The 72,089-nt window shown below is 28.3% G+C and overlaps 7 protein-coding genes across 11 annotated transcripts in view; 2 read left to right on the plus strand and 5 right to left on the minus strand.

Moving 5' to 3' along the window:
* Nucleotides 1-4,405, minus strand: part of TEX1 (Transducin/WD40 repeat-like superfamily protein) — a 5,704-nt gene extending 1,299 nt beyond the window's left edge. The window contains exons 1-9 of one of the 2 annotated variants that reach the window (XM_068639076.1): nucleotides 4,185-4,405; nucleotides 3,929-4,024; nucleotides 3,009-3,138; nucleotides 2,572-2,663; nucleotides 2,304-2,372; nucleotides 947-1,004; nucleotides 739-838; nucleotides 450-536; nucleotides 264-342 (exon numbers count right to left, since the gene is read on the minus strand). In XM_068639076.1, the coding sequence (XP_068495177.1) occupies nucleotides 264-342; nucleotides 450-536; nucleotides 739-838; nucleotides 947-1,004; nucleotides 2,304-2,372; nucleotides 2,572-2,663; nucleotides 3,009-3,138; nucleotides 3,929-4,024; nucleotides 4,185-4,247 (774 nt within the window). In that variant the 5' untranslated portion in view covers nucleotides 4,248-4,405. Of the gene's footprint in view, nucleotides 1-263; nucleotides 343-449; nucleotides 537-738; nucleotides 839-946; nucleotides 1,005-2,303; nucleotides 2,373-2,571; nucleotides 2,664-3,008; nucleotides 3,139-3,928; nucleotides 4,025-4,153 lie in introns of both variants that reach the window. The other variant, XM_090303324.1, reaches the window with a different exon arrangement.
* Nucleotides 4,406-8,252: 3,847 nt separating this feature from the next.
* LOC137833078 (peroxisomal acyl-coenzyme A oxidase 1) lies at nucleotides 8,253-10,456 on the plus strand. Its single transcript, XM_090304155.1, has 3 exons — nucleotides 8,253-8,526; nucleotides 9,928-9,985; nucleotides 10,181-10,456. The coding sequence occupies exons 1-3, from the start codon at nucleotides 8,476-8,478 to the stop codon at nucleotides 10,297-10,299; spliced, it is 228 nt and encodes a 75-aa protein (XP_090160281.1). The 5' UTR covers nucleotides 8,253-8,475; the 3' UTR covers nucleotides 10,300-10,456.
* A 1,502-nt stretch (nucleotides 10,457-11,958) lies between these two features.
* Nucleotides 11,959-12,829, minus strand: LOC137831409 (uncharacterized). The gene is made up of 2 exons (XM_068639078.2): nucleotides 12,458-12,829; nucleotides 11,959-12,267 (listed from the first exon to the last, which is right to left on the minus strand). The coding sequence occupies exons 1-2, from the start codon at nucleotides 12,741-12,743 to the stop codon at nucleotides 12,107-12,109; spliced, it is 447 nt and encodes a 148-aa protein (XP_068495179.1). The 5' UTR covers nucleotides 12,744-12,829; the 3' UTR covers nucleotides 11,959-12,106.
* Nucleotides 12,830-20,454: 7,625 nt separating this feature from the next.
* On the plus strand, nucleotides 20,455-25,270 carry LOC137831411 (translocation protein-like protein). Its single transcript, XM_068639079.2, has 5 exons — nucleotides 20,455-20,617; nucleotides 21,211-21,525; nucleotides 22,829-23,033; nucleotides 24,482-24,710; nucleotides 24,919-25,270. Exons 1-5 carry the CDS (start codon nucleotides 20,531-20,533, stop codon nucleotides 25,154-25,156), a joined length of 1,074 nt encoding a protein of 357 aa, XP_068495180.1. The 5' UTR covers nucleotides 20,455-20,530; the 3' UTR covers nucleotides 25,157-25,270.
* A 1,208-nt stretch (nucleotides 25,271-26,478) lies between these two features.
* Nucleotides 26,479-30,756, minus strand: NF-YA9 (nuclear factor Y, subunit A9). Of its 4 annotated transcripts, none has more exons than XM_090303588.1 (7): nucleotides 30,433-30,731; nucleotides 29,349-29,637; nucleotides 29,082-29,194; nucleotides 28,826-28,897; nucleotides 28,413-28,577; nucleotides 27,176-27,296; nucleotides 26,479-27,073 (listed from the first exon to the last, which is right to left on the minus strand). In XM_090303588.1, the coding sequence occupies exons 2-7, from the start codon at nucleotides 29,623-29,625 to the stop codon at nucleotides 26,907-26,909; spliced, it is 915 nt and encodes a 304-aa protein (XP_090159714.1). In that variant the 5' UTR covers nucleotides 29,626-29,637; nucleotides 30,433-30,731; the 3' UTR covers nucleotides 26,479-26,906. The 4 variants fall into 4 exon arrangements, with proteins under 4 accessions (XP_090159714.1, XP_090159715.1, XP_068495181.1 ...); XM_090303589.1 differs by having other exon boundaries at nucleotides 30,429-30,575; XM_068639080.1 differs by having other exon boundaries at nucleotides 26,479-27,296; nucleotides 30,433-30,756.
* Nucleotides 30,757-37,932: 7,176 nt separating this feature from the next.
* On the minus strand, nucleotides 37,933-41,359 carry NPQ6 (YCF20-like protein (DUF565)). The gene is made up of 2 exons (XM_068639082.2): nucleotides 41,260-41,359; nucleotides 37,933-38,825 (listed from the first exon to the last, which is right to left on the minus strand). Exon 2 carries the CDS (start codon nucleotides 38,765-38,767, stop codon nucleotides 38,312-38,314), a length of 456 nt encoding a protein of 151 aa, XP_068495183.1. The 5' UTR covers nucleotides 38,768-38,825; nucleotides 41,260-41,359; the 3' UTR covers nucleotides 37,933-38,311.
* A 25,117-nt stretch (nucleotides 41,360-66,476) lies between these two features.
* Nucleotides 66,477-68,165, minus strand: LOC137831414 (uncharacterized). Its single transcript, XM_068639084.2, has one exon. It carries the CDS (start codon nucleotides 67,395-67,397, stop codon nucleotides 66,942-66,944), a length of 456 nt encoding a protein of 151 aa, XP_068495185.1. The 5' UTR covers nucleotides 67,398-68,165; the 3' UTR covers nucleotides 66,477-66,941.
* Nucleotides 68,166-72,089: the final 3,924 nt, after the last annotated feature.

Genomic DNA, 72,089 nt, shown 5'->3' on the forward strand with positions numbered 1-72,089 from the left:
AATATGGAAATAAGAAAGGAAGCAAGCTAGCAAGCAAAAAAGGAAGCTAACAAGCAAGCGAGAAAGAAAGCAAAAAACAAGAAAGCAACGAAGCAATAAAGAAAGCAAGTAAGCACAATAAAGAAAGCAAGTAAGCACAATAAAGAAAGCAAGTAAGCACAATAAAGAAAGCAAGTAAGCGCAATAAAGAAAGAAAGGGAGAAAAACGAAGAAAGAAAGGAAGCAAGGAACAAGAAAGAAAGAAAGAAAGTCATGTAACTTACTATATCAATGAACAAGTCTTCACTTGCAGAAGCAATTAAATCCCCAGTATAATTGAAGCCAATCGTTCGGACGGGCCACCTAAGAAACAAAGCATTTCATATTTGTCACAGAAACAAGAAAAACAATCAACATAGCCCAAACAATGAAAGCTGAATACACAAACATGAAAACCAATGAAAACTCACTCTAGCTTTGTGAAGGTACGCACACAGAGCATCTCTGAGATGTTCCACAGGCTGACAAGGGAATCAGCACTTCCAACAGCAAAATATCTGCCAGAATAACATGGCATTATTTATTTGTTATGTCCTTTTATAGATACTTTTTCTATGGAAACTAAGGTTACTCAATTGAAGGAAATGAAGACAACAAATTAAAATTTTAGAACCAGATATATGGTTGTACATTTGTATCTAACTTTCTAACAGAAATGCTATCAGTGAGACCAGAAATAGCGAACTCTTGGAAACATACCTTCCTACTGGATCAATTGCAATGCAATAACAACCAGCTGTATGAGCCATGAGAGTGTCAAGAGGTCGAAGAGATGGGTAAGACAGTACTTCCACAGTCCCTAAGAGGGCAAGATGAAATGATAAAAATATAAGAAAGTCCTCTACTTTATAAAAGCCCAAGTTGAGATTTATATTTTAGAAAGTACCAAGTCAGTCAATGATCTTACCATTTCCTGTTGTTAGAAAGAACATCTCGCCGGTCATGTTCCAAGCAATCTCATTTACCTGGAAAAAAAAAGAGAATCATCGTGTTCAATGAATCAATTCTTCTTGATAGAGTTATGTTTTCCTTTGTGGATTTACACTTTTTAAGTATTGTAAGAGTGTAAATCATAGATGGACACGTATGAACTCCCAAAAGAGCAGGTATAAGTTGGGTGCAACTGAGCAAAACAACGATAATGAATGATATTGAAGGAGTTAGAACTTCAGGTGAGATGAATGCAAAAAGAGAAGAAAACAAAGCTAGGAACCAGAAAACACAGGTAGTTCAGAAAGTGAGGGTATGTGATGGGAAGCAGAAGCATACGGTACTCATTCAGATAGTAATCCACACTATTTTCCATATAGGGTGAATCCTTGAAACTTACACTGGTGTGGATATAGTGAAAAAACAACATTATGTATATTTTTAAAAGACTCAACAGGTTTCAAAGCAAGGAATTGAAAGTCTCTCGTGTTCAACCAATATAGAAGTCAAACAACAAAAATATGATAATTATTGGTTAATTTTGATGGTTTAATACTAGCCCGCTTAGTTCTGCCAATTGACTGTAAATTTATATCAACTTACAAAACAATATGTAATTTACCTCCGACTAACAAGCCCTTTATTGGACTGTAAATTTCAATTTCTATTCCTCAACATGGTTGGATGGTTTAAAATAGAAGGTAATCCAAACTAACATGTAAACACTGAATTCTATTCACTTATATGAAAAATAAGAGTACAAGGATATACTTATATACAAAATATACTAATGAGCTTATGGGCCCAATATCAGAGTGCACAACAACAAAGTATCATTCTTTTACCAAATTTCCCTATCCTCCTTCACATCTTCAAGCTTAGTGTAGAGGTGATTCTTCAATCCTTGTCCAATACACCACTTCTCAACAGCCTTGGACCACAAAACATGATTGGATAAGCCCCATACTTCCTCGGTTGCAATGGCTGGAGTGGAAGTGAAGGCAGAGAAAAGGCACTGACTTGGAAGATGATGAACTAGACATCTTTTTAATAATAAAAAAACCTCGCTCTAAAACCATCTAGAAACTTAACTATATTCACTTAAAATAAAGAAAAAGGGGATATATTTATATACAACATATTCTAATGGGAATAGTTCAAGAATATACAAACATAACATATGTATTTTACCAATTAAACTGATAAAGGCTAATGAAAGACAAGTCACTTATAATTTTCAAGTTTCAGCATCATTTCTCATTCTCAAAAATAGGCTTTAACAAATTGACAGAAACGGATGCAACAACAAGAATGAAGTATAAACTAGATTATACCTCATAATTGAACTTGCGCCTATGAATTGGTTTGAACTTCCGAACATCCAGTATTGTTAATTCGTCATCCTATGAAACACAAAACAAGGAATAACTTTACCACACTTAAAAACAGCAAGAGAACCATAGCCATAGTCTATTGAATAACTACAGACCTAATGATTCTAGAGCAAGAAACAATTCAAGCAAAACAGCCTACAGTTGGCACTGATATCCAATCACCACACCTGCACTTCAGAGCTTAAAGCAAATGGATTGTGTCACATACCCTGTTACCAACAGCTACATGAGTCCCATCAGGTTTGTAAGTGATGTTGATATTCTCCCCACTAAGTTCTGCCTGTTGTGAACATTTTCCACCTGCAGAAACCAAACATCATCAACTTTTTCCAAGCCCCCTCCCGTTCCTTAATCAAAATAATAATCTATTTATATCATTTTAGACTTCTGTTGAGCTAATTCAATTAGCATTTTTTCCAACTATTCATTAAAAAACACGTATCTTACCTATAGAAATATTTTCAAGTAAATAAACCAATTATTTGTGCATTCCAAATTGCATATATGGTATAGGTTTGTATTGGATGAAGAAAATATAACCATACAACGCATTACATGTCTCCCAAATTATAAAAAGCCATAATATATCTCCTGCCTTCTGATATGACATACTAAAATAAATTGTGTATCTAAATAATCACTTACTTCGAGCATCCCACAAGCGAACAGTCTTGTCACCCGATGCAGTTGCAATCAGATCAGCATGCTTAGGGTCCCAGCATAGCTGATCAACACTATCACTGTGCCCTTTCAATTCAATATCTTTGACCTTGCCCTACAATAAACGTAATCTTTCATTTATTGAATGAGACTGGAAAATTCATAGTTGACCTACAGCTTCAATAAGGATTTCCTTTCAGATTATGCAGAATTCACAATGTCATTATTGATTAGATCGAACAAGATCTAATTCTAATAGAAACATCCTCTCTGACATTACAGTCGATTTGGATCACTGAAGGTAATCCATAGGTAGTGAACCTTTGGTAACCCTCATCCATTGATCCCAACTGATCCTAGTACTTTCCCTGCTCTAGATGCATCTCAGCATTAAGTTTAACTCTTCCTTCTGCTAAAATATTTCAAGGATTAACCCTTGGTAAAATCACTTTAAAAAAACTAAAATCTTATGTGAAGAAAACATTTACCTAAACCCAAAATCCTTTAGAGGTCATTTATCTCATCCCCAGAAAGTAAAAAGGTTATTTCATAGTGAAAATTATTAACAAGATATCAACACTTGGGTATTCATTTTTTTAACAAACAGCGCACCAACTACATTTCTTTGTAAACACTAACTTATGTTTTCTCCAATCAAATGACACCATCTCTATGTGACTAATGACACTTTTATTCCATAACCCTCAAGCCATAATCAGGTACAACAACCTACAAGTCTGGCCCGGACCGAAGGCTAATACAATTTAATCAACGAAATTAAACAAGATAACATGTTGTCTCATTCTTCAGAGAGCGCTATTATGAGAAAAATATATCAAAACAAAATTAAAAAATTGGTGCCACAAACACAAAACAAAAGGGGGAGCAATTAGGAGTAATCTCACATGCCCATGTGGCTCAATATGCCATATTCGCGCAGTTTGGTCCACAGAGCCAGAAGCAAGTTTTGTGCCAATGCAATTCCACGCCACAGAGTGCACCTAGTGGAGAAAAAAAAAACACCCATTTCAGAATTGAAGCAGAAAAATTGAACAAGGGCTTGTTTTCCACATAAACCGAAGGTTTCAAGCATAAGAGGCACGAAAGTGAAGAGCTTTGAACGCGTTTACCATGAATGAGAAAGAGGGAGCAAAAGGGTACCTTCTTCTTGTGACCCGAATACTCTCGGCTATGGAGATTCTTAAACGGGATTTGTTCCTCCATGGTGGAAGCAACGAATCTGGGAAGCACTTTTCTCAGGCTTCAGTAGAAAGATTCGCAGTAACTGTGATTATTGTGAGAAGTGTGTGATGATTGTAGTGGAAACGCACGCACAGGAGGAAGAGGGAAAATGAAGTGTTCTTTTTTTACCTGAAAAATTCGTAGGAATATTGAGCTTAAATATATTTGTAGTGATTAATATATATTATTTGGTTTAATAGAAAATTAAAATAATTCTCAAAATATAATTGTTCTTTATTTCTAAATATGTGAAATAATTTACGTTTAGTTTTTTATATTTTTCTAAAGAGTTTAAAAATAAACACTAGAAATGAAATAAATGACTGAAATCAACAAAATAAACAAAATATTTGAGATTAAAAAATTCAAAGACTACAGATATTAACAATGACTGAAATAAATGAAAAGATAAAATAAAAATATAATATATTATATAAATGATAATAACATGTTAAATCCTTCTACAATTATTTATCGAAAATATAAACAGAAATCAATTTTGTTATTACCAACAGTGTAATTATGAGAGCTTTGTAACCAGCATAATTGTTTCTTTCATCCAATCAATTAATTTGATCCTCCACCCAATTAACTTTTTCAAGATTGTTTTTCATTTCATAATTAAAAGTCTGGATTAAAAAATACATTTCAGAAAAAGAAAATTAAAAAAAATGTATTCTGAAAATGAAATCTCATATAACTGGAAAACCCAAATTTCATTATCTAAAAATAATTCTAAAATAAATAAAAATACATTTTGAAAAAAAAAAACAGAAAACAAAATGTAAAAATATATTTTAAGAAAATATTTCATAATCTGTGTTCCGGAAATTCAAATATGTAAATATATTAAAAATAGTAAATATATAATACATTTTGAAGTGCATCTCACACATAACATTTTGATCATTTCAATTTCATGCCAATAATAAAGTGCAAATTCAAATTTATTGGATGGAGGAAGATTGCCCTAAAATGTATAAGGTAAAAAATAATAAGAAATGAAGGTTGATAAATGAGTTATGGATAGACATTAAAGAGCCCAAAGATTAGGTCAAATTGTTTTATCAAGTGATTTAATTATATTTTTTTCAGGTCGTGCTTTTAAATGACATGACATTAAATATTGTTTAGAATAGTGTAGTTTTGTTGAGGGAGATTATCTAAATAAAGGTTGCATTCATGAAAGAATATTAAGCGAATGAAAAAATGCTTGCTAAGCAATATTTGGCTAATTTATTTAGTCTTTATGATCATTTAGTGGGGATAATGGTTGCAAACCGATACATAATCCTACTTTTGTGTTATATGTTTATAAAAATAGTTTTGTTATATATATATATATATATATATATATATATATATAATGTGGATTTAATGTTTTGTTATTTTGAATTTTGGATGTGAGTGAGAAACAAAAAGAAAATGAGCATAGCATACAAGGACTCATCTTTAATAAGTTAAAATAACTTTTTTTTCTCTTTTATAAATTCCAAATTAAATCACATTTTATTATTTTTATTTAAATATTTAAGCTTAGTATGTTGTACAATGGGATTAAGAAAGAGAAGCTTATTTTCTTAAAAAAATTTCTTTTAAACTTGAAGTAGAAATTGATTCAGAGGAAAATTGGGATCGAAGATGGAAAAGAATGGTTTGTCTTGTTTGTATGTCAACTCTGATAATTGTATTTCATTAATTTATCATTTATGTCTTGTTTCTATTGTCAACTCTAATGATTGTATTGTGTACACGAATAGATATAGGTATATGTGAAAAAACAACGTTAAAAAAAATAGATTTTTTTAGTTTTGACACTTTTTTTTAAAATAATTGTTTATACATGTGTGTTTTGTGTATATTTAATTTTATATTTTTTTTTAATTACTAAAAACTTTGTACAAACCCTTTGATTGGTTTATAGTATAGTAGGTAGTTAATTTTTACCTATGGGTGTTATAATAATTTATAGGTAACTTGAACTTTTGTTCGTGGATTATTTAGAATCGTTGATGTATGATATGATTTGGTAAAACTTAGGTAAACTTTAGAATACTTTATATTTTGCTTATAGATAATAATTAACAACTTGAAATTTTAGAGATGATGTATTGTATGATATAATTTTATTTACATTGGAGAGATAAATAAATATAGACTTAATACGTGGAAATAAATTATGGTATGAAATGTGTTTTTGGTGATTTTGTTACTTGGATTTATGGACTAAATTTTAAATTTTTATAAAAAAATATTATGCAATCCTTGCTTGCATCTTTAGTTGTAGATCTTCTTCTTTTGATTTAATTTTTTTTTACAGTTGATTAATGATAATGCAAAAGAACGAAGAATTGTAAAATTTTTGGAAGAGATTAAAATTATGACTGTGAATCTAAGTGAGGTTAGGTCAACACTTAGTTTCTAGAGTGAGGTTGAACCAACACTAGGAGTCTAAAAAGTTGTCTAGCAAGAATACAACTCTAGAGAACTTTGAACAAGTAAAAGTGTTTCAAATTGGACACCATTTCATTACTCAAATCAAAGTTAAAATCATATACAAGAGGCTCTTATTTATAATCAAATCAAAGTTAAATGAAGATGACACGTGGAGTTTCATGTCTTCATTGCCTACAATTCTATTTACATCCATTTTTTTACTATTTTACACCCTACTTTCTTTTCTATTTACATCATACTCTACTTTGACCCAGAATACAAGTCTCAATAAATCATAACTACTTTACACATTTTTTACAAGACTAAGAAAAAGAAAAAAAAAACTTTACAATCTATTTATAAATGTTTGATATTGGTTTATTTTATTGGCTGAAAGTTTTAAAGTCAGATGGTTTTCATCAAATAATTTTTAGATTGTTAAGAGTTTGGTTTAGATTGTGAATAAATATTTTGATTGTTGTGTATTATTATTGAATCATAGGTGAAATTATATTATTAACTTAATTCTTTCATTATGTTTAACTTTAACTTAAAGATGATAAATGAAAACTTCAAATTTTTTGTTTTCAACTAGTCACTATGTTTCAAAGTCGCCTAATGAATTGGGTAAGGTTTGAAGAAGCTTGTTAAGAAAAAGTACTGGAAAATCATTTTCTTAAGAATAGCTTAATGGATTGGATCTAAACAAAAATTCACTCCACATATTATAATCTTGCTAGTGAATTCTTAAAAAAACTCCAATATTTTATTTATTTTTTATATTATTTAAATGCCTTTTTAATATAGTTATAATTTGGTAAAATAAACATATAAGTATATCTTGACACTACAAGAAAATGATTGAATGGTAACTAATTTAGAAACCAAAAAAAATTAGTTTCTATAGTAACTAATTTAGATACCATTTTATAAACTAAAAATTATTGGTTACTAAAATGGTATCTATTATTAATACAAATTATAAAATAATTAGATACTATATTTTTGGTAGCTAATAATAAAAATAAAAAAAGTATTTTTATAGAAACCATTTTTTTAGTCTCTTGTTAAAATGTAATTGGAAACCATTTTTTTAGTCACTTTTAATCTATTTTAGAAACTAATTTTTGGTGTTTAAAAATAATAAAATTAGAAACTAATTTTATAGTTTCTAATCACCATATAATTAGATACTTACATTTTTAGTCACTATTATTTGAATTTAGATACTAATTTTGAGATAATTAAATTTTATAAAATTAATTATTAATCATTAATTTATAAAATATTTTAAATTAATATGAATGAATTTCCAAATTTATTAGTTTTAGTATAATATTAAAATAATTGATATCAATTTAAAAATTACATTTAAAATAATATTTTAACCTTTTAATTTTATTTAAACATAGAATTAAATTAATAACAAATTCAAAATATTGTTTAAATTAAAAAATTTATGAATTAATTTAAAATAGATATGTATACTTTTTTTTTAAACTAAATAGTGCAGTTTTCAATTTCTAACTTTAACTCTCTTTAATATTTTATCTTTTGTACTTATCTCTCACTAAGCACACACGCACTTGCACTCTGCAACACTCTGCAACGACGACGGAAATGGCTACTCACCCTGGAGCAAGGACGACGGAAACGACAACTCACCTGCAGCAACGACAACGGCAACGCACCTGCAGAAACGACGACGGCAACGGCAACGCACCCTGCAGCAACAGCGACGGCAACACACTCTGCAACGGCAACGGCCTCTGCAATGGCGACGACAACACATCCGAAGGAGGCCAACCTCTTCAACCTTATCATTGTAAGTTTCGATTCGTGATCCATTCTTGCCTTTGCTTATCTTTCCCATCTTAAAACATCTTAAAACCCTAGATCTGTTATTTGTATTCCCTCATTTAATTGCTAGTTGAGTGTTGTTTGGCTTCTCTTTTAATCAATCTGATATATTGAAATTTAATTAAAGAGCATCACACAAAGTATAATCCTCATATGTCATTATTTTTCTACCACTGGTCGTCACTTCAAAGTGAGTTCAAACAAACTGTGCTGAAATATGAGTTTCGGTGCTATAGTTGGTACTTAGAATTATGATAATATAGTCCAGAGTATTCAGTGACTGATTGTAGATGATAGACACACATGCAGACAGGGTCAGTCACAGATTCTATTGTTCAACACTTTGCATTTGCATAGCCATAGATATTAGGCAGAGAAAGAAAAGAGAAAGGAAGAGGGAAGCACATACACAGTGGAAAGATAAACTCACACTATGGATTTCTTTTTAGTCTACATACTAATATTTTTTACTTATTGATGATTAAATCTTTGTTAAAGAACATGGTTGGTCATTTTTAATGATTGTTTCATCTGTACAAAAGTTTGATTCCAAAAGTGTCTTCAAGGAACTTGTGTTCAAATTCAACTTAGCCACTGTCATATATAGTAAACTTTGTTTTAGCAATCAAAGAAATGTTTGAAACTATTGTAGTCAAGAAATATTTTCTAATATGAAATGTTTGTATGATTATGAAAATATATATTTTTTCAAATAGAAAAGTGGTAAGAAAGAGTATCAAGTTGGTTTTTATTTTTGTTTGAGGGGTTAGTGATACTTAGCACTGCTATGTGTTGCTGTTTTTGGGGTTTCACCCAAAGGACTGCCTTTTGCCTTTTCAGACCACCTACAAACAGATACTACCTAACAAAAGGGTGAGCATCAGCCTCTTTAAAGTGAAGCCAGATTCCAGTTGAATCACACTTGGGAGAGTCTACCTCTGAACCCAGTATAGCTGTTGAAGGGTAGGTATGAGTTGAGTCTTGAAGCTACCTTTGGGTTTAAAGAGATGTGAATGGATTCTGTGCCTCAATTATTTAATCTAAATTGTGGAGTATTAATTTTGTTGTACAAACAAGCCCAAGGGTGCTAGAAGAGTTTGTTTAATTCATTTTTTTACTCACATTTTCCCTTTTACTTGCTTTTCTAGATAGATAACTTAGAATCTAGTACTCACAATAGTTTATCGTGGGTTCCAATCAGCTTAAGCGATTTGGACAAGTATAACTTCCAAATTCAAAGAACGTGGATTATACTACCGTACTGATAAAATTTTATAAGAATGGTCACTTATATTTTCATTTTAAAGGTTTAATTTGAGTCTGACTGTCTACTAGCTGCTTCAAGACATGTAATTATTTTTTTCAGCTGTTAAGGCATCTCATGAAGACGGTTTCTCAGCTGGACACTGGAAATAAGCCTGTTGGTACTATAGCTTATATGGCTTGAATGGAACAACTGATGTAATACCACTATGATGTTAAAAAGGTTATAGTGAAATTGGAGATTATGCCTAGTCTAACCAAATCAGTTTCATGATATCCAAATCAAATATGGCTTTATTTAATATTTCTATTACTAATTATGAGTTGTAATATTATGCTTGTTTTATTCCCTACAGCTGAGGATTGGTTGAAGCCTAATGTTGTGTTGGAAGCATTTGAAGCCAGGGCTGCTAGGATATGTGTTGCTTGTGCTCAAAATCTTAGCAAGTTCTCTAACCCAGAAGAGAGTAAATGATTTAATCATCTTTTAAGTCAGAAGCCTAGTGTTTGTATTATTATATTCTTAATATTATCTATAAACTAATTTATTGTATGTAATATAAGAATCATTTTTTGAGTAACAATGCATCCTTTGTATATGTTTCAAGGTATCATATATATTTGTTTATCATAGCTTAATTTATTTCTAATGATTTATCTATAAAAGAGGAGCTAAAACATATTGGAATCTGAATTCATCTTCTTGCATGAGAGTAAATAAAGTGTTTGAGTTACTTTTAAGTAAAATCTATCACATTTGTTGTGACAGACAGCTTCGAAAACTTTTACTGGCTAATTTTTCTAGTTTTTATTTTTTTTCTTAAACCTAATAAGCAGTTCCAAAGTTAGTTGTCTGTTTATAAATTTGCATGAGAAACATAAAATTAATATTTATATTTACTAAAATAGAAAGATAAAGTACAAATATAGATCGGTGAAAATTCCTCTTGAAATAAAATGCATCTAACAAATGGCAAAAAGAATATGTGATGTTATTTATGGATTACTAATGTATATATTTCTTTATCTTATAATGTTTAAAAAAACTATGAAAATAAAATAATTTTAACTTGGGTTTATTTGATTATCTTTTGTTTCTATCACAATCTTAGTTCACATTCACAATTTATAAAAAAAAAATTGTAAAATTTGAAAAAAATTACTCACTTCTTACCATATCTCGATTATGAACATAATTGTTTTGAGTTGACAAACTCTATAAATTTATTTTAAAATTAGTAAACTTAAATTTACAAATAAATATAAAATAGGAAAGAGTAAGTAGGTAAATAAAATAATATTTTATAATAAATTATATTATTTAGAAACCAATATAGTGACCATTTTTTGGTATTTATATATTTGGTCACTAAATAAGTTTCTATATATTTTGGTCACTAAATTGATTTCAATGAAATTGGTTGTTAATTTGGTTTCTATATAATTGGTCACTAAATTAGTTTCTATATATTTGGTCACTAAATTAGTTTCTATATATTTGGTTACTAAATTGGTTTTTATTTAATGGTAACTAAATTGGTTTCTAAATTAGAATCTAAATTGGTATATAAAATTAGCGACCATGATTTTAGCCACTTAAGACTATTAGTTTCTAAATTGGTCTCTAATGAAGTTAGTGACTAATTTTATCATTTTAGAAACCAAAAAATTAGTTTCTAAAAACACTTTTTCTTGTAGTGTGAATCCACCTTACCTATAAAATTAAAACATTGATAAAATATGATTTCATCTTAAAAAAAAATTAAACTTAATTTAATCTTATCAAACTTTTTGTAAGATAAAATTTCTATCTATAAACTTTACTATATATATTCTAATTTAATTTACTTCTTAACTCAATCTACACGGATTCTTTTTATGTTCTAAAAATGCTAAAGAAAGAAACAACTAAAATTTATTCTTGAAGGGCAAAACTCCTAAAATTACATTGAATTACTTTCTGAAACATGTTTCTATTCCAACCTACTTGACAACTACAAATAAATGTGTAGATAAATATTTTTGAGGCTTTGAAACATGTTGAAAAATGCTGTAGAAAACTTGAAGGTGTGAGATGAAATAGTAATTTCTTCAAAAGTGGCATCAAAATTATGAATCTCTAGTCTTCAGAAGATTGATACAATCTAACTCTCAACTTCATTTCATATGCATATATAAAAAGAAATGAGGTTCTTCTTATGCTATTAAAAGTTTATGCTTTTCTCTTATTCTTTTTCTATGTATACACACACCAGCACCAGCACCAGCCATGCATGGACATGTTATGAACCATCAATGGCTGGCTTAATTACAGTATGAAATAGTACATTATAAAATATAGTGAAGAGAACCAGACCACCAGCTACACTTCCAAGAAATGAATCTGAAATTTCTAATTGGTCTTTGACATTGCCCTGCTCTGTCAGAAGCTTCACTTCAGGAACTGCAAAAGGTTAAGAACAATAGGAAAATTATAGGGTAAACTTTGTAAAATAACTTAAATTTCAAATCTTTCTCTAATGGGGGCACTGGAAATCATAATATATATATCATCAATCACTGAAAAATTCAAAGCAGAAAAAGAACTAGAAATTTTAGCTATGGATTGAGGATGAAAAAGAAAAGAATAGTACCCTTGAGTTTTGGAGCATTGGAGGGTCGTTTTCTGCTAGAGAGGGATTGCATTTGTTCATCAAGCCTTTTGAGTTCTTCTCTGGCTTTTTCTGGCTCTACCTCATATTGCTGTGACTGTGAATCTTCCTTCACTGATGCATGAACAATCCCAAAACAAGAAGAAGATGAAGAAGAAGAAGGGTTTGTGATGAACCTCTTGTCCTTGAAAATGCCTCCATTAGTGTGCACAACAAACAGTGATGGTGGCTGCTGGTAGAAGCAAAGAAGTTGCATGGATGAGAGCATTTGAAATTGAATATGGGAAATGGAAATTGGAACTGCTCCTTCACTCACCCCAAATATCTAACACACAACACAACAACCATTGGAATTGAAGATAATGTTGTGTCTTTTATCTTCATGTTCATGACAGTGACCTTTCACTTTTATGTTTTTTAATATCAGTATTGGTTGTAGCAAAGTGTTTTTTAGGTGTAATCTAATTAACTCACATTTTACAAATTTGATCACATATTAAATTATTTAATTATTTAAGTAATATAATTTCTGAAAAAAAAGTATAATTTATAATTCTTTAAGGTTATAAATTTTTTAAAAAAAAATAGAGAAATCCTACTCAATTAGATAACTTTTTGAATGGATAAGGAATTTATTCAAACCAAATCCAATCCAACCGTCCATATACCCTAAAAATATATAGATATATTGATCGCGCCTTTGATATATTGTCAGTATAATTTTTATATTATTAATTAATTAATTTAAATTTATTTACATGTAAATTGTAAATAATAAGTAAAATTAAAATATTATATTTAATAGATAGCGTCTCACCATAAAAAACACAATGAATGTATTGTGTGATAAATAAATGAGTTTTTTACACTAATTTTTGTTGAATTATCAAAATAATCTTCAGTTTTTATTTTAACGTTTTTTACAACCATAATTTGTATTACTCCATAAATATATTTAATTATTATAATACAAATTTTACATGTTTATATACAAACTTACATGTTTATATAAATACAAATCCAACATTTTTATGATTACACTATGAATCAACAATAAAAGAACAATAAAAAATTAAAAAGCTTAATGGATTGACATTGTTATGCTGAGATATGATATTATGAAATTTCATTTAACTTTATTGTTAAGGGGACAAACTAATGTGAGTGGTTGGTTAATTTTTCGAATATTTTAATTCAATTTAACATCTAAAAAATATAAGTCAATTATTCAAAATTATAAAAGAAATATCCATGGAATATAATAGAATAAATAATATAAAAAAAGCGTTGTAAAATTATTACTGACATCATTCATTCAAAATATAGCAATCATACAAAACGTATATCTAATTGAAATATTTTTAAGTAAATAGAAAAACAATTGGTGTTTAGGGATACAAAACGCATCTAATTTGAATTTTTCTTTATTTTGACACAATTAAGTATAATATAAATATGAATAATATTTTATTTTTGTAATTGATATAATTAAGAATAAGAATATGTATGATTTTGATAAAAATATTGTATTTATTACGAGTAGGAGGAGTATGAATAATCTTAATTTTTTAAAATTATATATATATATATATATATATATATATATTTTTTTTTTTTATTTTATTTTTCCGTCATGTCCCCATATTTATTCTACTATTTATTCTTATTTATATACTCGTTTCTGTTATAAATTGTTAAATTTTTTAATTTATTAATAATATAAAAATTATGTCAACTTTTATTTTATTCTTAATTTCATAACTCATTTTAGGTCATGGTTATTTTTTACTTTTTCTGTGATTATGTCATATTTATTTAATTTTTATTTAATATTTATATAATTATAATTTTTTATATGAGATATAAAAAATTAAAACATATATTCAGTACTTTATAATATCATAATTTATTGGATGTAATTTTTTTTAAAAAAATATTTAATTGATATTTGAAATAATAAAGAGATTCATACAGTTATACTCATTCACCGGATAAGAATGATAAAAAATACAAAAAATAATATTTATTAAATATAAAAATAAGACGAATATGAAATTTTTATTTAAAAATGTAGTTAAGAACTCTCAACTACTTCATCTCTTGGTGATATTTGATTAACAAATTTAGAGAAAATATTAATTTTTGTAAAACTCTCCCTGGTCAGGCATGTCCATTATTAAATTGGTATCTGAATATATATATATATATATATATATATATATATATATATAACACTTTTGATAGCTAATAATTTAGCAACTCTTTGTTTTTGTCGGTGCAATAATGGATCAGATCTTTTATGCTAATTTTGTATGTAGCGACATTTGTAAAATGCTAATTATAGAATAATATATTAAAAAGTTACAAGATAATGCATTATGGAAAATGTCTACTTTAATATTCTTAACATTTTCTAAAACGATACTAACATGTAAGACATAAATAGCATTCAGCATTCTCTTATGCATGTGATCATAATTTTTTTTTCCTTTTTATTAGTATCACCTTAGAGACATCTCATATTAGTACAAGCATATATCATTCTTATAGAAAAAACAACCACAAGACAATGTAATCATAATATATAAAAAACTGAATATTGTTAGGTATATCAAAACAAATGATTATGTACGGTAAGGGTCGTATTAAACTTACTTTGATTTTTTCTTTTGGATTCGTTGATAATCTTGAGATCATGTTAGTTTTTTTTGGGCTTACTTAATATGGGTCTTCAGAAAAATGTTAGTTATTATTATGTTTGTTAAATATCTTGAATGTGTAAATTCATGTGAGATTTATTTGATCGTTTTATGTTAGATTTTGAATAAGATTGAATAATTGAGAAATTAATTGTTTTTCTCTTTTGATTGAATTGTGTATATTATAAAAAATTTTCACTAGCTTACCTTTCACTATGTGTGGGTTGTAACCCCCCCCCCTAAATAAAAAAGCGAACGCCCGTGTGTCCCATCATTTTCCTCTTTCCTTTTTTCATGCTTTCTCTCTTTATCAACTTCTCTCCTCTCCCTTCTCTATTCCAAAATCTAATCATGCCATATTGTAGATGAGGAGTCATACTACATTTATACCCGATCAGATTTTCAAACAGAATAGGTTCATTTTTACTCTAAATATCCTTTGTTCCCTGTTTTTCCTTGAGATTTAGTCATCAATATTGGTAGGGTAAGTTGAGAAGTTTAATCCTCTCAACTTATTCTAATATATACTGAATTTTTGTTCTGCTTGGATAACTTGCATTAGGCACGTAAATCTTAAAGTTTATCGAGGCTGTGGGAAATAAAATTTTAGAAGTTGCTTGGAAAGCAAACAATTAAGGTAAGGGAAACTAAATTTAATTTTTAATAACACCCTAGGATAGAATATCTGAATGCGGAAGGGACATGGTCCCAATATTCAATTTCTCTTGCAGGAATGTTATTTGTTTATATATTATTTAAATTTGTAAAAATATTAGATTTTGATGGTTTAATATTTAAGGTGTTGTTTTATTATGTTAATTACGCTTTTGAATGTTGTGGATCGTGTTTGGAATGACATTGTATGATGAAATGATGTGGAATTGAATTCATACATTTGGGATAATGTATGGGTTGATGTTTGTTGTGTATTACGTATTGATGTTGGGATAATGTATGAACTGATGTTTGCTGTGTATTAAGTATTAATGCCTATGTTGTAACAGAGATCTTCGAGCTTCACTGGTGATCTAAGTCACATAGACTAAGATATCAGGTGGTGAGAAGCTGATAGGGAGTTCATGCACACCGTAACATATGAGATGCACGGCTTGAGTTGTATTGAACTTACCCTGATCCTTTCTGTTGGATTCGCTGGTAATCTTTGGATCAGGTGTTAGTCTCTGGTAGGACTTACTTAATACGGGTCTTCCGGAAGACGTTGTTTGTTGAATATTTTGGATGTGTAGATCCATGTAAGATCTATGTGATTGTTTTATTGTTGAGATTTGAAGAAAATTGAATAATTTGAGAAATTGGTCATGTAATTTGGTTTTCTCTTTGGAGTTAAATGTGTATATTATAAAATTCTATTTTCACTAGCTTACCCTTGCTTTTCTTGCTGTGTTTGAACTGCCATGACTGTACTATGTACAGGAGCAGATGACTATACAGGTGCAGGAGAGCCTTAGAGGTTTCAGAGTTTTATTTTGAGCTATGGGTATGTAAATATTTGTATTTCTATAAATCCTAATCATGTATTAGGAATGTTTTGAAAAACTCCAAGTTTATATAGAAATTGGTAGAACTTTTATTGTAATAGTTATATGTAAATTATGGAGTGTTACACGGGTGATCATACAGTTGTCAGAGATTTTTAAAAGGCTTTAAAAAAAAATTTAACCTTATATTATAAATGTTTGTATTTTGTATTTATGTATGTGATGATATTGTAATAGAAATATTTTGAAAAGTTTGTATAAAAATCATAAAACTTAAATTGTAATAGTCAGATGTTTATTTTCTAAAGTGTTAGATATATAATCTATAATTTGTATATTATTTTTCCTAATATATATACATATATTTTTCTTATTATCAGGATAGAAAGTATGAATTTTATTTATCTACAACTCATTTATTTCTTTACATCACGGTTGATTCTTTCAAAATAATCCGGAATTCTATATTGAAAATAAATGTTAAAATTAATAATCTTATTTATCTACAAATAATTGAATTATTAATGACCTTTGTATTTTAGTTTATTTTTTAAAAAGTTGTTATGATCAGTTTCAAAATTTTGGTGTCTATATTTATTTAAATTGATATTTTCATTTTTATTATAGAAAAAAATAAGGAAGTGAAAATATATATTATGTAAAATAATATAATATTAAAAACAAAATAATACTGTCATTTACAATTTCATTAATAAATTTTATTTTATATTATATTAGAAAAAAATGTTTTAATTTTGTAATAATTAATTGGGATAATTTGTCATAATTAATAACACAAAATCATTTAATCTTGAATAATATGTATACTCGTTTCAATCTTAAAGGTCAAACATTACAGTTCCACCAAATCTTTATTTTATTAATATTATTATTATTTTGTATATGACATTACTATTTACTATTTGTACATGAGTAAAGTTAAACAAAAATTACAATCGAGGAAAATAAAAAATATTAACATTAAGAAATAGAAGATACATATTAAATAGTAACAAAGATGGAGTAAAAAAAAGGAAAAACTTAAATACTATATGTTGAAAAACTGTGAAATAAAAATAAAGTTAAACAACAAAATAAACATGGAATTGGAGTCTTCTACATCATCTTATATCAAATAAAATAACATATACAATTAAAAGGTTCACATATAAAATAACAATTACGTCACACGGTTAACAAAATAATAAACACTTAATTAAAAAATACTAATTTTTTAGTACTCAATAAACTAAAAAAATAGTGGACTCAATTGAAAATATTAATATTTATCAAATACTTAAAACTTAATTAAAATTTATAAAATAAATGGATAATTAAAATAATAAATGTTTTTTCCCTTCCCTTATTATCTTGACGATAGAAATTTGATGTATTAAAATTATAATATTAATTCATTCATCCATATATTAAAATTATAATATAATTATCTTACCTCTTTCTCTTTCTCTCTCTTCTCTCTTGCATCACTCTTATCTCACTATAAAATTCCTTTTAAGATCTCTTTATTTTATTTTGTATATATAAGTAATTTTTTTTAATGCATTAAATATCTGATCATATAATATTTTAAGAAATAATAAAATATTTAAATAATTTTAAAATAATATAATATATTATATTTGAAAATATTAAATTATAAATTTTATGACTTTAATCGAGAAGCAATAATAATTATATTATCACTGAATATCAAATTACTGCTGATATAATTTTTAAAATAATTAATAACAAATCAATGTACTTTTCTCACATATCTTGCAATTAAAGGAAGTTGTGAATATATATTCAATTTTTTCTAAACTTATATAAAAACACTTCATTTCACCCATTTTAAATACTATCAATTATTTTCTCTCTCTTTTATAGATATCCAAGAATTAAAAAAATTAATTTTAAAGAACAAATTTAATTATCACCCTCATCTCCCTGTTTTCAAACTTCAACTACCTTTTTTTTAAATAATAATTTTTTTATAATAATCAAATTCTCACGTATTTATATTTCCTGAAAACTACACTTGTAAACTACCTTTTTTCACTCATACCAATTATATTTAAATCTAAAATTAATTAATGTGGGAACTATTCTAAATAGAAGTTTATAAAAAAAAAATAAACATTCACTTTTAATTTAAAGTTTTTAAGTAGGAAATAAGAAATTATTATTTTTTAGAATCGTATTGAATTTTTATATCAAATAATCTACGTGTGAAAATTCATCAATCTGATTAAAATTAATCTAAAGAAGTTGTTAAACAAATATTGTTCTTTATATATTGATAAATAAAGAGTTATTTTAAAGTAATATATTGATAAAATTAATCTTACTAATTAAATCAACTAATTTTTCTGAAATTAAATTAATTATGATAATGTGATTAAATTAACTCACCTTGTTAAACAATAATGAATCAATATTAAAAATTTCAATAAACAGAGTCTTAATTAAATATATTTTTTATTTTTAAAATACAAATTCATATTTATTATTTTTCAATAAAAATAAGATTTATATTTTATTATGGTGGAGTTGAATTATATTTTTATGTTTTTTGTTGAACTCAATTCAACCAAACTCAATCCAGCACAACTTAATCTTAAACGGCTTGGATTATGTTATCTCAGTTGAATCAAAATTTTAAATTCTTTTATTATAATTTTGAAGTATCAATTTAATTAAAAAATAATATAATTTTTTGTTAAAATTTATTCAAGATTTTCAAGTAGATCAATAAACCAATTCATAACAAGTTTATTCAAACCAATTCAAGACATGAAATGAGAAATATAATACAATCCGGTGATACAAAAGTGAGTTTAGAGTATTTCTTAAGTGAGTCATGCTAAACTTATTACATATATAGCACATAGAAACACAAATACAAAAATACGTATAATTTATAAAATATAAGATACATGATACAAATCTATACATTTTATAATTGACAATAAATATTTATATGTATTAAGTATGTTTCAGTTTTTTTTAGCAGAAAAATGTTTTTTCATGACTGATTCAAAAAATTTGTTCTATTATTTTTATAATCACAATAAAATTTTATACTATAAGTTTGAGGTTTCAGAAAATTAATATATTTATCATTTTTAAAATTGTGTTAAATTCGTACTAAAATTATAAAAAATTTAACAAATATTTTTTAAATTAGACACTTCACCAATACATGTCTTACAAATGTAATACAAGTATCCGTATCTGAAACATGTATCTGACACAAACACATCGTTTAAGAGAAGTGTTTGAACTTCATAACTCATTACCAAAATCGTACTTCAGTAAATTAGTTTGAATTTGATCAACCATAAATAAGATTCAATTCAATTGAGTTGGATCAGATTATCAACCATAAATAAGATCCAATTCAATTGAGTTGGATCAGATTAAATAGGCATAAAATAACGAGTAAACACTCCTATTTTGTTTATTTGATCTAAATTATTGTTTTGATAAAAATTAAAATAAATAATATATAATGTTATAAAACATTTATAAAAAAAACATGCATTTTTTTCTTCAACATTAAACACACTAATGAAAATTCAAAATAATGTATCCCATCCCTAATTTAAAATGTTAGGTATTAGTTACATCAATATCCAACTAATTAAAATATGTTGTTATCAGCATCCATGTAAATAAATAAATAAATAAATAGAAGTTTATTTGTTAACAAATTTAATTAAATTAAACTTGAATTTTAAGATTTTCTTTTTGGACATATATAACTTGAATCTAAAGATTCACAAGAGTTGTGAATAAAATGTTAGAAAAATAGGAGAGAGAGAGAGAGAAGAGAGTAGGGTAACAGAGACAACGAAATGAAGAAGTCTTCGGGAGGCGCAGGTGACAAGAAGAGGCTCCGACGCTCCTCCGCACCAGATCCCACCTCCGACGTCCCTCCTAGGGTTAGGGTTTCCATTTCCCCTCTTCAATTTTCCGCTTCCAATTTCCTCTATCTGCTATATTTCTCTCATTGTTAATCTCACTCTACGCCTTTTCTTCTCATTTTCGTTGCTACCAAAACGCATCGGATCAAATTTTGGGTTTCAATTTTTTTGGGGTTTGGGTTTCGGTAATGTACTGATTGGAACCGCGGAACAACGATAAGCACTGGACTGTTTGTCGTGAGTGTATGTGATAGTGCCATGTTTTCAGCTCAATTTTTTGCGTTTCTCCAAATAGGGTTTTTGCTGTGATTGTAACATTTTTTTTTTCATTTTCAATTTCACTAGTGTGTTTAATGGAAAAAGAGAATTTGGGAAGCGAGGTGGAGTTTTTATTGACATTTGATCTGGTGTGTGTAGATTTTTTTGTTGATTTAAGCTTGATATATGCTGAAATGTATTTTTTTTTTCTGTTCCCTTTTGTAGTTTGTCATTATGCGGGTCATGTTCAATTGAACCTTGTTTTTTGGTTATGTTATTTCGCCTGTTTTATTTAGCATGAAAACAGCTGTTTCTGTTATTTCGTGACTGAACTGGGGTTTCTTTGTTTTCAGAAGCAAGCTGTCAAGAAAGATGTGTTCCAGGTGTTTGCTGAGAAGGTTAGAGACCACAAGGAATTGGTTTCGAGATGGGCTGTTCTACAGGAGACTCGTGTTGAGTATTTTAGAGGGAAGGATTTTGTGAGCTTCTTGAAAAACAATCCAGAGGTCAAGGATATTCTAGAATCAGATAGGAATTTAGAGACAGAGGAGATTGCCAACATTCTACTTGGGAAAAATCTTTTAGTGCGCTGTGATCGTGTTGTAAAAACTGTTCGTCCTGGGAAGAAAAAGTTGTCTACCTGGCCTGCACATTTGGAAATTTTCCCTGTAAGTGTTTTTTAACTCTTGGTTTGAGCCTTCTTTTTGCAATTATTGAGTTGCAATAATTATATCAGAAAGCTCAACATGTATGTGCTTGAATGTAGTCTGTCAATTTCTCAGAAATTTCTCGCTCGGCATTATTGTCCTGTTTGACGTTTCTTTTTTACCCCCGCAAGCTGTTAACCGAACCCTTTTTTTTATTGCTATCCGGGCAGGTGGGTGGGTTAAGTTTTTCAAGTCTTGATGTTAAAATTCTCAGATCACTTCTACAGGATGAGGGGTGGAACTGAGAACGGTTTATGGGAAGAGTCTAAGATAAATTGATTGAAAGCTTTTAAGAGAACTACATGTGGTAAGAATTCGAATGTAAAAAGGGAAAGTCAATGGGAAAACTTTCCAAGTTGGAAAGTGTTGGTCACTCTAAATGGACCTTTGGTTTGCCTATGTCTGATATGATTATTTCGGCTATTTTGAGAAATGGATAGCTTGATAAATTCATAGTTATCAATATTGGTGCTGTAGGGCTGTTGTGGAGTGGCTCATCCTTAGGCTTCTACTAAAAAAACAGAGTAGAATGTTTTGCCTCTTTCCAGTGCCATTTTTGGGTTTTTAGGTGGTCAAATAATATTTTACTCCTTTTTCCAACCTTAAATGAAAGATAGGTCTTTTATGGTTTCCCAATCTCAGTTTTGGAGCACGCACACTGAGCTTAGAAGGATGCCCACCCACTGTTATTAGGGGCCTCTTCTTTGACAGTTTTCGGTTGACTGTCATCCTTTCCCGGTGGCTGCAACATTTTCTTCTGTTGCTGGCTGAATTCCATTTGTTTTGTGCCACATTCCACTATGCGCTACACTGCTACAATATTTTTGTGGTCAGCTGCTATGTGCTTTGTCCTAGATTGATAACTATGTTGCTTATTGAATCATTCAATTTTTTGTGGTGTTGATATATTCATTTTGGTTTTATCTAATATAGGTATGTTTGCATTAGTGGGTGTTTGTTTTTTCAATTTCTATGTAATAAGTTGGTGGTGCATTCATAGATAAGTATATTCTATTGCTACCTATATGTGTATGAAGCAATTGTATTTTATCTTAAATATTGCAATTCAGTATATTTTTAATCTTGGAAACAAATAAAGAAAACAACTTCAGGGAAGAAATATATGACATTGTAAGGTATTCATGTAGTTTAAGTTAATTTCCTATGTTAAAATTATCATAATGTATGGTTTTTTCTCTGCCGCAGTTTATGTGATTAGGTTTATTTTTGTGCTTGAATTTAACAAAATTTTATTTGTCTTCAGCAAGAACAAGAATTTTCTGAAAATGATGCTTTCTTTGCATGGACGTTTGCAAAACGCCATCCACTTTGGCAGACACTCCTCTCATTTTTCTGGCCTGTGTTAACGTTGGCTATTTGCTTATTCCCCGTGTACCCTCATCGCTGCAAACTATTGATACTTTACTCATGCGCTGGGATCCTGTTCCTCATCCTCTCTCTACTTTTGAGTATGTTTTCCTTTCCTTTAATATTTGATTGTTTTTGGCTAGTTTCTTCATGAAGTAAGTTACTTTAGTGTCTGTGTTGAATGAACTAGCTATAGTACTATAACAGTGCTAAATAGCACAATTTAAAAAAAAAATAAAGATGTTCAAGATTCACAACTAGAGATGGGACCAAATTATAGTATATAAGTGTTAGCAACCTCATTTTATAAGCCAGTTTTGTGATGTTCAATTGGGTTTAAAGTCTACTTTCTAAGATTGTATAAGTCTATCCTAGTGATATTTGTTGTTGGGCCTATCGTATCACTCAGTATCGGGTTACCCATAAATATTTAGTCACACACTTGATATGTCTAATTGTCAGTGTGAGGGATATTCTGAAGATCTCACATCTATTATAGACATGACCAAATTATAGTATAAGACTGAGAACAAATCTCATATAATAAGTCGGTTTTATGAGCTTGAGATAAAGTTCATTTTCTAAGAGAAGATATGAACATGTTAATATAATTTTTTTAAATAATAGGAGTGAAAAAGCTTTCATTAGGAAATTAGAACATGTTAATAACTATATGATTATGATAAGCGAAAAGAAGCCTTTCACGCTAGGCGATTGGAAATTGATCTATCATGACTACAATTCTAGAGGTTTAGTCCTCGAATGAGGAAGAGGAATCTCAATACTTAGTTTGAAATTTGAATTGTCTAAAGAATACAATAATAAAAGACTCTATTATTCTTGAGTATCAATATTGTAATATCTCACAAGTCTCATGAAAAGGAGAGTTTGTGATACGTTAGTAAAATCTGGGAAATGTTTGTACAGAGTACATTTTTATAATAGGTTTCTGTTCCTTTGAACTTCGAGTGGGTTTTTATGAGTTTTGGGAGAGGTGGGATGTTTGTGAAAATAAGGGCAAATAAGGGAGGTTGATGTTTTTTAATGCTAAACTGATACAAGGGTCATTTTTCAATAATAATGGAGATATGTATGTAAAAAATACATCTGCTGCAGTGAATTTTTATTATTGAATAATTATTGCCCTACACAGAAAAATATATGCCCCCCCCTCTATGAATTAGATGGCTTGAAATCCTGATGCTTTTAGACGTGTGAAATTTGAGAATTCCATCATCGTTTATTTTGCTTGGCTTTGGGTTTTGACAAGCCTTTTCAAATTTACTTTTAAGTTGTTTTTTTCAACTATTTTTCGCCATTTGGTTGCTATGCACATCGTAACTTGTTGACTTCTGGAATGCATATATTGTAATAGTTGTTAGATTCTCAAGGAATACGATATATTTCCTTTAACTTCTTGTGCTCTCGGCAGCTGTAACTTTTTTATTAGAACTGGATTTTGATTATTGTCTGAAATATGCTTTATTAAGTGCGCCACATTCTGGTTCAGTGCTTCCACGGGCCTCATGAATTCTTTTTAATGTTATAGTAAGAGGTGCAATATTTGGCGTGTTATATATCACTCTTGGAAAGCGAATCTGGTTTTTCCCTAACATCCTTGCCGAGGAAGCAACACTTCGGGAGTTGTTTAGATTTTGGCCTCAGAAAGATGAAGAGGAGAAGCCCAAGTGGACAACGAGGCTTTTCTATGCTGGGGTAGCTGTGCTGTTCATATTATTGCTGAGGCATCATGCACCTGATGAAGCTGCCAGAGCAAGGTAAGCCCTAAACACAAACACAATGGATGAAATTATATATATATATATATATCCTTTCACATTCTGGCAGAAAAATAATCATAAACTCAAACTCAGCTTAAATTCCTTTTCAGTTGCATCTATAAACAAATCCATGAAATGGAAAGACAAACTATTTGTTGTTGGTCTTTTCTTAACTGCTACAACATGTTGCCTTGGTTTTATGCAGGTACCACAAGAGGGTATCTAACATCATTGACGATGTTCTTGAATGGTCTCCAACTTTAGCCTTGTCTGGGATGATGGATAAGCAGCAAAATGTGGCTAATGCCACAGGGTCTGCTGATGCTGGCAAAACTGGAGCAGAGCGTGCAGCTGATAGTGATGATGAAAATAGTTTCATGGAACAATATAATAATACCGAAGAAGTGATAGAGGATGTGGATGAAGATAAACAGCATGATTAAAGGTTAATCATATATACCTAAATGAAATATATTTAGTGACTAGTTCACAATTTTCCTTTTGAGTGTAAAAGTACCATGTATGAAATAATAACATAAAAGTGGTTCTCTTTCAAATCGATGCTCTTAAAGGATTATTTTTCTTCCTCGACGTGCTTCTCATGCGCACGCCCAAGTAAATGGCAGATGTTATTTTCTGTCTGATGGGTAAGAAATATTTTAAATGTACTAATTTAAAATCAAGATTAAATTTTATAGGGAGAGAGTATAATATTTATTTTATTTTATAGAGCAAACTATAATGAGGACTCAGTTATTATTCAACGGAAAACACCTGTTTATAAATAATGGAAAATGTGATTATTAATAAATTGTTTATAAATTAACACTTTAATGTTAATTTTGTCCTTGAATAGTCTGATTTGAATCCTAAAAGTACGTGTATGTACTTCAGTTTCTGAAACTGTTAATTTCCTTGTAAACTAGTCCTTTGGATTTAACTAGTTTTTGTTAACCAATTTGTCATGAAGATTAGAAATGAGGATGAAAATAGGTTTGATAATTTCAATATTAACCAATTAGATGATTTCCATATTTTAGCGAAAGGAATATATGACCGAACTTTTAAGAACTTGTCTTTTGAGAAGTTATTCATGCTATGAACATTCAGAACTTATCTGTTCATAAATAATTTTATTCGAATAACATTAATATTTATTGTATGGTAAAAATCATTATTTGTGTTATTGTAGTTTTAATAATTTCAAGTGTCGAGGAATGTGGATCCATTTTTTAGTTTTTTCTTCACTAATCTATTACATGCGTTTATACCAACCAAATTACCCCCAAAATGACTATGCAAAGCTGCAAGTGGAGAAATCACACGCACCACCACCAGAATGAGCACCACATTGACCTTTTCTTCATTGAAAAGCATTATTAAAGAGGACTACTTCACTTTAGTTGTAAAACAAGGGAATCATACTTTTCATGACTTTTAAACTCAATTAATGGATAACATTTTAACTCAAGGATCTTATTTTAATATTTAAATGGAAAAATAAATGAATAAATTTGTCCCACAGGCTGTGACCACAAGGAATCAAATGTAGTGCTTAAAGTTTAGATAAAATCATCTTTTTTCTCCCTTCGAACATACTCCCCACTTATATTATAATACAAGAATAATTAGATGAGTATCTCTTGCTCACTTCTACAAGACCAAACTTACGTTTGAATAGCCAGAAATATTACTTTTTCATTCATGAAAATTCAATTTTCAATAGAACAATGACAAGCGAAAAAATAAAACAAAGGCGAACAAATGGTGTAATAACTAACAGCATGTTCATTATCCTATGACGTCTTATCATGTTAACATTAACAACCAGTTGAACTACAGAATAAACCAGTCAAACAGAGTGTTGTACATCAAGAGTTTGTTTCTTCTAACCTGATCATCATCCATCCAAGTTGGTTGAAGTTGGAGTTGACTAACCACTATAAAACTGTACAAAATTAAAATGAGAAAAGAATGAAGGATTGATTGACCGACTTCAACAGAAATCACAAATATCAATAATCAATCATTCTTTTCGCTCCCCCATAATATCATTCACACCACAAACACAAGAACAAAGCCAAGAATGATTTGCCGCTTGGCACATATATTGCCAAGGATGTTTACAGATAACCAAGGTATTCCACCAATATGTCTCTAGGATACAAACCAACCTCGGCCTCTAACCCCCCATCAATTGTGGTTTAGTTGCTGACCTGAACAGTCCCCTTCCTCCACTCTTTCACCTGAGGATGAATGATACACTGAAGATTGCAAACCGTGATGATTATGGTAAGCGCCACTGCCATTTTGGTAACCAGGTGCTTCGAACCGGTTGTGTACTTTTGCTGCTCTTGCATCTTGTTGCATGTTAGGAGAATTCCAGGTTTCCGCAGAGTCAGAATGCAAAGGTTCAGAACCAGATGAACTAATTGACTGTGATGATAGGACAGAATCAGTACCATTATCCTTTTCCTTGCCTGAGTTGTTTGAGCCCTCAGCATCAGATTTCTTTGCAAATCGTCCTCCGGTACCCCTTGCCCTTCTCAGAGCATGCTGGTGCCGAGACTCATGAAGATATGGCTGTGATACATAGATGTTAGCACAGGCCCCCAATAGTGATCCAGAAAAGATCAAACAAGACAGTGGCACAAGTAGAACCAAATCCCATGTCTCATCCAAACCATTATTTTCAACAAGTAAAAAGAATAAGCTACTTCATTCCTGATTTGATTTTCAGTTTCAAACATATTACTGTTTATATCAAGTTAACTGCATATAATGTTTACCACTGATAACGTGTAAAAATAAATGTAACGGCAAAATTAGAGAGGAGTCCACAGAAGTTAATATTGCAAAATCATTATAGGAGATACTAGATTCTTACGAGAGAAATCAGATAGATTGGAATGAAAATCGTGAAGTGAGTTTATATAGAGTCATTCAATACATTCATTATGCATCAACAGAGAATATTTTATTTCCTCTACTAAAGATTACATACATGTCTATAATAAATACAGAATATTTCCAACATAAATTATAACAAGTTTGTTAACGTTTATGCACAATGTTTTCCGCTGCCTGCATTGGAATGCTTATTTTTTTTACCAGACTCCTGACTTCCTTAAGACTGCAACAATAACAGATCCTAGCAAACAATATATTGGAAGTTGTTCCTTATTTACATTTATTATGATTCAGACTATTAGGCAATAGACGTTCACAAATATTTTCACAGTTCCAACTTCCAATTTGGAATTTATCACAACATCATTAATTCAGCATAGTCATGGACATTACTGCAATTGATATTGATGCACAAGGATCCTGGCCTACACATAATGAAATATGGTCATGTGGTACAACATCACAACAGGAATCTCACATACCAAATTTTTTTCATCTAAACATGTTCAGTGTTCATGAGCATATTAACCCTTCGGCATACAGAATTACATTCATGAGGTACGCTTCTTTTTTACTTTCATTGCATCTTTGGTAGAAAACCTTCACATATAGATTAGTTAAAATTAATTCATATCCAAATGATTTTACTTTTTAGATCAGCAGGTAGTAATAAGGTTTAGTACACAAGTAATAAAAGGAAACATGGCTGAAAAAAATCTCACGTAAAATGTGGTTAGATATCACTTGTTCAAATGGTAGGTAAAATAACAAAGGCAAACTAGATCCTACCTTTCTAGATTTTATTAGCTTCCTTTCAAGTTCTGCTTTAGCACGGGCTTGTCTTCGCCTCAGAATTCCTTGGTACTGTTTGGCATTCACATATACAGGCTCTTGAGCCATCTCAAGGGGCAAAGGCATTCTGGCATGAGGCATTCCTATAAAAGGAGGATATCCCTAATGGTAAAAAATATCATTTTGTTAGTTATCTGTTATCCAAATATCACCAATGCTTTAAACAAGAGAATAGACCAAACAGAATGAAACAAATTTACCGTTATTACAAGAACATCTTCAAGATTATATACTAACCCTATTTCTTATTAGACCAATTTGAGGAAATTGCAAATCAGTAACTATTATACTATGACCTATATGTGTAATAATAACCTTAATAACGTATTAGCACAAGATTAATTACATACCAACTGCTGGTGACCATAAACTGCCATCATGCTCCCATAATACGGATCTTGATAAGGATTTGTAGCACATGCCTGTATCAAAGAATTTAAAGAGTCTAATCCATTCCAAAAAAACATGCAACTATAAATTCTACCACAGATTTTCTATAAAATGATATGCATGAGTCAGTAACAATTTATGCTATTGAACTAAGTCGTCAATATTTGAACCATGTCTAAATGTTAAAATGGTGATGAGACCAAGGAAAAGACTAACAATTGAATGACCAACAAGTTCCAGCTGCGGTGTCTGAGTAAGGCATTCTTCACGCATGGATGGAGCAGATGATGCAGTATGCTGGATCCCTTGCTGTTCTTGCCCATAATTTCCTGCAAGGAAGAAAAATAAAATACAACGTATTAATACTTAGAAGAATGGAAAAGTTAAAATATATAAAATCAAAAGTGCCAATTCATTTGATTATGCTCCCCAATTCCATTTCCATAATTTGTATTCAAATGGTTAAATGATACTCTAAAGCACCTGGTTCGTTAGGAGCAGCAGGCTGCGAATCTTTAGTGGCATCATCATCTTCCTCATTCATCCCGCTATTGGACAAAGACTGCCCTTCTTCGTTGGATTCAGAATCACCATTAGGGCATTCAAGAGATGACGAATTGGATGCATTTGCCCCAGCCATTGTTTGGGCCAAGGGATTATAACCAATACCGCGCCACCAAGGCTCGGAATAAACACTTCCAGGTTGAAAGGAATGAGGATCTGACCTCAGTCGATTTGCAGTTTCAGACTTGGACTGCATGATTACAGATCCCTACAAAAGCAACATACATAGTGATACACAAAATCATATTCCTTACACTAAAACAAAGCCAACTAATAATAAAACAAAACTGATAACCTTTAATAGAATAAATTCAATCTCAGAGGGGGAAATGATAAAAACCACAAAGCAACCCCCACCGAAATTGATCATGATTCATCATAAAAACAAACCAGCCTTCTTAACCAACTAACAGTTACAAAGATGGATCATTCATTTTGTGTACACTAGACAATTGTTTAGAGTTGCCAAATTCTTGAAAGACAACGTTTGTCAAATGATATAAAGCAGGGGAACAAAAACTCAAACACTATCCCAAATTTTTTTAAAGCCGTATTTAGTCAAACAGACAACCAAACAGAAGCACAGGAAAACCATAGCATACATCAACAACATATGCTATCCAACTGTCGATCAGTGCCAGACAGCCAATCACACACTACCTACGAAGCTCAGCTTCAGGAAATTTCAACAAATTTCCCACTTTACACCACCCCAAAACCCCCAATTCTCCCCACATTCACAAACAACCCTACCTCTGCTAAAATCCCCTTCCCGCCACGAAAAAATAAACCTTTCGTGACTCCATTCAAGAATTCCCACATCACAACTCAATCAGTCACCAAATTCTCCAACCCATCTTCAAAAAATTCACCCAGGAAGAACGAAGCCAAAAACCCTAATCCCCAAAAAGACTCAGCCCGAAACAAATCACGCAATCAAAGGAAACCCCCAAATCAATCGAGAGAAAAATCGAGTGACAAGAATACCAGAGTACTCACTTACCAAGAGAAAGAACAGAAAACCCTAGATTTTGGGTCCTCAGATTCTGATAGAAAATTCAAAAGGAGCTGTCTTGATTCCTCTCTCTCTCTCTCTCTCTATCTCTCTCTGTCTCTCACACACACAGTTCTCTCAAATTAGCACCAGAAATTAATTAATAGCAGCAACACCAATTATAACAGGGAAAGTTAAAATAAATAAATAAATAAAACTAAACAAACATTTAATAATAAAAAAAGAAAAATGGTAAAATAGCAAACACAACACTCTCAAAGTCTTCGGGTCTTGGTCTTTTAAGTCTTGAGTCCTCAAAGTTCATTTTCCTTTATTTAAATATTTTCCTTTTTGCTTCAAGAAAGGAGGGTAATGATGACGTCACCTACCTGTGGGGTCAGCAAGGACACGTGGAGGAGGGAAACTGGCAGCACCGGTGGCGGGAGAGGGTGCGTTGTGAGAAACGGAGGTGAGGGATGCGGGTGAGGTTATCAAGGCCCTTGAGAGGAACCCAACAAAAGAAAAATGTGGCCCACGTGACACGCACTTGAGCAGCACAAATCCACGAAACGCGTGGCCTCTGTGTGGGGACCACATCGTTCCAGCGCTGACAGCAACCTCGGACACGTGTCTCCAAATGCATCACGCTTTTCAACCTTTTTTTATCATTTAATTTTGAGAGTCCTATAAGATAAAAATACCTTTAATATTAATAGAGAAAGTTAATCTTCTTTTTACACAAAGCAAAAAGTTAATTATATTAAACCATGCTAACATTTTTTACTTCCCTTTATTAATCATCCATCATAATCATAAATACTATTTATTACTCACTTTTGTCATCCTAATCCATATATGTTCATGAATAATTTATCTATCTCTTTATGAATGTTGAGTACTAAAATCTAACTCATGAATTTTTCAGAAAAAAAAAATACAAATCCATGTAAAAGCTATTATATTTAGTTCTATCTGAACTTAAGTGGATATAGAACAAATAGTTTGAAATTCTTGGAGTTTCACTTGGATTTGTGTTGATTTTACTAAACTTAGAGAGTGTTCTTGTGAGCATAATTATTAAATGAATTTCTATAATATGGATGATGGTGAACTAATGTCTCACCAAGATATTAATTTTATAATTTAATTTATAATATTAATTATTTTATAATTTAATTTATAATTATTAATTATTTTATAATTTAATTTATAATTATTAATTATTTTATAATTGAAGTTTGAACACACGTAACTTTAAATCGGTTAAGATAATATTACTATGGTCAATCACAACATACGAGGTATTGATTAATTTTAGTAATATCATATAAATGGACTTGATGTTGTTTATGGAGATGGAAAAGTGGTTTTAAAGACAAAACATTGTTCTCTTAGTCCTCAACTAGGGATCTTGTTACTCTATGTGTAATAGTCTCATATAGTTTAGAAGTCGAAATCAACAACAATTTAAATACATCTTTCTCCCTTAATCCTTCAATGTGTAAAATCGAGTTATAACTATATCTCGAACGTAGAAATTGACTTTATTTCAATGGATTAAAAAATATTATTATTAAAATTCACTTAAAGTTGTTGTGGTCTTATTAGTATTGTGATATTTAATTTTTTTAATATTTTGAAAATTTATTTTATGATGACTACATAAAAAATATAACAAATAAAATCTTTAAATATATAATGAATAGTTTAAGAATTTTAAACCTTAACTCACAAAATAATTATTGAGTTTAAAGGAATGAGTAATCTCTATAAAATAAAGTTAATTCTTTTAGTAAATGAAATAGATGTAAATGGGTCGCACCCCACATGTGAATTGTATAATAAGCCAGATTATATTTTCATGAATTGGATTATTGGGTTATATTGATTTTTTAGTCAATTCGAAAATTAAGTTAATAACAAATTTATAAGTTTCAAAATAAATATTTGACTAAATTTAATTATATAATAAAATATTAATCGTGTAATAGTTTTATTGTAAAATTATATTTTATTACATAAATAATATATTTAAAAATGCATTATAAGTATTACTGTTATTTTATGAAAATTAAAAAAATGTTTAAAATATTTTATTTTAGGTATTTTTGTGTTAGTAAAAATATTTTTTAATTAATTACTCAATCTAATTATGATCGAATTAGGTTGTTAAATGGAAAAAATGTCCATCCAGCATAATTAAGTTTAATTGGATTGGATAAAAATATTTCACCCAACTTTAACTACTTACACCTTTATTTTTTATTTTTATAATAAAAATATTGTAACTTTTATATATATACACATATAAAGTTATCCAAAATATAATGAATTTTACAAAACCTGATAATTTTATTTATTTGTTTTTTCTCTAGACGAATTTTAGGATATTTAATATAAGTTTCCGATTTTCAATTTTTTTTTATAAGTATGTCAATGTGGATTGGCTCGTCTGGTATAGGTGTGCTCTGACTTGTAAAATGTGAATCGGGTTGGCCCGTCCCGCATAAAATATACACTGATTTTACTAATCTTATCTGCATAAGGGTTGACCCGCGAGATTACCTACATAAAAAAATACTTTTTTTTAAATTAATGAAAAATAAAATGTTTAATAGAAATTTTGAATAAAATTAATTTTTTTATTTAGATAAATTAGGTAAATAACCTCACAATATTATTCTCACAAAACATGTGTAACAAGATATGCGGTTCGAACCTAAACGAGCCATCGTCCATCCTGTGCCGTACTTGGCCCGCGCGAATTATGCGTTACAAACCTAAGCGGACTAGCGGATTGAAATAGACAGCCCACCCTACAGTTTTCTCAGCAGGCCACAGACCTACCCGCACGACCTATCCCACTTTATCATCCTATTTTCAAGTAATCCCTAAAATTTCCTCCACTTCTATAATCATCAACCAAACTATTTTTTTATTTATCACAGATTATAACCATATAGTTACACACTAATGATTCACTTATCATATAATTTTCATATACTCCATTCATTTCAATTAATTGCCATCTTGTATAATAGTGTTATTACCTCTTTTTAGTTGAATTAAAACATGTTTTTATCCTAAAAATATGTTTTTAGCTTCGCAATCAATATTGTATAGAAAACATCTCTTGTTAGCTATTTCCTCCAGAATAAAAGAAGAAAAATATTTAAAACATTCATAAGGTTGAATAAATTGATCAAAAACTAAATTCCAATTGGTTCAATGCTATTCTCACTCCACCAACTCCTTTTGGATCATGATCCGACAAAGATTTGACCTCATGATATCTTTAAAGTTAAAGATAATGTCGAGAAAATGAAGTTTTAGAAAATTGAAGATTTTAGAATAAATTAAAAAATATACATCTAACTTGTATTTATAAACTTTATTTTTTATTCAATTTAATATTCATAATTTCCTATTCACTTTAATATTTATCATTCAAATATTATAAATTTTATATTAAATATTATAGGTTTTATCAAGATAGGTTCTTTCATTAATGGATTATAATATTTTTATTTTGCACACTTAAATGTCATTTTTAAAAATAGAAAGGTGTTGTTTGAGTGATACATCCTCACTCGATTGACTTTCTTCTAAAGGAAAGAGAATTAACACTAAGTCTTTATTGATCTAGTTGTGAGATGATGTTTGGACGGTTGAATATATCCTTGAAGTAGAGACAATTAGCATTAACGCTTGAACTATCATACTCTCTAAGAACATGATTCATGATGACTTTTTATTGTTTGAGTATGTAATAAGCTTTTGAGCACCTAAAATCCTAGATAAAAGATAATCAATTTAACTTATTCCTTACTCAAACTATGGAACATGGTTTGAATGGATAACTCTATCATACAAGTGATCAAATGGACATTTAAATAATATCACTATGTCATAACAATAAATATCATCATGTGTGAATCATTTAAAGAACATTCCATAAGTTTAAAAGTTAAACATATTTTGATTGTTAATGAAATTAAAACAAGTTCTTTTTATTGTATAAAACATATATTTCTACTACCAATTAAAATATACATGCATATTTATTGAGAGATGTTTTTTTCATTATGAAAATAAAATATGAATACACATGTAAAGGAAATAAAAATTATAAAAATGTATAGTAGAAAAATCAAAGTGATGTCATTACATTCAAGTTATGCATTTTAGTTTATAGCATATAACATGAATATTTTGTATTTAATATTATTTGTTGATGAACATATTTTTACTTACACTTAGAACATTTAATCTTAACTTTCTTGGACTGTTATTGAGAACAAATTCACTATTCTAATTGGAATTTACCCAATTAGGTTTAATTAGACCTTAAATGAGATTATTGAGTAAGTTTATATTTTTAAACCATTAATCTACTTATTTTACTTTGATGATATTTTGAACTATATTGATTGAGTGATTCAAATGCTTTTTGAAAGCTAGGATTACGAGCTTTATAAAGATTGGTTATTTATGACTCGTTTGACTTGTTGGACTGTCTGCTTTGGATTAATCAAAGTGAGTTTGATTAATCAAAGTCCAATTCGCTTATCTAATATAGAATTGGAAACAAATTATCTAAATGATAAATGAAAAAAGTATGAGAAAAATAATTGGAGAATAAAATCTACAAAAATCTCATAAAAAAATCTATAAATATGAGAAAAAGAATATTGGAAACAAAAATCTGAAACAAAATCAGAATCCAAAATTTGAAGGAAAGAGAAAACCTATAATAATACACAACACACTTTGCACTAGGAGACGTTCTAACCTAGTTGTTGCGTCATTTTCATTAGTCTTCTATTTTATTTTTTTGTAATTCTTTCCGTTCTACCTCTGGATGGAATGATAAACCTTTTTGGATTGATTATCTGGATATTTAACATTTAGCTTTGAGGTTATGCGCAATTTAGTTCTCTTCTTCAATTTTTGTAACAAATTGCACTAGATGAGATGATCTTTCTTAATTTTGATTTCTACTTAGAAATTATTTTTGAACACTTATTAATAATTAATTATGTTCTTTAATTAAAATTATTTTTCTAGTTTTCTTAATTCTGTACCAGCTCTGGTTTGTTTAATTCAAGAGGTAAAAGACTAAAGTTCTCATACATATATGCTTGGATGCGGGTGAATAACTTAATGAATTGATTTATCCTTGTTTGATTAATTCGTTATTGTTTGAAAATTAGATGAATGATACATATAACAATTGTTAAAGGATTCAACGTTGAATAAACTTGAGAATTAATATGTTTTCTAATTCATTTTATTCTTATTTCTTTTTTATTATCGTTCCTAAACATGAACAAATCCCCCTTAATTTTTCAAACATTATACGAACTATTTTATTCCATTTGTAATTGAATTCGTGTAAGACAACTTGAGATTTACTAACCCTACCTCTGCTTTATTTTTGTTGACTTTTGATGCAGTGTGTTGAACACCATATGATCCAAGGTACTGCATTAAACGGTCATACTCTTTTATTTAATTGATTGAAAATGACAATGATCATAAAATTTCAATATTTATTTAATATTCTTAAGACTCATTATTTAATTATTTAACATTTATTTAAAATTAATGTTATTATTAATGGTTGAAAAATTGTTTCATACTATTCCAGAAGAATTATTAAATAGTTTTTACATTAATATCTAATTAAATACTAATGTTTTAACTATTAACTTTATAATCTACCTAATTAGTAGTTAAAACTTGTGTCTAAAATTGATTTCTATTTAATGATTTTATAGGTGTGTACACCATTAAAAAATAAAAATATGATTATGGTAAGAATGACGTATAATATTTATATCGATTATCAAATTTTGTTAAGAAAAAAATCTATGGTAAAAGAGAAAGAAAATAAGTAAAAGAGAAGGTATATAAGAAATATAAACATATAAAACATGTTCAGAACTAACTTGAATGAAGTTGAGTTAGTTTGACTTGGACATTGGTGGTGTTGGTATTTCTTAAAGTTTCATACTTGGGTAGGATTTAAGAATAGTTTAACAATGTTGTAGTTTGAATATTTTATATTTTATTGAACAAAGTTGGAGAAATAAGGTTAATATATAAGGATGACATCATTCTTGTTTCTGAAAAAAAAATATTCAGCTGGTTGGATAAGGACAATTTAACAATGTTGTAATTCACATCTTTAATATTTTATATTTTTTTTAAGAAAGTTGGAGAAATAAGGTTAATAAACAATGATGACATCATCCTTTAAAAAAATTCAACTGGGTTGGGTAAGAACAATTTTAACAATATTTTAATTCACATATGTAATACTTTATATTTTATTTAACAAAGTTGGAGAAATAAGGTTCTTAAATATGGAAGCCACCAATTATATGATGCCGGTATATACATATAAATGAAAAGAATCAACACCAGTACCTATAAAAATAATTATAATAAAAATAAATAATCGTTTATTTAAAGATGGTTACGAGATGAATATTTATCTATAACTTTTAAGAGGAATAAATGTAAATAAAGATACAATAGTACTTAAGTTGTCTCACACCTCTTTCTTTATAATTTAAATTTAAGAATAGTTACGTTAAAAAGTAATTACAATATTATTTAATTATAATATATGTTTGATTGAGTTAAAATTGTAATTTATGTTTAATATTGTGGTTAAACACTTTTGATGTTATGTTATAATATTTTTAATGTTATGTTTGAATGGTTTCATAATAAAATTTAAATTTGTTTACAATTCCCTCTAGATTAAGGTAAAAAAGTCAATGATTACAAATAATGATAACTTTATATTTACATACAACACAATATTTTATTTTATTTGTAATTACTTTAAAATTAATATCTTTTATTGATTTGCTAAATTTAAGTAGTAAAGTAAGGATAGCAAGTAGAAGTACATAAATATCCCCCAAATAGGACTAATACCCTACTAGTTTACCTTCCCTATATACATATTCTACTAAATTTTTTAGCTTCTTTTCCCAAAGCAATGAAGATAGTCAACTCAATTTGTTTTGGGACCCTGAGTTTAGAAGATTCATAGGAAGACATTGATAAGGACTAAAAATCCAGAGCTTTAATACCCTCACCTAACATTCATAAAGATGATATCAACAAACCAGAAACATCAGTGACTTTGATGGGTTTGATGACCAAACATCTCCACCATCTATGTTTATCGATTAGTATTGTCACAATTTTGTTTTTCTTTGAAATTGCTTTAAGTGCCTCAATAACTGCTAGTTTGCAACTATTTGAGCAACATAATAGAGCCAGGAATGTAATTTTTCCATAGAATGGTAGGGTGTTAAATTGTAAAGCAGAAAAAAAACTTCTAAGAAATAGTTTTTGACTATTGACTACATATAAAGAAACCCTAATAACTCCATATTTTATCCATCACATGGAGGGTTATCTTCCCTAGGAAGAAGGTCCACACTAAAATGTAATCAGAATGTGTCATAGGCTCAAAATCCAACATTGTGAGGCAAAAATATACAGAGGTACGAATATTTAGAACATTACAGGAACAGAATAGTGAAAAGACCAGAATAGCCACACATATTACAAAGGAATTGGAAGAAATATAAGGGAAGAATAATTGGTATCTGAGTTGATTTACAGGGGAATGTAAGGATGATTCAAGGGTCAATTCTAACATTTACAAGCGTTTGACATTTAACACAAGCAAACAAACTTTGGAGTGTGACCAGGTACAATGTATCATGACTTGTTGCATTTCATATGCTGACCAGTTCTGACACGTACAAGCTTGGTGGTTAAACAGAACCAACCCAATTTTGGAGAGTAACCTGCTAAGTATGCAGGTTTTAATCTGGATTAGTTGTATTGATGTTAAAGATCAACTGGCAAGTTTAAAGGCATCAATGAATAGTCCATAGGTGAAACCCATTTTAAAGTTGTTGAGAAGAGCAACTGGGAAAGTAACTTTTGGTCGGCTGTAATAGAATTTAGTCACATATTCTGTAAGAAGAACACATAAGACAGCAGCAATAACATCATTGACTCCTAGAGCTCCAAAAGACAATGAGATTGTTTGTGCAACATAGAATCCACCCAGCAAGGAGATTCCACCAAACAGAGCCCTGCGAGAAGGACTTCTGAAGTAATTTCTTGAGAACTCAGGCACAAGTCTGATGATGTCCACCAGTCTTCGTGGTCCACCATTTTCTTGCACCGCCCGAACGCGAAGTCCTGCTGAAGATCTGAGGACAAGCCTTCCAGAAACACTGACTTTGGTTTTAGGAAGTGGACCAAAACTGAGGCCCATAGAGATCAAGCTTGATGAATGTGCCATTAGTCTTTCTTATATCAATGACTAGTAAAGTCACACTCACAAAGAAAAAAACGCCTCCCTAGGAAAGTTGATAAATGTAAAATATTATTTTTCAGGCTATCACAAAATCATTATATCAAGAACTGAAAAGATACAGAAAATATATACAAGAATTATCAATTGAGTAGAATAATGTAACATCATGAATTTAATATGATTTACATTGTCATGTGATAATTATGAAACAAGAAAATGGGATTTAGTCTTTCATTACAGGTAATTTGCATTATATTAACACTTAGGTTACAGAAATAGACATCCAACCTGCTCAGTTTCATCATCCTGTCCTGTCTGCTGTTTTTGAAATAAATCATATAATAAAATAAACACAATCTAACTCAAATGCTACATTAGATAGAGATTGAGAAGGTTAAGTCACAGTGTCAGTCCAAACATTAAGTTCTCAATGAAGTAGAGCCATCTTTAACGTGTTTGGTTTTCAGTTGGTAAACTGCAGACCATGGTTTGGGCAAAGGTTAGAAGAGACAAGGGTTTGCAACTTTCCAAACTACAAACCAATCACTGTCGTTTTCTCAATCTAAAGCAAGATTGGACTGGACTTGACTGATTCTAATATCATATATGATTTGGAAATATTGTGCAATAGGAAATATCATGAACAGAATCAAGTAGTGAAACATAAACTAATTGTTGGTGGTGTAGCATCTTAATAATATAAATATGACAGAAAAAGTTGATGAAAATGAAAATAACTAATAAACTTCAATTAACATATGAAACTACTCAATAGATTCTCTGAAGAAAAATCTACCATCTGGAAAGCACACATCTAAAACAGATACAAAGCTTGCTAGTAATTTCTATCATGCTGGGAGCACTTTGAGTAAGGAAATTTTGTTCAAGCAGCAGTTCTATTTCTATGATCACATAATCAGATTAACGGTAATAATTTTTTTCCCAGAGCTAGAAATGCAGAAGACAGAGCAAAAGTTATTTTTTAATCAATCTAAGGTAAATTACTAAATTAGCTCCTAAATAGTATGTCTTAAATGGGTTCTCGCTAATAAAAAATCACTAGCTATCCTTGACATGTTTTCCTTCACAATCACAATCCTTTACATTTCCACCATTACACCGAAAGTCCAAGATGCAACATGGTCAGTTTTCTCTAGCTTCAACTTCAATGCCAGCAAAGAACAATAGAAAATTAAACAACTACGTTATAGTTATAGAACAGCAAATAAGTCATCAAACACTGATATTGAAGACATTCATTTGTTTGGTTAAATCAATAATCACTAGATATCCTTGACATAATCACTAGTACATTTCCACCATTGTACTGAAAGTCCAGGATTCAATATGGTCAGAATCATCTAGCTTCAATTTCAATACCAGCAAAGAACATTTAAAAATTAAACAACTAAGATATAGAAATAGAACAGCTAATAACTTTAAAGTCATTAAACACCAGCGCATGCAGACATTCATTTTATTCAAAACGTCAAAGCTGCAATTGAGCATGCAGAACTACATGGGAATGTGTCAGAAAGACTAAAATTTAAATTTGAAAAAAAATCACATTTTTAAGTGACTTTAAGGCCAGACCAAAATTATAGTATCTGGGCACTAACAGGTGGGTTTCAGATCCAAAACTAGAAGCATTATACAGAACAAAATATAAACTTAGTTTAGACTGAGAATCAGCTGTAGGAACTGCTGAAGACAATGCCCAGAAGATGAGAAACAAATCAGGCAGTACCAGGGATACTGCATGTTTTGCATACTTATTTTTATCAATTTTCTTTTTATTCTTTCCGAAACCTATCCCACAGATTAGAGCAGCTGCATGTGTTGGGCAGAGACCTGATACAATCCAGTACTCAAGCGCCCAGGTATCTTTCAGCAACAGTATACAACATTTTCAGAGGTATGGCCAAACAATTTGAAAGGCACCCCATGGGATCACTGTCTCACATCCATATTGTTCATAAAGAAAATATACACATATTTGGTGCAACTCTTTCAGACATTATGTCAAACAACTTGTTGGCCTCTTCAACCACGTGGCTCTTAAGACCGCCAACAAGGTCTCCTTGGACTGATTATATATGCCGTAATAATTCCTGAGCATCACTATCCTAAAAAAACCCTTCCATTTCATAAAAATGGAATTGTCTGTGACAAGTTGTGTGTGTGTGTGGATTATTACAGCGTCCTCTTCAACTTCTTTTTTCACTATGAATAAGATTTACATACATCTTATTCACAAACTCATGCACTATTAAGCTTCATCCATGAACAAAGCACAGAAAATCATTTCCAAAGGTGTATATATATGAATTTTAGAGATAAATAAAACATTATCCTATCTCCAGAAAACAAATTCAGTATGATATTATATGCAGAAAAAATAGCAATTAAAGGCTAAAAAAAATCCAAAGATAAAGCAATATATTTATTAAGAAAAGTTCATTCAAATGTGTTCTCACCTAATTGCCCAGAATCCAAGAGCCTCTTGTTAAGAGCGAAATAGGTGAACCACACTACAGAGAGGAAATGGAATCAAACCAATTCTTGGTTTGGGCTTTTTATTTTCCTCTTGCATTGGTATTTCATAAGTGTTTTCTTATTCTCACACCCGTTTTGCTAATTTCACCCCTAGCCTTTACAAAAAGTATTATTAGTTTTGACAAAAAAAAAAAAAACTCTTCACGAAACATGTTTTTGTTGTATAACCAAGATCTCTGCAATTAGAGATTACAACTACAAATATTTACATGTGTTGTTTAATAAAAGATTATGTGACTGGTTTTATTGATGTTGCTTCTAATTCCATTAGCTCTTACTGCACTATGAAAATGATGGCTAGTAGGTTAAATCCTTTACATTGCTGCCCCATGAGAAATTTGTTCTTCGTTTGTTCCCGTTTTTCTATTTCTCACTTTATTACCTATATATATTGAAGAGTTGATTATATGACTTTTACTTTTAACATTACATAATTTCTTTCTATTTTGGGACATGTACTGGCATGGACCGACCGATTACTATCATGATTCGGTCTCCTTAACCAAGCTGACCGAGACCTCCATGGACGGTCAGGCCGAACGACACACTTAATTCATTAACGCTCAAACTAAGGTCATTGAAGCTAAACTACCATTAAGAATTAGGTAATACGACCGTAAGTGTGATCTTTTCCACTAATCAGATCCAATAAGATAAGTCCATTAAAATAATATAAATAGCACATTCCAAGAAGAAAGGTACGTTATTATCACGGTACACTCCCGAGTGCCGAATACCTTCTTTACTGACTTGAGCGTCGGAGTGCCTTCTGTAGGTACCTCCCCCATTTGGCATTCACCTGAGATTGAGAGATCGAGAGCCGAAGAAATAACACGAAGGCCAGAAGGATCGTAGTGAAGCTTTAGCAACATGTCCGAAGAAAGGAAGAAGATGAAACCTTCAATAGTTCTTTCGGTCTCATATCCCTAGCAGGAACACGAGACATGCAACATTTTTCTCACAACATATCACTTATATGTTGACAAATTCATAGGTTCATGTCAACGTCTCTCATTTGGGCCAATAATAGCTATATTGGTGGTAATAATAAAATTTTGTAGATTAATTCTCCCTACACCAGATCAAAATTTTGATCTGCACACATAATTTATTTTTAAACTCCAAATTGCCTTGGTCATCTTTTCTAAATTTTCACATTCGGAATGAAAAAAAAGCTTCCAGATTTTAGTATCTAGAAGACATTATTATGCTGCGGATTTTTATATCCGAAAGACACATTTCAGTTCTAAATTTGTATATCCAGATGTGTCTTATTTGTGTTATGAATATAAATATCCAGAAAAATAAAGGTAAAATAGACATTCGTTTTTTGCAGTGTTGGGTGCAGGTCATAATTGGTGTGCAGGGAGAATTAGCCAAATTTGGGCAATTGCTTCCTGCACCATATCACTGCATCCAATTAAAGAAAAAAGACAAAAATACCCTTAAAAAAATGGGGTTCATATAAAATTACATTCCAGATCTCTTTTTTCGGAACACAATAATCTCTTCCAGATAAATTTTTTCAAAATGAATTTTTTTCAATTTTGAATTTTTTTATCTGGAATGTGATTTTGATTTTTTGTTTTCGGATTTTTATATTCGGAACACAATAATCTCTTTTGGATCTATTTTTCTGGAATGCATTATTTTCAATTCTAGATTTTCATTTCCGGAATAAAGGATACTTTTAGAATTTTTACAATTGTGTTGGGTGCAAGTTCAAAAGTGTTGGGTGCAGGAAGCAATTGCCCCAAATTTGTAACAATGGTCCATAATAAACAAAGGAACCATACATGTAGGCTTTTTTTTCATGTATCCCATTAGGCAATTACTTTTTGCACCATGTCACCGCACCCAATTTCAATATAAAATGACGAAAATAACCTTAAATAAAATGGGTTACCTATAAAATTACATTTCAAATCTCCTTTTCTGGAATATGTTTCTGAATTTTTTTTTTCATAACGAATTTTTTTGTAAAGGAGTCTATAGAGTTTGACCAAAGGAAGAAAAATGTTAAAGAAAAAAGGGTTCTTTATCTTTATTTATTTATTTATTTATATATTTTTTTGTATCAAGTTGGTGTTTTAAGATTTTAAAAATGTTAAGTTTCAGTTATAGTTATCAATTTGCATTAATCTAACTAACAAATACAAGAATGTGGTATAGTTGGCTGATTTAGCTATGACAAAGCGTGTTTTTTTTTTATATAACTCAAATATAAAGTATTAATCGATTTTTGTGATAATTTATAGTCAAATTAATTCCATTTTTTCTATTCACAAGTTCCAGATCATATTTAAGAAAATCTAATTCAACACCAATCGAACCAACAATTTGTTAATGGTTAAATGTGTCTCAGGTTTTCATCCTTTTCATTTTTAGATAGTATGTTTTTACCTAGTTGGAAAATGATTATCTTGTTTTTTTTCCGAGGGATTTGCAAAGGAAAGAAAATTCAAGGTTTCGTTATTATAGCCATCTCATTTGATAATGATCTACATAAAAAAAACAAAGGAAAAATATTGTGATACTTTATAATATAAATGAAAATATGTTGACAAAAAATAAAGAAATAAAAATAAAGCAAAGTCCGATGCAGTCAAATTATCAACATCTTGATGACAACGTGGGGTGGTGCTTTATGTTTCGACAGAAATTATCAACATCTTTCCGCAGCAAATAATCATGTTTGAATTACATATAATCACAGTAATATTTTTTTTAATATTAATACAATTGCATATTTGTAATTTAATTTTTTTATATTGAAACATTTCTTCTCAAATAAGAGTGGTGATCCATTTAGTTTCCTATCCGTTTGATGAGATTTTGTAAAGAAAAATACATTAGAGATTTAACACCACAAATAATGAAAAAATCACACACCACATTTAATTCACAAGATAAATAGTATATATATTTTTTTATATATTATTTGTTTTGCTCATTTATATTCAACTTGAGAATAAATTCACATTTAAAATCCTAGAATAGTAGCTTATTTTATCATGATTCCTTGTGTTGGTTTACATTAGAAAAAAAGTGTGAATTGTTAAGATATTTTGTTAGGAAAATTGAATTTAATGGTTTAAAATTGTTGTTTTCATTTTACATTATTAATCGAAAGAAGATTTTTTTTAAAAAAAATTTAATAAAACCGAAAATTAAACTTTCTATATATGTATAAAAACTTGAGAAAATGTTTATGTGCAACTATATAATTTATATCATCGTATATGCAGCAAATTAAAAAACTTGGATTGAATGATTGTGTGCTTTTCACTTTGATCTTTGTGGTCTTAGCAGAAGAAAATGGCATTATGAAATAAATGCTCTAGAAATCGAAACAATGAAGAAGAATGAGAAAAGATGAAGGTCCTTGAATGGATGTAAAAGGTGAATTGATATGTGTGAGAGAATCTTGATACATTGGTTGAGTATGATGCCCTTGTCTAAAGTGTTAAAGCCTTCTTTTCTAAATGAGTAGGGAATGGGAATCTACTGACCAATTTTGCTTTGCTTTGCTTTAGAAATACACACAGACACACACCCATTTGGCTTAAACATGGTTTAATATTATACATTATTGAGAACACCAACATGGTGGCACTCATTTCTACAACCATTGATCTCTTTAGACACATGTGACTTCGTGCATGCATTTGCCTTTATTTGCCAATCATAAAAGCACAAAAGATAATTGTTGGCATTTACATGTAAACCTCTGTCCCTCATCATTGAACGATGCTTCCTACATCAAAAGGAGTCATTGCTCGATCAGTACTAAGTTACTACCTAATTTATGTCAAGTTCTTCATCACTCTGTTTTATCTTAACTTTTTCAATCAAGGACTAATAATATGCTTACAATTTCCATTGTTACAAGTTAGGTTGATTAGATATAATATTAGCATGGATTCATTTGGTATGAAAACTAAGAATTTTATAACTGAATTGCATTATTTGAGATTGAGAATAAGTTTATGAATTTGACATTCATCTCAACTTGTGTGATACTATATAATGAATTGTCTGATAGTGATTCGATAGCGGGTGACTTGATCAACTTAACAAAATTTTGTTATGATAGAATTTCAATCCAAATTAGAAAATGCAGAGTTAAAGAACAAAGTATAAGACAATAGAGTGAAACAAGACAGCTGCAACAACGAATATTTGTTGTAGCTACAACTGTTCGCCATTTAAGAACATCTTATGACAACAGTTGATGTATGTTATACAGTTCCAAAAAGGGATCTTAACCAAATTACATTTATGTTTGGTTTATATGTTTCTGAAATGGCATAAGAGAAGTGTACATCTACTCTTGTTAAGATTAACTATTTTTTTATCCTTGTGTCTTGGTGTCATTAAGAAGTTTCCTCTTTTATCTTTTGTAAGGATTTTTTAGATATAGGTGACTTGTTTTGGATGAACTATTTTGGTTGGACGTTGAGCTTGTTTTTAGACTTCTTGAGAGGTAGCTTGTGTAATAGGGTTGAAGTATCCTTTAGATACTCCAATTTATTATATATTTTTATTGTCAATAAAAAAACTCTAAATAATTTTAATATTATATTAAAAAATAACTTTACATCCAATTTAATCTTATAAAACTGATTTATAATATAAAATTGGTATGAATTATATATTATGATATGTGTTTATCACTAATATAACATTTCAATACTTTAAAAAACATGATGACATTAACTTAGGATTGATGAATGAAATAGTGAGATTGTTGTGAGAATTGAGGGTAGCTATTAGAGTCAACTAAAGTTGAGCTCTAAATTTAATGCTGCTCCAGTCTAAAGTCTCCATTGTTATCAGTACTTTGTTGATAGATAAGTGGTTTTCCTATGCACACACCTTTGCCTTTATGTAACATATTATACGTGAAGAAAAGTTTAGATAAAAGTTGGCACAATCTTTCGAGTCATCCTTTAGCTTGGTCTAAAATAAACCATATATGTACACGATGGATTCTTCTTGTCTTTTTTTTTTTCTTATAACTCCCTTTTATTTTCATTATTTTTTCTTTTTATTTAAATGCAAAGGGACATTTATCTAGATCCCATCTTTCCCACTATATATTAGGTCAAGGAACCCTAAGAATATGCATACAAATCCATGTCTCCATCCACGTGCAATGATCAACATGGTATATATTCTCTTCATCAAATATTATATACATCAATATTTGATTCGGGGAACATATAATTATCATGCATTCTTATTAGTTGCTTTGTTTAATTAAGGACCATAAAATGTAGAATATTTTGCATTTTCCATTTGGTTTTGTTATCACCAATATCTATGAACAAAATGTTGTATACTAATGATTTAACATCACGTTAACTTCTATATAACTTTCATCCAACAAAAAATTATGTTAACATTGTGTGATGAAAATGTTGGATCGAGATATGTCGTGAATGAGAGTAGTTTATGAAAAATAATGTAATTTTGATATTTTATTAATTAATTTCACTTAATTACCTCAATTATAGATATGATTAGAAAGCTTTTCCTTTATTTTTTCATTTACACCGAAGGCTAGGTCTTCTTTCTTAACCTTGCACCATATTAGCCCTTTAATTAAAACCAAGATTCGATATTGGCCTTTACACCTCATAAATATTCAACTTTTATCACCTTAATACTTTATGCGAGACATTGTTCAATTACAATTAAGATATACCTTTGAATTGTAATATATATATATATATATATATATATATATATATATATATATAACGAATTATTCTTAATATATATTTTTTATTTAATTTTAAATTATTAGGTTAGATTAATAATAATTAGGTGTATTATGTTTCTCTCTAGTCTAAGGAATAACAATTTAGTGGAAATGTATGTCGTATGAATCACATATATTGCAATTCAATTATTTCTCTTCTCCTCGTTAATAAATAATAAATATATATGATGCATGTTCGAAATAATAAAAATTGAAGACAATAAAACATAAAAAGAGTTAGAAATGTACAATTATCACTCATTCTCAGTAACACATATAACATTTTTAAAAACAAAAAGTAGAGGCAATAAAAGAGTAGAAGGCTGAAAAAACATATAAAACAATTTTCTCTCCTCTATTTTTTCACTTCTTGCCTTGTATTCATTCACATTTTACAATTTTTTATAATATATTTGTTACTATTTTTAATAAATAATTAAATTCAATTTAGTATTGAGTTTACAATTTTGTAATAAACCATTCCTAGAAATTGAATTTATTTGTGATATAAATTGAATTCAGAAATTCAAATTAAAATGAACAATTCAAATAAACCACATATATATATATATTTCATGAACTAAAAAAACAAATCTTAGGTAAAAATATAAGTATAATAATAAAATTATAAAAAAAGGAAACTAGATTATTCTCTTTCTTTCTATAAATCTACCATTTTTTTTTTATTTTTTTTGTCAGCAATCTACCAGTTTAATATATGTTAATTTCCAATCGAATGTGTTCTTCACTTCCAATATGAAATGTTGATACCTTTTATCAACAACATCAAAATTTGGTTGTATCTCCGTTGTGGACTAATGAGTTTTGGAAAATTGTAAGATAATAAATTTATATATTTCCTTTGATTTATCAACCAAATAAAATATACTAATATATTTGCTTATTATTATTCTAACATGCAATAATATATATATTAATGACAATAAGAGAGAAACAATTGAATGGGAAGCATACATTCCCACAAAATGGCATTCATTTTCACGAGAGAAAAATTAAGTACACCTAATTATTGTTAATTAACATAGACTAGTAATTTAAAATTAAATAAATAATTTAAAGAATAGTTTTTTATACTTACTCTTAAAGTACGTTGGGATAGATTAATGTTATCTAATACAATATTCCTATAGTGTCAAAAAATTTAAGAGTACTTATAAATATGAAAAAAAATTACTTAAATTTTCTGCATGTAATGTGTTCTAATTAAATTATAGTATAAAACTATTTTATATTATTAATTTATTGTTTTTATATATATAACTAATTAAAATTTCCAATTTCATTTGTTGGATAAATAACTCAATAACCATCAAATTTAGAGATAAAAAAATAATTACTCATTATATTAACTAAATTAGATATTATTTTAGATAAAAAAAAATTATTTATATTTAAAGTGATCGTGATTTCTATTATTAATAAAAATTTATAAAATAGTTTCTATTGATATATAAATTAGCTACCAAGATTTTAATTACTAATATTTTAAATTCTAAAATTTTGATAGCTAATGATTATATACTAATTTAGAAACTATTTTATAAATTTTTGTTAATAATAGAAACTACTTTAAATAATAATATTTTTTGTTTATAAAACAGTCTCTAATTTAGTTAATATAGTAACTAATATTTCTATTTAATAATTTTCTTATAGGGATTAAACAAAATTTTCTTTATATAAACTATATATATAGGATATATATTAATTAAAATTACATTTCACATTTATATACATCAAAATTCGCATAATATAATCTTCTAAAACACATATAAATCAATTATGAATCATTTGATTTTTTGTTTATTATATTTGACTGAAAAATCAAGATAATATACTACAGTAATAAGTTTTGGGTAAAATTATTTCAAATAAAAGTTATTCAATATTTTAGTTACACTCTATGTATGATTTTTTTTTATATATTTTCTCAATTCTCTCTTTGTAAAAAAAAGTTCCTCTTTATCTTGTCTGTAATATCTTTCCTCCAAATGTTTTAGAATCTTAACACATCTTGTAGTAGTTGGATAGTTAAGGATCATTTTCACCTGATTATATCTTCAAACAGATAATATTCTTGTTTACTTTGAAGATGATTTATTTTCTTTCTTTTCCTTTGGATTTATCACCAATCTTGGTGGGATTAGTTGAGAAAAGTAAATCATCTCAACTTGATTAAACTTACATTGAAATTTGGTCATATTTGAATACTTTGTTTTAGGTCGATATTTTGAGTGATTATCTTATTTGAGCTAAAATTTCCTTCAAAAAGTAAAGAATTATAGATAAAGGAAGCTATTTATATTTTTGATAGAACTTTAAGATAAATTATCTACTACTAGAAAATCTTTAAATAGAAACAAATTTTAAAGATAAAAAATAATTAGTTATTATATTGACTAAATTATATAGTATTTTAAAAACTAAAAAATATTAATTATTAATAAGTAGACTTTAAGCCTAACTCAACCCCATAAAACCAGCTCATAGGGTTGAGGTTTGCACCCACTTATATACAATGAAATGTTATAATCTCTAGTCGATGTGAGATCTCCAACATTAATATATAAATTGTTTTCTATTATAGATAAATAATTTCTAAATATATACTAATAAATTTTTAATTTGTAAAATAATATATAATTTAGTCAATATAATAACTAATTTTTTTTTATTTCTAAAATTAATTTTTATTTAATTATTTGTCTTGTTGTAAAATGTTTGAATTGTTATGTAGTTAAATTTAAAGTTTGTTCACAAATATTATCTCATTCACGGTACTCAAACAATGATTTAGTTTATAAAAAAATCAAACCATAACCCTTTTGTTAGACGTAACGCAACTAACTAACTCTATTGAATAATTTATTTATGATATTTTTCTTATTAACTCTAACAAATAATCAGATTGTAATTCTTACGTCAAATAGATTATAATGCGAATTAATCTATTAAAAAAACATATTTTAATAAAATATATAATTTTAAAAATATTTTTCAATAAATTAAGTCAATAATATTTTAATATAAATATCTAATATCTCAAACAAATGATGCAGTAGTAGATGAGAATATATTAGGTGAAGAAAAAAATTAAAAAAGTACGAAAATTTTCAAAATTTTACAAATAAAATTAATAATTATAAATTTTTTGAATTTCGATACATTATAAAACTTTATACTCAAATAATATATTTTTTTATAAAACATTTCATTTTTTTTATAAAAAAATAATTTATGAAAATTTCTCGTTAAAAATAAAATATAAACCCTGCAGTGCACGTTAGTCTTTTCTCGTGGTCTATCTTAATCATAACCCCTACCACCAACAACCATAAACGACAAGGCATGAAATACTAAGACATGTGATCCATATCTGGGAATACAATAAATTTCAAAAGGTTTTGATTTTGGAAATGATACTTTAATAGTCTAAAAAAAACACTCACTTAATAATTATTTTTTTATTAATAATAAATAAATAAAATAAAACAAGACATTTTGAAGGTGTCTAGATCTTTATATAAAACATTCGAGATCAAACTTCTTAACAACTAACTGAAAATTCAACATACTCTACAAAATATCAACCAAATATAGACATGATAAGACATAAGGATGGCAAAGCGGACCGTCCCGTCCCATCCCGTGTAATGAATGCAAGCGTTTTTTTTTGTTTTTTTTTTAAGAAATTCAATAAAAATGTTTTTTACTTTTTGTTTTTGAAAAATTGTCAAATTGAACCTATATTTGCTACTATCAAAATCAATATTTTTTTTTTCTATTTCAAACATAGTCAAACATCAATAATTCAATTAAGATAAAAATCAAATATCAATATTCTTCCATTTCAAAAACATTAAAAATAACTATTTCAAAAACTTTAAACATAAGGACCACTACAATTAACCTAGTTAATTCAAAAACAATAATATTCTTTCATTTCAATAACATTGGATGTAACCTTAGAAGAACTTTCATCCAATTTTTCATAATTATAATTTTTCCCGTTATCTGTATACATTAAAACAATGACAATTAATTAATTATTTTTTCATAAAAATAATACAATAAAAATAAGATCAATTAAAATGAAACCTAAAGTGTGTAGCATTGGAATGAATGAATATAAATGGAAAAGGAAAACCTATTTTGTTTTAGTCAAACTTGTCACTACCAAATCAACACACAAACTGCGGGCCAGCCTGTCCCGTTGGTCCGCGCGAGCTGTGGGTTATGCGGGATGGGTTAAAGTGGGTTAGTAGGTTGAAAAACTGAGTTCGTGTTCCGCATTTTTTACTAGTGGACCGTAGATCGTCCCGTATGACTCGCCCTGCTTTGTCATCCCTAACAAGACTAATATAGACATAATCACATCAAAATATAATTATCTCAACCCTTCAAGAGAGACATGTACTCATAAAATAAAACAAAATAAATATCACCCTACATCCTTCTCCAACAATTAAATAAGATTTTTGTCAGAAGTAGAAGTAAATCAAACATCCAAAAGTCATAAATATCAAACCAAACCTGCAAAAAAAATTTAAAAGCCAAAAAATTTAAAAGCCAAAAACTTTTACTAAATCACACAAAAACTTCCAAACTAGATCACATAAAAAAAAAACACTCACTTAATAATTCACTTTTAATAATATACTGATAACAATTAACATTTTAAGTTAAAAAAAATATTAATATTTTATATTATCAAAAAAATATTTTTTATTTGTATAAAAGGATAGTATATTTTTTCTCTCTCAGTCTTGCTTCTAAAACTTCAAAAACGAAGATGGTATCTACATTGTTCCCTTTTTCGTTTTAAACGTGAGAGAATTCTCATTGAAATCTTTTACCTAATACAAAAATACCTATTTAAGGATGTTAAATTAGTTAAACTTCACTAATCATTTTGATGGAAGTTGGATTCTTTAAAATAAGATTAAAAAAATTAGATAAAGTTAGTTCGACTCAATAGACTAGGTGAAACTCAAGAATTATAGGCTCAAACATAATTAAAATATATTTCCCTTTTATATTGTTTCAATTTGTTTACTTTAAAATTTATATAAATATAGATAAAAGTAAAACAAAAAGGCCAATTTGATTCATTATAACAAATCATCATTAGACCAGACAATAAAAATGCAACCCATTAAAAAAGATTGTATTACTGTTGACGCCAACACTAAAACAAATATAAAGGTATTCTTTTAATTATATATATATATATAATATAAAAAAATGTAAGATATAATTAATAAATATTTTGGATAAATAAAAAAATAACTTATACACACCATAAATTTTAGAAAATCGGAATAAAAAATTATATTCAAATTAATTTTAACATATAGAAAAGGTCATATATTTTGTAGCTTCTATTAAAAATACTTATGAATAAGTTTATCTAAGTAAAATAAAATCTAAATATATAGTTAACTAGGTCACCTCTTATGGATAAAGTGCAAAATATTTTTTTTACTAGCAAATTATAAAATGCAAATAAAAATATTTAAAAAATACCTTAATCTTTATAAAAAAACTTATCCACATAATAATTTTTAAAATAAATGACTGTTACACGATATTTTTAAAACCAAATCCATAACATCATACACATTCTCACAATCTATATAAAAAAAACTATACGTTGTATTAATTAGAACATCCAAAATATTTATAAGATAAGATAAAGTGCAACAACATAATGCAAGAGTTTAGACAACATGAAGGAAGACATGAACATTCATCCATGACTAATTTAAAAGTTTTAATGTTTTCATAGTGTTGAATCAAAAAGAAAACAACGTCGTATGAAAAGAGCAAAAAATTCTTTAGAAAATGTTAGTCTCAAGATTATTCTTAAGTATGACCTATAATGTCTGGAAAGCACCCACAAGCCATGCACATTAGGTAGTGGAAAATAAAGAAAAGAAAGAGAAAAAAAACACACAAAAGCAGTCTCCATGGCTGTTCTTGATTTAGTGAATTGACCCTTCGGTATGATTCAACACACGAAAACCTTTTTTCTAACCCTTTCTTTGTGTGAGTGTGCACGAAGAAAAAAAGGTTAACACAAATGCTAATAACCAAACACTACTTTTTTTGTCTCACTAATCACAAACACAAGTTGGTTATACATCGTTTCACATTATCAAATCAAGTTGAAGAACACCCACATTGGATTCTCCTTTTATTCCGTTTTCTATGCCTTCCACTGCTCAATCTTCCCAAATCAATTTCCACTTGCTTTTTCAAGTAATTCATATTTTTTATTCAGTCAACAATTTTAACATTTTTCAGACTTAGGGTCAATTAACCCTGTCTCATATACACGATTGCCCCATGTTAGTAGCTAGATTTATACTACTTATAGTGAAAGATATCTTTTTATAAGGAAATAAAGTATATAAAGAAATCCTTTTGTGTCTAGAAACATAATACAAGTTTATACATAAGCATATACATATAATTGAAGATACACGCATACTAGACATTTTTTATACGAATTATGTTGCTCAAACTGTGTACTTCATTTACATAATAATGATTATTTTTTATTAATAAAAGTAATAATTAGTGAACAAAGTCTCTAAGAAGAAATTAAAACAATAATTTTGTGGAATTTACAAGTAATTAGGAATATCTCAAAATCGTACCATATTTAATATGAGTAACTTATTATAAATGAATTTAGAAAGAAATTTGAAAATGACATGTATTGTTTTTATGATCGGAAAAAGCTTTGAAGAAAGAAGACAATCTAATAATAAAGTAAAATATAAAAAAACAAAGTTAGGTAAATTCCATGGAAAGCAATTATGAGCAATCAAACTAGATAGGGTTTGATAATTAAAAGTGCATTTGTCTGTACTTTTAAATAAAAAATTAAAAAGAAACATTTTAGTTTCTAATAAGCTAAAATAAAAACTTATATTTAAAAAAAAAGAGTTAATACATAATTACTTGCTTGGCAAGTTCTAATTTCATAATATAACAGTTAAACTTTTGATGCAGTGAAATAAAATTATAATTAATTAATAATTGAATTTAATAAAAAAATTAAATAATTATATATACATTAAATTAAAAATGCCTTTAATCTCATAAAAAACTATATTTTATTATAAAAATAAATAAATAAAATAATTTACATCATATAAGTATACACACAATAAATTAAATAGTACATGGGAACGTCTAATAAAAGGAATAAATTTTGATCATAAAACAATAATAAATGATCAAAATTAAATTTATAAATTTTCACTATATCTTCTCCCCTCTCTATTATATATATATATATGATTTTTTTAAACTTAATTCATCTATCACCGTTATAACATTTTTTAATCCCCATTAATGGTTAGAGTAGAATAACTTCTATGTCTTTTGATTTTTCTCGTATAGTTTTTTTTAAAAGGTTTTTTTACTTTTATTAGTTTACTTAATAAATATTTAATTTCTTTAATTCACATTACAATAATGTCAATAAAAATTGGGTCTAACTTCAAATCTATTATAACATGATAAATAAAAGTACAAATATTTTTTGAAAGAGGCATTTGCATATTTAATAGTTAACGATTAGTGTCTCTACAAAACGCATGTGAAGATAAAAAAAGCCTATGTAATAATGACCAAATAATCAACATTAGAGTTAGTAGAGGGTGAGCAGTAAAAAACATTATTCTATCAATTCTGCTAACTTTTGAAAAAAATAAATATAAGATAATGTTTCAAATGTATATACTTTTGTATTTTAGTATTAATAGAATACATTTTAATCGATTAAATCATGTTATCTTTAAGTAATTTTTAATTTATATTAAATAATATTGATGTAACATATCAGAAAATAACATCTTACTATTACAATACAAGTTTTACATATTTCTATTTTCAAAACATTCATAATACATGATTAGGACATATAAAAATACAAATATTTATAACATAAATTTCAAAATCAACACCCTAAACCTCTTCGGATCTTCCAAAACATTTGTTCGTGTACGTAGTACAGTCATTGCAGTTCAACACAACAAGAAAAACAAGGATAAACTAGTGAAAATAGAATTTTATAATATACACCATTAAATCAAAAGAGAAAACCAAATTGCATGATCAATTTATCAAATTATTCAATCTTTTTCAAATCCCAACAATATATCTCACATGAATCTCCACATCTAGGATATTCAACAAACAAAGTAACATCCGACGCCTTCCGGAAGACCTGTATTAAGTAAGTCCTATCATAAACTAACACCTGATCCAAATATTACTAGTGAATCCAACCGATAACCGAAAGGATCAGGGTAAGTTCAATACAACTCAAGTCGTGCATCTCATATGTCACGGTGTGCATGAACTCCCACATGAGCTTATCACCACCTAACATCTTAGTCTATATGTAACTTAGATCTCTATTACCATATAGACATAAATACTTAATACACATACAAACATCAATTCATACATTATCCAAAATGTATGAATTCAATTTCATTTCATTATAGGGCAGTTTCTATGCACCTTTATTTTTATTTTTTAACGTTCTTACAATTGACACAACACTAAAGTATTTACTAAACCCTAAACTCTAGTATTGAAACTTGACCCGATATAATGATATTTTCTTATAAAAATCATATAAATTATGGACCTTATATTATTAATAGTGACAATGTATAAGGGAATCCTAGAGTTTGAGAAAAAGAAATAAAAAAGTCAAGTTAACTATTTTAATTTAGTTATATATATATTAAATAGAAACTAAATTTTAAAAATAAAAATAAATAATTATTATATTAACTAAATAAGATATTATTTTATAAAAAAAATTATTGATATTAAAGTAATTATTATTATTAAAAATTTATAAATTAATTTATAAATTGATATATAATTAATTATTAATTAATTTAGATTCTAAAATTAATAACTAAAATATTATATATGTTAATTTATAAATTACTTTATAAATTTATATTAATAATAGAAAATATTTTAGATGTTAATAATTTTTTAATGTATAAAATAATATTTAATTTAGTGTATATAATAATAATTTTTTATTTATTTCTAAAACTAATTTTTATTTAATAATTTTGTTATAGCGTGAAAAAACAGAAAAAAGAAAGAATTTAAAACATGTTTATTTAGTTTTTTTAGTCTTTAGTTTTTGAAAGTAGTTTTATTATTGATTTTGAAAAGCTAGTTTAGAGAATAAACTGAAACAAACAAACAAACAAACTCTTATTTGATTTGATGGGTTGTGACTGTTTTGTTTTGCAAGTTGTTCCTTGTACTCAAAAGATGTGATTAAACAAAGAAACTAGTTAATAAAAATTTTCTTTGGTAAAAAGTTACATTGAGCAACCACCATTGTAAAAGAGGTTGTGATTTAAAGAATATAATAATATAGTAGTGTTGAACCTGGGGTCTCATAATACAAAATCTTCATTCACTCCACTTTAAACCTAAATCAAAGTGCAAGTGGACATTTTTTTATTCTTTCATGTAAAAGTATGAACAATCAAAGCCTTCACTTAGGTTTTTTTATCTTTCCCTCATTCCAAGGTTGTCTGTGACACATTATTAATATGTACACACGGCACTACGATTAATGATGATCATAAACTATAGTATGCAGTACATAAAAGAAAAATAATGGATACACCAAATGTCAAATGATCCCTTCAGAGATCAATAAAAAAATATAAATAATCCTTTTAGAATCGATTTGAAAAAAACTATTGTTAATGTAAACTCTTTTTGTATTATATTTTTAACCTATTTAAAAAGAGCTTGCCTTTGATATTTTGATACTTTTTACTTCTATATATTTCTGAAACAAATGTACATTACATTCCAATTCTTAAGAAAAAACTGATTTATGATTGTTTGTGTGATGGACCGATATTTAAAAAGTAACTAAACTATTTGTTATGATTTTTACATGATTATAATAAACATATAACTAAATGGCATTTATATCAAAATGCAGGAAATATAAAAAGAGTAAAATGTAAATACTCTTTTTAAGCATATCTTGTAAGAGTGAAGGTTGATTAGTGTTAAACATCATTCTTAAATTTTGTTTAGTGTTGGAACTTATGAGTTGATTGTTTGTACAAGTATAGTGTTGGAACTTAAAATGTCTTGGACGAAAACAATTTTTTTTTATGTTGCTTCTTGAGTTACCTCGAAAGGAACAATATTTTAGTACTCAAGGGTATATATGTCGAGATTCCGAAAATTTATTTTAGTTATGTATCGTAATTACAATTCAGTTAATTACTATATTTGTAACTATTGAAAGCATGTATGTCTAGCAATTATTATAGAATTACTTAGTAGAGGTGAGGGTCAACATGACCTCTTTTAACTTACCTATCATTGCTCAATAAAAAATGAAGTAGGGCAAGCTGAATTTTTTTACTCATTTGCTAGTTTTTTTATTTATTTTAATATATATATATATATATATAATATACTAAAAGCACATTTAATTATATAAATATTTTTTTTTTAAATTTTTAATTAATTGGATAAATTTAAAAAATTATTATTTCTACATGTTCTAATATTTTATTATAATTAATAATTTTCACCTTAATTTTTAATTATTTAAGTTTATGGTTAATAATTTTATATACTCCAAAACATAACAAAAATTATTTTTAATTAAAAATTAGACCAAAAACCTAATTCGCCTCACCACATCCCGAACTCATCTAACAGATTAAAAAATATCAACATACCAATTTGTCACCCAAAAATAGTTATATCAACTCCAATATGCTACTTTAGTATTTGTTATTTCAAATACATGTATATTTCTCAAATATTTACAACAAATTTATCCTCAATCCAACCAATAATACATTTCATATGTATAATTCAATATCAAACTTTATTAAGTTTGTAACCTAGCATGCACTATATATGTTAGAGGTTGGTGTCTTTGTTCCATAGGTTAGACGTTGGTATCTTTGTTAGATGCTTGTTTCTATTAGACTATGTTATATATATATATAGGTGTGAGTTAACTTTTCAAAATAATCACTACAAGAAAATCATCAAATAGAAACCAATTTTTAGAAACCAAAATAATTAGTTACTATAGTGATTAAATTAGAGACCATTATAGGGACTAAATAAATTTTTGGTTTCTAAATTAGTTTATATTATTGTTAAATGGTTTCTAAATTGGTATCTAATTAACTACCAAAGTTTTAACTACCAATTATTTAGTTTCTAAATTTGGTAGCAAAAATCTTGGTTGCTAATTAGATACCAATTTAGAAACCATCTAATAATAATAGAAACTAATTTATAAACTAAAAATTTATTTAGTCCCTAAAATGGTCTCTAATTTAGTCACTATAACAACTAATTATTTTTTGTTTCTAAAATTAGTTTCTATTTCATGATTTTCTTGTAGTGAATATTTTCCTTTTTTTTTCTTGCATGGCAACTATTAAAACCCACGTTGATATCTTCACATGGTATCACAAGCCATAATTTTTTCTTCCTCTCTCTGCTTTCTTTTCTGTCTTGTGTTTTCTTTCCTTTACTCTTTCTTCTTTGTCATGTATGTTACATCTTCTTTTGCTGCTTCTTCCGAAACATCCATGCCTTCATCTTCCACACAATTACATACGTTTTCCATTCCTATTTCTTTAAAACTCGACCACGACAACTACCTAATTTGGCAACAATAAATTCTTGCTCAGTGGTCTTCGACTTCTTCATTTTCTCGAAGGCTCTATTGTACCTTCGCACTTTCTGGCTGCAAATGATGCTATTATTCACAAAGTTAATCCGAATTTTCTATTTCATCAATAACTATATCATCTTCTTATTGCCCGACTTCTTATGATTTTTCATGTTATGATTATGTCTATTTACTATTTACTGCAAGAGAAATATCAAGCAGTGTTGAAAATTTATATAAATGAAGTGGAAAAGAAAAGAAAAGAAATTATATAGAAAGGTGAAAATTGATTGGTCAAATAGAAGTGATGAATATTATGGAAAGTATGACGCAAGTGGACAACACCCTGGTCCATTTGCTAAGTTCCTTGAGAAACGAATACACAATGTCAGGTACACCACAACAAAATGGTGTGTCAAAAATGCGTAATCAGACCTTAATGTATATGGTTAGAAGCATGTTAAGTAATTCATATTTGCATATACCATTGTGGATGTATGCTTTAAAAACTGTCATGTGTTTGTTGATCTGGATTCTTAGTAAGGAAGTTCAAAAGACATCTTTTGAATTGTGGACAGGTAGGGAATCCAGTTTGAGATACTTGTATGTTTGGGCTTTTCAATCAGAAATTAGAATATACAATTCTCAAGAAAAGAAACTAGATGCAAGAAGAATCAATGGATATTTTATTGGTTATTCAGTAAAGTAAAAAAATGTATATGTTTTATTGTGCTACCCATAGTACAAGAATTGTTGAAACTTGAAATGTACGGTTCATTGAGAATGATGAAATCCGTGGGAGTGAAGTTTCGTAAAATGTTGACATTATGGAAGTTAGAGTACATGTTCCTTTAACTAGTACCTCTACTTCAAGAATTGTTCTTCCTCATTTTGTTGAACCAAACAACGATGAAGAAGAAGAATAAATTAATGATCCTAATATTAACAATGAACCTGTAATAGAACAACCACAATAAATAAAATTAAGAAGATCTCAAAGAGAAAGGAAATAATATTCAAATTATTATGTGGTTTATCTACAAGAGTAAAAAAATTACTTAATCATTGATAATGATCCAGTTTCATTTTCAGAAGCCATCAATGATGATAATTCTGATAAATGGCTAGATGTAATGAAGGATGAACTTAAATCAATGACACAAAATGATGTATGAGACCTTATAAAATTTCCAGAAGAATGCAAGAGAGTTGAGTGCAAATGGGTCTTTAAGACTAAACGTGACTCTTATGGCAATATCGAACATTACAAGACTCGACTTGTTGCCAAATGTTTTACTCAAAAGGTGACATTGACTATAAAAAAATATTATCTTCTCCTTTTCTAAGAACGATTCCTTCAGAATTATCATGACATTAGTATATTTTTATGATATTGAGTTGCATCAGATGAATGTTAAAATCGTCTTTTTGAACGGAATTTAGAAGATGATATTTATATGAACCAACCGGTGAGGTTCATTGAAGAAGGAAAAGAACACATGGTGTGTAAACTTCAGAAATCAATATATGCACTTCAACAAACTTTCAGGAAATGGTATCGTAAGTTCAATGATAGTTGATCGATGTATATATCTGAAGATCAATGAGAACAAGATTATATTTCTGATTCTTTATGTTGATGATATCTTGCTTGCAACTAATCATCTTGGTCTATTATGTGAGACTAAAATGTTTTTTTTCTAACAGGTTTGAAATGGAAAATATGGGTGAGACATACTATGTAATAAGAATAAAAATATTTCGTGATAAATCATAAGAACGATTATATATATCTTATGAAATATAATGAAAACATATATAATATAATATAGATTGAAAAATATTAAAAAAATATGATTTTGTGAGAATGTTGTATAAATAAGATAAATATTTATTTTTATTATAATTGAATATATGGAATGAGAGAATGATGGATTATAAAATTTTACATTATAGTCTAAATGAAAATTGAGATAACTTATATCTTAAAGTAAACTACATGCATGCATGCACGTTTTTCAGTAAAATAATTTTGCATGGGGATGTAAAAGTGGATGAGCAATACATCAGAAGATGTAATGTATATGATGATGCATGCATGCCCAACAAAAAAGGGACCACAGCCGTGTGAAAAAAAAGAAAGAGTAGCCACTAAGAAAAGTGGAAGAAGACCAATATCGAACAAGGGCTTCTAATGAGTGCAAAATTCCCTTCACATATTCCCTCCACAATATATATTCCAAATTTCATATGCAAAAGATTGCAATATTCAAAGGTATAGCTATGAAGATGCTTTAGCCACTGATTCATATCCTTTCCTTTATGGCATCCACCTCTCATGCATCATCCTCATTTATGTGTACTGTATCAGTTCTCTGATACCTTCTTCCACCTTCTATATGAGACTGAGACAGATGGGTCACCTTTAGAACTGCTACAATTACTTTATCATGAAAAGCTTTTGTTTGGCACTGCCCTTTCTACTTAGTTAGCTTCATATATATCTTCACATCTCATGTTCATATGTCTTCACTTTTTATTGCACCAAGGGATATACTAATTTATAGGGGTGGAAAAGCGGACCCGTTCGTCCTGCATAGGTTTGTTCCGTTTAAGCTCGTAAATACGGGTCGGGTTGGTCCATTCCGCATATAAAATGTGGGTTGGTTTTCATAATCCGTCCCGCATGCGGGTTGGTCCATGGGCTTGTGGGTCAGTCTGTTTTTTTTGGAACGTAGAGGAGGAGTGTGTCGTGTGTGCAGCAGCGGAGCGACAATAATGCGCAATAATTGCAGGCGAAGCCACGCGTAGTCGCACGCTGAACGAGCGACGACGCTGTAAAAAAGAGTGCGTCGTGTGTTGTGTGCGTTTTTTGAAACAACGTAACTGCCTTGTGTTTTGAGTGAAAACCTAATTTTCTTTCACTCAAAGTTGTCACTCCTCCACTGGACCATTGTTGTCAAATTAATTAATTTTTTACCGCGGGCGCGCACTTTGCCACCCCTACTAATTTACTCATTTTTCTCTCCAATTTGTAAATGATTTCCTACATTATTATAATTTTGGATAACTAATTTCAATTCAATTAATTTGAAAATTTAAATATTTTTTTTTGTTTGAGTATTGTATTCCAAACAAACTCATCTAGCTAGTTAAAATTTCTACTTATATATATATATATATATATATATATATATAAATCACAATGTTGTTTATATTTTGTAATATAAGAAAATTATTAAAAAAAACTAATTTTAAAAAATAAATAAATAGTTATTATGATTAAATTAAATATTATTTTAAATATTAAAGAAATTATTAATATTTAAAATAACTTTTATTATTAATAAATAATTTTTAAATTAATATCTAATTAATTACCATTTTTTTAAATTTTTTTTTTTATATAATGACTATAACTTCTATGTTAAACATGGATTCTATTCCTTTAATACATGATCACCTTTAACACATTATTATTATTATTAATACATGATTAATATATTATTATTATTAATATTAATAATAATAATTGTTTGAATTAATCATTAAAAATTATTTAATTTTAATTATTAAATTTAATTTTATTAGTGGTGAATTTTGATGGTAAGACATTTTTTTAAGTGTCTTACTGCTAAAATAATTTAACTTATTAAATATATCATACTATATAAGCAGCATAATTATTAAATACTAATAATATTATATACATCTATATATATATATATATTTGCCATTAGAAGAAAAGAAAAGTATTTAAACTTGTGTAATTGTTGCATACCATGCAATTTTCTATCCCCACAAGCAGCAGCAAGATTCTATTTGAATTTTGGAATATGACATTGAACATTAATAAGTGTGAGATGAATGATGAAGATCATTGAAAGTGAGATTCAACTTTGTTATTGGTCTAATTTGTATTCTTTGAATTAAAAGGAAGTGAAAAATGAAATATTCAAACTTTTAAATAAGAATTTATTCTCCAGCCACTTTTTCTTCCTTTTCGCCTAATCAAATTCATAGATTCAAATGTAACATTCAATTTTGGCTTGTCTTTGGGGATAAAGACAAAAGCGCATACTTTTATACAACCTTGGCGACGAATAATCGAAAAAACAAATGTCACGACAAATACATACGATCACGAAAGATATTCTTTTTTTTGTTCAATTCTAATTTTATACTATAAAATGATTGTGACAATTGTTAAATTAATTTTTAAATTAAAAATCAAATAATTTGAAGAGTTTATAATTTTTATTTTGCATTTAAGCCAAATATAAATTGTTTATAACTTATAAGTAACCTTTTGTTAAAGTTCATATATTAATGCTCTAGCTAAAATATGTTGGTAGACACTAAGACGGTGTCATTCAATAGAATTTTTTGTTTATCAATGAATCCGAATCGTTTAAAAAATGTCTAAAACTCCAATTATGAAAATTTAAGTGAGCATAGGTCAAACTATCAGTTTTAGTTAAAGTTGTTGTAATTTTTGAACTTTTAATCTAAGTAAAATAGATCATCATATTCAAAATCTAGAATAAGTAGTGAAAAAACTTTTGTTAAATTTTCTTAGTTTTATAGGCACGAAGATACTTTTTGAATTAGGATTTGGAGTTCTAATGAAAGTTGTAGTCTTGAATGTTAGGTTTTCAATGACTTTGTGGAATCATTTAAAAAGAAGGTATAAAACTCCAATTATGAATGTTTTAGTGGAAAAATATCAAACTATGAGTTTTAGTTAATGTTGTTGCAATTTTTGAATTTTTAAACTAAGCAAATTACTTTAAAGATAAGTAAATTTGCTCGACACATTTAGAACTACGAACAAGTAAAGAAAAACTTAAGTTAAATTTTCTTGGCTTTATAGGCATTGAGATTCTTTTTGAATTACATTTTGGATTTTTCATGAAAGTTGTAATCTTGAGATATTAGGTTTTAAATGAATTTGGAATATTTTAAAAATGAGGTCTAAAATTCCAATTATGAATATTTTAGTGAGTATATATCACATTCTCACTTCTAGTTAAAGTTGTTGCAATTTTTTTTCAAAATGGGAGGATATGTTGGTTTTCAAGTGATTATTCATCCAAGTTCCACATTCAGCAATATAAAAAACGAAAAAATAGGAACTACTATAAAAGTGAATAGTTTATTTGAGTGATATCACCACAACCCAAAAAGTCTCTTCTATAAATTTTAACAAAATTATTTTCTTATGATAATAATTTTAAAATATGAGATAATTTATAATGTTCTTTGTAATGTATTTATAACATGATTTTCTTTGGATAAGTTAAAAAGTGTTTTCTTTATTGGAAAATATTTTATAGTTCAAATAAAGAAGTTTTGTAAAACACTCATAGTTTGATATAAGTAGACTTTTTGTATCTTACTAGTTGTTTTTAGATTTTACTTTATAAAAAAACACTTCTCAATTTTTCTAATTTCACTCAGTATTGCTTACTTTATTAATTCCCGTGTAGATACAATGTAAATAGTGTATAATTTATATAAACAATATAACTTAATTTAACTTCAAATATTTTATTTTGAAAATTAAATTAAATTTTATATTATAGTATTCTTTCTTCATTTCAAAGATAAATATAGAAGGAACTTTTATATTTCACAAAATACTGATTTTATATATAAAAAAAATTATAATATATTTTCATTTTATTTTGAAACATCTCTTAATTAAAAAAAAATAATCAAAGAGTGGTATTTCAAACACTGAAATATATTTTAGATTACCTTTCATATAAAAAAGAAGAAGATAAGAAACAGAGAATAATTTGATAAGAAAGAATTGAAGAACTGAAAAAAAATGAAACTCAATCAAATATATTTTCGCACAAATGAGTATGAAATGCAAGTAATTTTCGTTTTTACAATTTTTTTTAAACCAAAATCATCTTATGAAATTTACTAATAATAGGAATAGTAATAATAATAATATAAATCAATAAAAATAATCTTATGAATATAAATAAAATATTAATAATAATGTAATTTTAAAATTAAATAATCTCAAAAAGTAGTTTTAATTTTATTTTTCACTTCTATTAAATAAAATAAGTCTCTAAATTTTTATTTTTTTATACGCTTCTTTTCAATATAAGTATCTTTATTTTTACTTTATTTTTTTCTATTTCTCTCGTCTTCTTTTTCTTTATTTCTTTTCTCTCTGCCAAATAAATCATTAAAAAACTGCTGATTTTAGGTTTTAAAAAATCAAATTATACATTAATCATCATGTGAGCATCTGTTTTCCTAGAAAAAAAAGAAGAAGAAGCATTGATGTGTTAATATTTGCAATAGAAATTTAAATACTTATCATTATATTCTTAAAAAGCATATTTTTTGTTAATTATATTACTCTAAGTTAATATATACTATGTAGTATAAATGTATATATTTAAATGAAAAAAGTATATTGTAGAGTGGAAACGTGTACATCCGTGTAGAGTATAATTATCCTCAAAGTTAATACTGAGAAACTATGATGAAGCAGAAAAAGTCTAAAAAGTATGAAAAAAAAATGATGAGAAATTTCTTGAGATTCTCTAATGTGACAATGACACACCCGCACGAGAGTCTCTTCATTGGATTCTCTTCTAAATGCTGCCATATCCACAGACACACAAAACCACAGATCTTACTACAAATAATTTCATTTCATCTTCTCACTCACAATTGTCTCTGCTATGTAAGAAAACACATTATTTGTTAATATAAAACATGCATCATTAACAAATATTAAGAGTTAAGATTAGACTCATATTCTACTAATTCTAGTTAAAATATTGATTCTGGTTAAAGTATTTGTATGCAGTGTCATTACACATGTTAAACATTTTATGAATAAACAATGAAACTGTATACAAATACGCCCACCTTCAGCCTTCATGAACTTCCAACTTGGACAGAAAGGGCTAAAACTGTCATGACAGAAGCTATGCAGCCTATGTCTTCTCTGTTTCCACTTGAAAATTGTCTCCAGGCAAAATTGCAAACTTTATTTAAAGATTTGTGTTTTGTAGTCATGTAGAATCCCTATGACTTCATGTGATCTAAATAAGGAGTAACAGGTTAACATAGTTAGAAGGGTCTTAGGTGAAAAATAAATGAGTTTTGTTTTTGTTTTTGAGCAAAAAATGGTGACTCGTATATATAGTATCATTAATTGATGTATCATGTGGTGGACCCTTGGTTTGACTATGGTATACACTATTTTACCCTAATTTAATCAAATGTTGAAGACAAACTATAGTGCTACTGTATAATGATTAGTGGGGTTTAGTCCTACTAACTACAAAATAAAAATCAAACACTTAATTACAAGAGTGTGTAATCATGATATCAGGAATTGAAGATGTTGATTTGAATTTGTTAGTATACCAATTTGCGTGTATGGAACTGCAGAGTACAGAGTACTACTTCTGAAGTTATTTATTTGTGTAATTCAGAGAATGGATTGTTAACAGTTCCTTACCTTGTTGTAGCCATGAATATCATAGAAACAGAAGGGTACCAAAATTTACTGTGAAACTAAAAGTATCATTAACAAGAAGTGATGCAGTAAGAGAAGCAGAGGGAGAAGAAACAAAGAGGGATTTGCATACAAAAGGAAAGTGTATGGCTTTACTTTCTCTAGTTGACAGCTGAAGCTTTGTTGAGTTGCAAGCTTGAACACTCACACACCTTAAACCAAACCCATTACATTTGCACTCAGCACACACTTGAAGGTCAGAACATGTCTTCTATAAGAGGGAAAAGAAAAAAAAAGGAAAGTAAGCTAAATGTCTAAATTAGCTGGGAAACACCCCAGCTAAATTTAGTGACTGCAAACCCTACAAATTGTTAAAATTAGCAGAAATTGAAGAAAGGGGGAAGTAGTAACTATTTCTAAGATGAACACACCAAAATCTAAAGTTCTCAAAGCATACCTCTGTCATTTTCTAGAGGTACACATGAAGAGAAAATATACTAAAACCACTTCAAAAGTCCATCTTCTAAAGTGTCATGATCTTATTACTATAACACATGTATCTTTCTCAATCATCTATTAACACACAAAATCAAACTGAGACATCTCGAAGTGCCACTAAGAAAAAGTGCTCCAAGTCAGGTGGTACAAAGAATGAAAGTGGAGACCTTCGCAAAGAGCAATTGGAAAGAACCCTAGGCTTCTTGGGTGCTGGGGGGCATGTTGAAATCTCAGGAATCCTAAACTTCTGACCCTTTGGTGTGGAACATGGACTCAAGGACACATCAATGACCTCAGAACCTTGCATGTCCACTTCCTTTGAGGAGTCTTGTGAGCTTATGGAGGAGCAGCTGGAGGGTAAAACAGTGGGAACAAGATCAGTCTCTTGCTTTTTGTTGCTCTTTGTGTGCTGCTGCTGCTGCTGCTGCTTCTTCTTGAACTGTGCTGTTCTTCTTTGCTGTCTTGTTCTCCTTGTTGTTGTGGTGTTTGTCTTTGAGGCTGTCCTTGTTGATGTTGCTGCAGCTGTTGTCCTTCCAGAAGGGGCCATTTTCTTGAGACAATGAGGGAAAAGCTTATTCTAGAGGGGTTTGGTTTAAAAGAAGTGGTAAAGGTTGGTATAAACTGGCATGTACAAAAGCTGGCAACTACAAGATATTGAACCTTTACCAGGGCCAGGCCAGAGAAGGGTTGCAAACCAAACACTGGGAGGGCACAAACTTATCCCACAGCAGAGTGGTTTGAAATGATAATTTTTGAGTCAAAAGTTGGGAGGGAGAGTGAGGCTTTGGTTTTGTGGAGAAGTTTGGTAATGATGATTCAAGTGGGAACTATCTCTCCTTCACCCTTCTGTATGTATATAACTGATACCACTACCACACTGAAATAGCCAAACTCAAGAGAGTGGAGCAAGGAATCTTCAAGACAAGGTTTCTTAAAAGGGACATCAAGTGCTTTTTAAACACCCATTTTGGCATTGTGAAGAGGTTGCTACAGTTTTGACACAAACCTAAGTCTCCAACCAAATCATAATTACACCCTTGCAGTAATTAATGACATAACTCACCCAAAATTACACTAACACTACAAGACAGACTTATGAAATTGGAAAAGAGAAGACTTGGTAAATTTTAACCTTCTAGAGGAAGAAGACTGTGAGGGTAGAGAGATTTTGATTTTTAACATTGGTAAGGTTAGAATCATAACGGGCAGCGGGCAGGGCTGACCGTAGCAGTGAAAGAGAGTTAGAGAGGGAGAGAGGCAGATTCAAATATTGGGGACCCTATTGAACTTTATTGATGGACATGTCTTCACTTGAATTTCTGGGTTTTCATCAATTACCAAAAGTGTTAAAGGCTTAGTAATTAAACCACAGAATCTTCTTTTCTTTTCAGTTCTTTTAATCCCATAACATATTTTAGGCCTTAGCTAACATTCAAATGCACTGTTCATACCTACCTTACATTCAAATTTGGGTACTAGGTAACTAGGATATACCTAAATAATTCATCATCCATGAAAGCAAACCTTCTAACAATAATGTCAAAATATACACGCTATTTCATGTGTAACTTTCCATTTTTTTCTTTGGTATATTCTTGCTATGCAAAGCACGAAAAATTCCTCTTTAATTGCATAAATTGTAATAATATTTTACATCTTTCGATTAATGGGTATGATGATGATCATTAATTGGTAAGTAATGCTTAAAAATTATTGAAAGTGTAGTTAATTGATCACAGTACGGTGTGGTTTGTGAATGGAGGAGAAGGTGCCCGTTGCCCGAGGAAGAGATAATAGTTAAGATTCTCATTTGCTCATTCACTCATTAAAAAATATATATATTATTATTTGTAAGCATGCACCCACTAATTGATGTGTTTGTTTGGTAACATTAATTTAATTTAGGGGTTGAAATATAGGAGGGGCACAGAGGGTTGTCTAGTAGTCCTAGTATTTTGTCTTTTAGCCCTAAATTATAGCTTCACCTTATCAGTATCAGACTCCTAAATTGTTTTTCTATTCTTTTCCTCATAGGATCCTAGGAGTACTCTGTTAATTGCTACACTTCTATTATTTTTATTAAAAAATTGTATATTTTCATTAATAAATTTTAAAATTATTTTTCTTTCAAATTATAATATGATACAGTTATCAACATTTCACGCATCTATTACAGTGAACATATTCCATTACACGTTTTGCCACCAAAGAATTTTTGGATGTTGGAATTGGTTTGGTTATTATTTGGATAAACATTGGTTAAAAGAGGAGGTTATTAGGAACACAAGAATTTTTTTGAGAGAGGAGAATTAGCATATAGGTTTTGTAGGTAGCCAAAGGTCACGAGGCACCATAATTTGACTCAAAGTGTTTGTGTATAAAAGGGGAACTTGAAGATAAGGATGCAATATTATGAAAGCTTATGAGTCATGTTACTACTATTAAACTATGCACAGAGTTCTAGACATTTTTACACGAGTGGTAGGATAATAAATGACAAAGAAATGTTATCTACTTTGTACTTTAATTTACCTACAAATCTTTCTAAATAACTAGAACCAGTAGTTATACATATGATTAGTTAAAATAGGATTATTAGTAAACTCAAAAGTTTCAGACAATGATAAAACAAGACAAATTTTTTTTTGACATGAATTGAACTAAATATATTTTATGGGAAACATTTATGGTTTTGTTGGTTTTCAGTGATGTATTATTTATGTGAGAGTTTCTATTTATATTTTTGTTGATGATTTGCAATGAAAGAAAACCTCTGAATGTGCATTGTTTCTAAGTAAGTTAAATGAAAAAATAGTTACACAAAGTTTTTAAGTTTCTTACCTTTATTTGAAAAATGATTATGTATGATTAGATTATATTAATAACATAATCGATCATCTTATATAACATAAAATAATTATAATTATAATATTAATAATATTATTAACAATAATACTAATTATTTAAATAAATTCAAATTTAGTATTTAACTAAAATTATTTTTTATCAATAAAGACAATTTAATCATTTTATAATTTATTTTAATTTATCATATCAATTAAATCACTTACATTTCATTTTTCTTTGCTTTTTAGTATTTTTTTCTTATTTTAAACAGTCAAATTTTCATTTTCTTTCTTTCCTTTTATATAACACTTAGGTTTATGAGTTAATTTGTTTTATAAAAATATATATTACACTATATATAAATAATTATTTCTAAAACTAAAATTAATTTTATTAACATAATTTACATATTAAAACAATATATTTTATTTATTTATTAAAATGAACTCAAATGATTTGTTAACCACTACAGTATATTTAAAATATGAATTAATTGGAATTGAAAAAAAATATTAGATAATATTCAAATCTCAAATTGTAACATAAAAATAAATTATTTGTCTGAAAAATGAGTCAATGTTGGTGGTAAATTCTTTTAATAATTTTAGTATTATGCTCTAGGGATTAAAATGTAGATGAAAGTGTTTATAGTTATGAGTAGATGCTTGAACTTTAAAGTTATATATACTATTTTGAATGTGACAAATGTGTTGATAGTGTTACTAGTATGAGAGTGATAGATAATAAGATTTTATCTAACGTGAGAATTTTTTATCTTGTATTATCATGATTTTTTAGAAATAGGTTTGATTTACTTGAATTCCATGTTTCTCTAAAATAATGATTTTTAATCTTTAAAATAGTATCTAATTAATTTAGTTAATATAATAACTAATTATTTTAATATTTAAAAATAATTTTTATTTAATGATTTTTTTTAATATATTTATATTTATGAAGTATATATTTATTGAAAAATGTGACATCAACTTGATTAGAATATTTTATCATGATATTATCTTGAGTGTTGCCTTTGTAAAGTAAATTAGTTCAACCCAATGTAAAACCACATTGAATAAACAAAATGTGAGAAAGATTAATGTTTCACCCATTATAAACAAGAAGAATGATAACATACAAAAGAAAAAATGGTTTTGAATATAATATTATGTTTAGTAACATTTTATAGCAATTATCTTGAAAAAATTATATTAACAATGTAATTAAATAACGTATAAAGTTCTTTTATATCATATATTTTATAACTAGCAATTTATTTAATAACATCCCAAAAAAATTATCAAACTATATAATTTATTTTTAGAATAAACAAAACTTTAATATCTTAGGATAACTTCACAATCATAGGGTGAAGAAAGTTAGGTAAGTCGTAAAAAAAAGTAAAAGGAATATATGTCTTATCCATTTCATTTGAACAATCTTGAAGTGAACACGATAAATTACCAAAATACATATCCACATTTATAAAAAATACTTAAGCACGTGTCATCATATGCTTTTTTATTAAATTACTTATTAAACTGAAATAGTTATTTGTCTAATAATTTTAACTCTTAATGGTATAGTTATTTAATGTGCATTGAAGAATTAATTTTCACAAGTTGTTATGTTTATTTCATTTCACATAATTGTTAGTTGACCTACAAACAAAAATATTAAAAAAACTCTTCTAACATAGGTTTAAAATATTCTAATATCATATTAAGAAGCAAAAATCTTATAAAATCGACTTATAAAATGAAGTTTACACTCATTTATATACTAGGAAATGTTCTTACCTCTAGTCGATGTAGGATCTATAATACACCTCCTCATGTTGAGACCCTCCAACTCGTCTGTGAGATTATATCTTATGGGTGATCCATAGTGATTTAATAGCGGGTGACCTGATAAGGTTAACAAACTTTTGCTAGGATGGACTCTAAATGATTCTGATATCATATTAGGAAGTGAAATTTAAGCATAACTCAACCTTATAAGGTGATGTTTGCACGCACTTATATACTATGAAATGTTCTAATATATAATCAATGTGAGATATCCAAATAAAAAATAAAACAAAACTAAGACAAGAAAACAATATAAACAACTTAAAACATCACATGAAATAATTTTTAAGGATTAAATATGTTTCTCGTCTTTATACTATAACGCGAAATTGATTTTCGTCTATGATCCAAACTTTAGACCATTAGAATGCTTGTAGTGTAACACCCCAGAAAATACATTTAACTATTACAATACAAGTTCTACATGTTTCTATACAGACTTGGAGTTTTTCAAAATATTTCTATTACAAGATTATGACTTATAGAAATACAAATATTAACAATATAAGGTTCAAAACTACATCCTAAAGCCCTCCATACCC

The sequence above is a fragment of the Phaseolus vulgaris genome, chromosome 6, assembly GCF_051622355.1.
Source record: "Phaseolus vulgaris cultivar YP4 chromosome 6, ASM5162235v1, whole genome shotgun sequence".
NCBI classification, from domain to species: domain Eukaryota; kingdom Viridiplantae; phylum Streptophyta; class Magnoliopsida; order Fabales; family Fabaceae; genus Phaseolus; species Phaseolus vulgaris.

Excerpts from the sequence above, each read along its gene's own strand:
- NPQ6 (XM_068639082.2), bottom strand. The coding sequence starts at position 38,767 with ATGGCACATTCATCAAGCTTGATCTCTATGGGCCTCAGTTTTGGTCCA.
- LOC137831414 (XM_068639084.2), bottom strand. The coding sequence starts at position 67,397 with ATGGCCCCTTCTGGAAGGACAACAGCTGCAGCAACATCAACAAGGACA.
- LOC137831409 (XM_068639078.2), bottom strand. The coding sequence starts at position 12,743 with ATGCTCTCATCCATGCAACTTCTTTGCTTCTACCAGCAGCCACCATCA. Across the intron at positions 12,268-12,457 it reads CAATGCTCCAAAACTCAAGG|TTCCTGAAGTGAAGCTTCTG; the intron begins GTACTATTCTTT and ends AACCTTTTGCAG.
- LOC137833078 (XM_090304155.1), top strand. The coding sequence starts at position 8,476 with ATGGCGACGACAACACATCCGAAGGAGGCCAACCTCTTCAACCTTATC. Across the intron at positions 8,527-9,927 it reads ACCTCTTCAACCTTATCATT|CTGTTAAGGCATCTCATGAA; the intron begins GTAAGTTTCGAT and ends TATTTTTTTCAG. Across the intron at positions 9,986-10,180 it reads CACTGGAAATAAGCCTGTTG|CTGAGGATTGGTTGAAGCCT; the intron begins GTACTATAGCTT and ends TATTCCCTACAG.
- NF-YA9 (XM_068639080.1), bottom strand. The coding sequence starts at position 29,625 with ATGCAGTCCAAGTCTGAAACTGCAAATCGACTGAGGTCAGATCCTCAT. Across the intron at positions 28,578-28,825 it reads TTTATGGTCACCAGCAGTTG|GGATATCCTCCTTTTATAGG; the intron begins GTATGTAATTAA and ends TTTTACCATTAG. Across the intron at positions 27,297-28,412 it reads AGCTAATAAAATCTAGAAAG|CCATATCTTCATGAGTCTCG; the intron begins GTAGGATCTAGT and ends TATGTATCACAG.
- LOC137831411 (XM_068639079.2), top strand. The coding sequence starts at position 20,531 with ATGAAGAAGTCTTCGGGAGGCGCAGGTGACAAGAAGAGGCTCCGACGC. Across the intron at positions 21,526-22,828 it reads CACATTTGGAAATTTTCCCT|CAAGAACAAGAATTTTCTGA; the intron begins GTAAGTGTTTTT and ends ATTTGTCTTCAG. Across the intron at positions 23,034-24,481 it reads CATCCTCTCTCTACTTTTGA|TAAGAGGTGCAATATTTGGC; the intron begins GTATGTTTTCCT and ends TTAATGTTATAG.